The 72,089-nt window shown below is 32.5% G+C and overlaps 5 protein-coding genes across 7 annotated transcripts; 4 read left to right on the forward strand and 1 right to left on the reverse strand.

The window, feature by feature from the left end:
* Positions 1 to 12,721: 12,721 nt before the first annotated feature.
* On the forward strand, positions 12,722 to 23,444 carry LON2 (lon protease 2). Its single transcript, XM_078317538.1, has 17 exons — positions 12,722 to 13,015; positions 13,960 to 14,069; positions 14,152 to 14,263; positions 14,781 to 14,950; positions 15,048 to 15,139; positions 15,242 to 15,421; positions 15,628 to 15,711; positions 16,337 to 16,464; positions 17,789 to 17,990; positions 18,460 to 18,666; positions 18,761 to 18,891; positions 19,226 to 19,439; positions 19,972 to 20,313; positions 21,022 to 21,216; positions 21,466 to 21,711; positions 22,014 to 22,115; positions 22,984 to 23,444. The coding sequence occupies exons 1-17, from the start codon at positions 12,906 to 12,908 to the stop codon at positions 23,065 to 23,067; spliced, it is 2,709 nt and encodes a 902-aa protein (XP_078173664.1). The 5' UTR covers positions 12,722 to 12,905; the 3' UTR covers positions 23,068 to 23,444.
* Positions 23,445 to 29,990: 6,546 nt separating this feature from the next.
* Positions 29,991 to 33,587, forward strand: LOC144567407 (cell division cycle 20.2, cofactor of APC complex-like). Of its 3 annotated transcripts, XM_078317539.1 has the most exons (8): positions 29,991 to 30,213; positions 30,313 to 30,435; positions 30,740 to 30,910; positions 31,272 to 31,541; positions 31,629 to 31,731; positions 31,869 to 32,188; positions 32,682 to 32,831; positions 33,124 to 33,587. In XM_078317539.1, the coding sequence occupies exons 1-8, from the start codon at positions 30,175 to 30,177 to the stop codon at positions 33,259 to 33,261; spliced, it is 1,314 nt and encodes a 437-aa protein (XP_078173665.1). In that variant the 5' UTR covers positions 29,991 to 30,174; the 3' UTR covers positions 33,262 to 33,587. The 3 variants fall into 3 exon arrangements, with proteins under 3 accessions (XP_078173665.1, XP_078173667.1, XP_078173666.1); XM_078317541.1 differs by lacking the exon at positions 32,682 to 32,831 and having other exon boundaries at positions 30,019 to 30,213; XM_078317540.1 differs by lacking the exons at positions 32,682 to 32,831; positions 33,124 to 33,587 and adding an exon at positions 32,357 to 32,667 and having other exon boundaries at positions 30,019 to 30,213.
* Positions 33,588 to 34,216: 629 nt separating this feature from the next.
* Positions 34,217 to 42,364, reverse strand: LOC144567408 (putative inactive purple acid phosphatase 29). Its single transcript, XM_078317542.1, has 5 exons — positions 41,985 to 42,364; positions 35,570 to 35,961; positions 35,256 to 35,457; positions 34,677 to 34,925; positions 34,217 to 34,318 (listed from the first exon to the last, which is right to left on the reverse strand). Exons 1-5 carry the CDS (start codon positions 42,256 to 42,258, stop codon positions 34,302 to 34,304), a joined length of 1,134 nt encoding a protein of 377 aa, XP_078173668.1. The 5' UTR covers positions 42,259 to 42,364; the 3' UTR covers positions 34,217 to 34,301.
* An 11,087-nt stretch (positions 42,365 to 53,451) lies between these two features.
* Positions 53,452 to 58,055, forward strand: LOC144567409 (GPI transamidase component Gpi16 subunit family protein). Its single transcript, XM_078317543.1, has 8 exons — positions 53,452 to 53,728; positions 54,139 to 54,256; positions 54,497 to 54,603; positions 55,343 to 55,621; positions 55,722 to 56,840; positions 57,095 to 57,235; positions 57,455 to 57,635; positions 57,728 to 58,055. The coding sequence occupies exons 4-8, from the start codon at positions 55,364 to 55,366 to the stop codon at positions 57,913 to 57,915; spliced, it is 1,887 nt and encodes a 628-aa protein (XP_078173669.1). The 5' UTR covers positions 53,452 to 53,728; positions 54,139 to 54,256; positions 54,497 to 54,603; positions 55,343 to 55,363; the 3' UTR covers positions 57,916 to 58,055.
* Positions 58,056 to 62,932: 4,877 nt separating this feature from the next.
* LOC144567411 (MYB-like transcription factor ODO1) lies at positions 62,933 to 66,280 on the forward strand. The gene is made up of 2 exons (XM_078317544.1): positions 62,933 to 63,371; positions 65,639 to 66,280. Exons 1-2 carry the CDS (start codon positions 63,106 to 63,108, stop codon positions 66,072 to 66,074), a joined length of 702 nt encoding a protein of 233 aa, XP_078173670.1. The 5' UTR covers positions 62,933 to 63,105; the 3' UTR covers positions 66,075 to 66,280.
* Positions 66,281 to 72,089: the final 5,809 nt, after the last annotated feature.

Below are 72,089 nucleotides of genomic sequence, written 5' to 3' on the forward strand. Positions count from 1 at the left end.
AATTTCTAAAAAGTTGTATCTATTTTTGAAAAAAATAAAAATTTTAAGTTATTTAATGATTGTTATTAAAAATAATTCTCAAAATAGATACAACTTTTTATAAATTAAATGTACTAGAAGAATCACAATATTTTCTGTATTACCTAGAAGTGACTTATAAACCGGGATTAATAACTCAGAATCCAAGCATTTTTATTTTTTTCAATAACACGTAAAAAATATATTAATTTTTCTTACATTGCAAAAAATCCGACATGAAAAATGTTGATCCGAATTATTTGTAGTAGTCTTTCTAATAAATCAAATTATATAGCATTCCATATATTTTCAAAGAAATATATTAAATATTTCTAATATTTCAATACAAAAAATAAATAAATTATAAATATTTCTATTTAAATAAAAATCTGAAAAATGAAAAATAATTGAAACTTAAAAAAATAATTGACATTTTTTTTAAAAAAAAACGTGGTTTTAGATTTGTAAAACCGCAAAAAAAAATTGTTGTTTTTGTTTTTTTTAAACAGTGGTTTTGGAATTGTAAAACAGCAAATTTTTTTGCGGTTTTAGACTGAATTACTACAAAAAAAAAAAATTCGATTTGGGTAGATTTCAAAGTCCTGCGCAACTTTGGTTTAGTTTTTGAAATTTAATTATTTTGGATATTTATAAAAAAATATAGGGTGTAATCCGGTGTCACCAAAAAATGGTGTAATTGGATTCTTATATACTATATAATTTAATATATATATTATGAAAAAAAATTATGCTATTCACTATTATAATAAAATAAATATTATAAACTTTGACATTTTTTTAATAAATATCCAATCTCACCCATATATATATTCGTTTAATATTCAATTCGTATCTATATTTAAAAAATAAAAATATATACGGATGTAGTTTTAGTGTTTTACCACTGTCCAATCCATTTTCACCCCTGAATTCATTAATTCATCCAAGCCCGTGCAAGAACAATTGTTTTTTTTCTTTTTTTAGGAACAATTCAATTTCAGATGATAAATATAAAAGCTGAAATTACAACTGGAAGATAGTATGTTAAAGCATTAGTAGTTGGAAATATAGAATGTTTAATGCACAACTGGAATGATTTGAGAGATTTAACACTCATTTTAATATTTTATACTAAATAATCATTTTATAATAAAAAAATATTATAAGGCTGAAGCCTGAACAATATGCTTCAGCAAATTTGGAAAGTCTGGTTTTCCTGTCCCGGTTACAAATACCATGGGCCGGATCCAAGGTCCAGCTAATTTGATACCCTTTACAAAATGAGATATGAAATGAGAAAATGTTGTGGCGGATCTGGACAGTCATTCAGTGCAGCGAGTCAAAGGCCTAAACAGACTCAATTTCTGAATTCTGATTTCTGAGTGCCAAATACTAAGATCTTACAGTTTGTCAGTGATATTAGACACGCTTGATATTCCCTTTTTTTCACAGGGATTCCGAATCTAAGTTTCTTAATTCTCGCAGCTCCGCCCCAGCCAGCACATCACCCGGCCCTTTTGATTCGTCTATTCCAAATTCTCCCAATTCAATTCCTCGTCGGAGAAGAGAAGCGAGAGGCAAAGATGATCTATCGCAACTGGTCTCTGTTGTCATCGACGGTCATCATCTGGGGCAGCGTCGCTACCGTCGGACTCACTGGAATATTCGTCACCGGTGCCAAGGTTTGAGCTTTCTATTCCTCGTTATTGAGAAAAAGGAAATTGCTAATTGATTTAGGTTGGGATGATGATAGTTGATTCGATTAGTGCTGGTTATTAATTTTGGCAATGGATCATTAGGGGATCGGATCATGAGTGAAAAATTCGGAGATTTAGAGAGGCTAGGTTAAGAACAGGTGAAAGTTAGAGGCTATGGAGATAGGAGGCCATTTATTTCTTTTATGTTGGTCTTAGAAAATGATCAGGACTCTGTTTGATCATTGAGTTACTCACAAGTGTATTCACCACAGTATGAGAGCATTTATTATATGATCATTAAGCTGCTAATTCTTTCTGATGAGAGCATTTAGTACTAATGATCTAACTTCTGAATAGTCCCTAACTCCATGGGGTGGGGCGTCCGGGAGGGGGGTGTAAGCATGAATTTCCCCAATTTTAAAACCAATTCCTTATATTCTTCCCCAACTTCTATATGTGTCATCCAAACTGCTATCAATCATGTTCTCATGGGGTTATTGGATATTGTTTTGTGAAAAATGAACGGCAAGAATGACAATAACAAGTCAAAAGCTTCATGTCATATCAGAGCTTTCTACCATAGTTCTCAAAAAAATATACTACAATAATAGATCTCTACATTACTTATACCAACTTGGCCGTGTAATAATTGCCATCCCTTTCCCAGAACATACATCTTGTAAATAGTAACATTTCTGTGGTTTGTCACTATTGGTGTCCTTTTTTCTTACTTGATATAAACAGGTCCCTTTGTTTTGCAAATAGTTTCTGTGGGGGATTAACAATTTTGTTAAAGTTTAGGAAAAATCAGAGGCCTTTGGTTTGCAGTTGTTAGGCTGAGAAAGTACGCTTACGGCTTACCTCATTCCTTAAGTGGCAATTTTATTTTGTGCAAGCAAACCTTTATTTTGAACCCTTCAATTACATTAAGTTGGGAATTTGCACTGAATAAGATATTGGGCCAAGGTAGCAAGATCTTAGTTTTCATTTGGGCATTTGGTCAAATTTTCAAATCAATTTAGACTGCAACTGGACAAAGTTAAGGTCCATTGTAGCTCATTTTGGTATTTTCTAGTACAAGCTAAGGAGGGTGATATTTGATTAATTGAGAAGTATGAACTAAGGTCCATTTGTCACTCACCAATATCTTTTGTTTTTCTGAACCATGTGTATGTTTATAAAAAATATTGAAATGTTTTACCCGGGTAAAATGAATTTTTGTCTACTAAAAGGTGAGTAGAAGATATCTAAAGTTTCTTGCTTGTTCATGAAGAGATGAGAGGTTGGGGGACATGGTTTATGCTCTGGAAGACAATGTAGCACGTGTCTGTTATGAGAGAGAGGAATTATTTCTCTGTACCGAATAAGCCCCAAGTGTAAAGTATATTAAAAGAATGGATGGATGATGTGTACCATGATAATGTGGATGCTGGTTTCAATGTCCATATCACAATATAATATCAATGGGGCATCACTATTCATGTCACTGCCATAGTGACAAGATACCCGAATTATACCCGTTTAATTCTTTTTTGGGGTAATGCCGAACCGAACGCCGAATTATTCGGTTGACCGAACTTTGACCAAATTAAACCCGAATAATTCCCGAATTTTACGAATTATTCACGAATTTTTCCTGAATTTTTCCAAGAACAATTATTTTTTTATTTTTTTGTTTTTTTGCTCCCTTGCAGGACTGAGATTTCTGATCCGGATAATTCCGAATCATTCTCGAATTATACCCGAATTATACCCGAATCACGAATTTTTGATCTCGCCGAACCGAACCCGAATAATTCATTTGTCACTATGGTCACTGCTATATATCCAAAATTTCCATCCACTCTGATATACAGATCACCAAAGCAGCTAGTTGATGCCATGATGATGTGGATTTTTATTTTCTTTTAAACAAATTTCAATGGCACAACCAAGTTGGTACAAATTAACAATCTTCATCTAAATAATAACTTGAAACTTGAAGCATAAATGGGTGAAAAGGGTGATGATACATTGATACTTTTAAGGACCATTTGTGTAATTTACTCTTTATTTTTTTCTGTCTTGTTATCAACTATCTTGCTTCTTGCGCAATTTTCATGATTTGGCAAGTAAATATTTGTTTTTGACCTTTTTGCACCCATTAGGCTTAAATTATTTTAATCTTTGTCATACTTTGCTCTCAAGTCTTATCTAACACCCGAATATTTGGATAAGTGTGTTCCATTTAACTTCAAATATCACAAGTAGATGCTTTTCTTTGAAATATAATATACCAAGTAGTACTTTTGCATCATATAGCAAGTGAACAGGTGAATATGGTGTATTGTAAAAATATCAGCTTTAGTTAGGTTTCACTTTTGTTTATTTTTAATTTATTATCCCCTTTTTTCTTTGAAATAAGATCTAATTAGTAATATATAAAGCTATATGCCTCTTTCATTTATCTACCATTCCATTATTTGTTAAGTAGTTTTCTTTTGACCGCTACAATCTAAACTTATCCTTGCAAAATAAGAGAATAACAAAGGACCAAAGCTGCTTATGTTAGCCTTTCTTTTTTTGACAATATCCAAATGATAGGGACCCTTTTTTTTTTCCTTAGTTCTCTCTCTCTCTTTTGTCCTTTGTGTGTGCGTGTGCGTGGGGTACGGGTTGGGGGGAAGCTTCTTGGTCTCGTTTTCTGGATTTAATGGTAAGCAGCAAAATGTCCTTTCATATATTTAATGTTGCTTGCTTTAGTAATTTTTCCATGGGTATTATTTAGTTCTTGGACTTTTAAACCTTGTCCAAATCCAGTTGTACACCAGTAATTTTTTAATTCATGCCTTGTGATTTTTCAGGATAAGTTTATGGATTATCTGAAACATGAAGGTGCCAGGCTGAGGCAGGAAGACAGAGCTATTATGGCCCAAGCTAAAAGTGCGTAAATTCATCATAATAATTGTTTCTAAGGACCATTCTGCATTTTTCTCGTTTTTGTTATTATGTGGTGTCATACCCCTTGATGGGAATTCATGGCCTTTGATGTTTTGTTTTGTCTGAAATAAATGTGGTAAACAAACTGTATCGGCTGCATCTCGCATGCTTGGTTCTTTATTTAACACCAGCAATTGCGTAGGAGATCCAAAAAAGATTTTTAAAAGAACATGCCAGTCATATCAAAATTAAATGTTTGAGCGGTTAATGCCGATTAGTTAAGTATTGATGTTAATGTTGTTTGAGATTTAGGTCCCGTGATATTGTCTTAGAATGTGATAATGAACCTACCGCTGATGCAAATATGCAATCGTGTCTATGTATGTCATGCTAATGACGTCATTTCGTTACGATGTGAAAAATATGATCAGTTCAGGATGATTTGCAGAAGCTATCTATCTCTATTCAGGGGCGGACTCAAGATTTTCGTCACGGGGCAAAAAAATATCGAATCGGGTTTAAATAGCTTATCGGATTTAAACTCATTAATTAATTGGGTACTTGATAAAAAAAAAAATTGACTTATATTTTCCAATACTCTTAACTTATAATTCTGATTCTATAACTTATAATTAATATTATCAATCATAATTCAAGAAATTTATTTTGATTTCAACACTAAATTTAACTATTTAACTCGAATTACAAATTAAATATCCAGAGGAGGGGAGGGAGGGGGGGGGGGGGGGGCAAAAATTTTTTTCAGGGAGAGGCAAAGTCAATCGGTACTAATAGATCACTACTAAAACTCGAAACCCAGGGGGGCAGCTGCTCTCCCCTCCCCCCCCCCCCCCCCCCCCCCTCGTGGTATAGTAGATCCGACCCTGTCTCTATTCTTATATTAAGTATCAAGATGTCGTAACCTATCAATGACTCTGATTAAAAGATAAATTTTCAAATTAAATATTAGACCTCTTATCATATGATTTGACTTATTTTGATTTTTATATATTTTTTACGTATAGAAGTCTAGATTTATTTGAATATGTACTCACTATACGTATTCGTCATAAGTTTATTTAGTCTGTTTTCTTTTGATCCTCATTTCTTTCTTTTTATAAATGTTATTTTAAAAAAAATGGATTGATTGATAGAAATTAATAAGTCATATTTTAATTTATTTTTCTTTGGTTATATTATATAGAGAATGTTATTTGTTATTTAATAATCTTATTTAAGTAAATATGATTATGTTCTCAGATATACGAATACATATAAATTTTAGAGAGAGAAAGATAATTCTTCTAACAAGAGTTATAAATTTTAAGGAGAGAAAGATAATCCTTATAACATGACAACAATAAATAATACAATTTATTTTGATAATTTTGTTTTTCCTTTTGTTTTCTCATTAAGCAATATATCAAAAAAAAAAATTGTTATGTATCAGTAAAAAGAAAGTTTATATCGTTAATAAATGGATTTTACAAGTGCGTGAGAATATGTAAATCTTATTTTTATTTTAAATTTATAAAATTATATTATTTTATATGAAACCTTTTTTTTCCTATTATAATATATCCCATTTACTACGCATGAATAAGTCATTCGTTAATAAGGTTTCCGGTCACAGAGTTATCCGTAAAGAAAGCTTATATCATTAATAAATAGATTCTACAATTACATGAAAATATATTAATCTATTTTTAATTTTTAATTTACAAAAATATATTATTTTATAGGAGAATTTTTTGTATTCTATTCTTCTCATTTACTACGCACGGACAAGTCATTCGTTAATAGTTTCCGGTCGCAGAGGAGTTATCCTTAGATTTCTTGTCTTACATCTCTCTACTTAATTTAAAATTGTTATGTCAGTATAGCATATCAACGACGAAATGGGGTGGATGCTTATCCAGAATCGATTTAAAATAATTCAATATGTTGAGAATAATAGTTGTCGTCCGAATGTCAGTTAAGACTTGAAATAATTATTTCTAAGCTAGAAGTATACTTCGAACCCCATGTTCCCTTTGACTGTCTCATTGATGCATTGTACACTCGAAGCGTACACTAAAACATATATACAAGTTAAATAATAAAATATTTAAATTTAAATTTTAAGCACATGAACTGATTCTAAAACATTTAAATTGAATATAAATCACATAAACTAAAATATAAAAAAAAATTAAGAGTGAGACCATGGTAATATGCATAGTGCATATTGGTTCGCACTACGGATTAAAATTTTCATTTCCAAAGTTTAAATAGTCGATATGAACTATTCAACGTTATCTCATCTGAAAATCTGCTTTCAGATCAAATTTTACATTTTTTTTAGAATTTTTTTACTATTTTTTAGATAGACAAAGAATCACTACTTTTGTAAAAGAATTATAAAATTATAAACTTTGGAACAAATATATTTTTATATGGAGATTATGTTGAACATTCATATTAATTGTGAACTTTGAAAATAAAAATATTAATACATAGTATGTACCATTATACGCTATATATAATACCATAGCCTCACTCAAGATTTAAACTAAATAACAAAAAAACAAAGTTTGAATACTAAAATATTCTAATTGAACGGTAAATCATACATATTGATGCTAAAACATGACATCTATTAGTCATGTTGAATGCTATTATTTTTCACTTTGATTTATTTATTTTATTATTCATAATGAGTGTTTTTATTATTTACTTTGATTGTTATGTTTCATTATTTTCGTTGAGTACAGAGTACTAGTTAAATTGTTGATCTAGTAAACTACTATCTATAGTTAAATTAGTACATCATTTTATTTTATTTAAATGATATTTGGCAAAATTAAATATAATTCAGATTGTAAAAAATTTAAGAAGACCACTTAAAAGAATATTACTTGTATATTATTAGCACTCCTTTAAATTTAATTAGTTAATAGCATCGTATTTTTTTTATAACGTCAATAATAGTAGTCTGCAACCTTTAAAAATATTGTATTTTGCATTCTGATTTAGATAAATAACATATGATGGGAGTTTGTAAAGAATGGAAATTAATCTAATGTTATTCCAAAGGAATAACAGGAATAACAGCAGATTTCTTGCATAGACTGTACGGATGTGAATATTCAATATTACAATTTAACCTAATTAGTATTTTCTTTTACAGATGTGAATATTCAAGTAGGCAGGAATTTACTCTTGCTGCTGTTTTTTATTTTATTTTATTTTTGCCTGAAAATATTAACTAGTTTAGGGATTGATCATGTAATAACTCAATTTTATTTCAATGCAATCACACTTACAGATTTCAACTTAAAAAAATAGTCTTTTGTTTTTGTCCGAAAATAGAAAAAAAATAATAATATAAAAGTGTGATGTTCTCCGATATTTTCAAAAATACTATATCTAAGTAAAAACCAGTCTTCTCTTTACTGAAGGTAAAATACGTCCTCATCCTTTTATAATTTTTGCAATTAAATTTTCAGTTTCTAATTATTTATTTATTTTTTTGGCCGAAAAAAAAAAACCGACTTAAGAACTAAGAAGGGAAGGAGGACATGATTGCCAAGTGCGTGGCCTAAGAAGGGAAGACACGATGTCCAGGTGTTAAACAATGAGAATGTGGGGTACCTGTTTCAATTCACATTGAAAGAAATTAACAAATAAAATATCCCCTGGTGATGAGAATGTGGGGATAAATACAGCATTCCCACGTGACCGTCATGCCGGGAAAAGGAGCGAAACAAAAAAATCAAGCGTCTGGAATTACGACAGCCTCCAGTTACCTTCAAACTGGACATCTCCATCTCATCAAACAATATGCAATCGATGGAAAATCGAACTTGCAAAAAATGACGTAATAATCACAGAAAAAGTTATCTGAAACTGAAGATATTATCCCTGATAGTCCCTATCAGATTTTCAAAAAAGAAAAGAAAAAGAAACTGGAGATATTAGCATTGTTTAAAAAAAACGCGTAATAGAAACAAAAAATTGTAGTTTGTGTATGGAGTCCAGCTATTATCATATATAACACTAACTCCAAAATTTATCTAATCGACTTTAAACGGTAAATTCAAACTGTTCAAACCAATCTACTTCATTTGTTGTGCGTTTACATATAAAATTTATAACCTTTTGAATTTATTTGATATCAAGTCAAGCGGTCAAATGTGTGAATTTTTAAGTTAATTTTAATTAATTTATTTTTAAATTTTTTACCGCTTGATTTGATACTAAAATAACTCGAAAATATAAAAAGCTTGCATGTGAACGCATCATTCATAAAGTAAATTGGTTTGAGCTGTTTAAATTAGTCGTTCAAAGTCAATTCAATCAATTTTAAAATTAATGTTATGTGACGCTGATTTCATACTAACGGAACTCATTGACTTAATTATATACTCTTCCTCTTGCCACCGGCTTGACAAAAATTTCAAAAATATTATAGATAAGACTGATAAATGGGATACAGTTGTTGGTGACACCTGGCGTTTCACCTAATGCTCAAATGTATATTTATTATTCGATAACAACAGGTCGACACTCGACACTGGCCGAAGTTGTAGATTTCAATTTTTGGCATTTCCAAAATTTTAGATTTAATTTTTTTTCAAAGTCTAATATTGGACGTGTTTGGTTTTCACAATATTGCGTAGGATGAAATTTTATGGATATGAAAACTTATAAATTAATTTATAGTAACCTATATTTTTAGATATGTTCGGAGATAGCTATGAAAATGTGCTTAGTTCAGTTGTATTGTAACTTGTAAGAATAATTTAAAAAAAAAAGAATAATTTGAGAATAATATTCATGTAAATTATATATATGTTTTCTTTTCGAAGACCTATTGTCAATAATAGTTGTTTCATTAATAATTATTAATTAATTTTTGATCAATTCTGATAATCAAAAGTCTATAAATAAAATATGATAATATTTAGAATTTAAAAAAAAAAAAAAGTTTCCATGAAAATAATAGTGAAAAAAATAAAAGTAAAAGCGATGTTAAAAAAATAATTTATAATTAACTAAATAAAGAATTAAAAAATGTATTTGTCGTGCAAATAAAAAACAAAATTAATGAGATGCAGAGAGAGAATAAGTAATAGATGGTATGTAGGAAAAATGGTAAGTTCAACCTCTTGTTTTTTGTCTATACATTTGTGTACAAATTTGATTCTCATATTTTTCTTTTTCCGTGACAATTTTTCCATTATCAAATGACCACCGAATACACTTTGGGATATAAATCTCATCCCACTAAAATTCTCATAAATTTCCATAAAAAAGTAGGCCATCCGATTCTTGTAATTTTTTGCCTACAATTTATTTTTAAAATAATTTCATTGAAATGGCAAGCTTTATGTGCTCTGACCACAGTTTCGCTGCAATAATGTATACAAATATTAATTCTTTTAGAAGACGGGTAGAAAAAAAAATATAAGTTTCGCAGATAGCACATGTATAAAAAATATATATTATTTATAAAATTTGTAAAATTTGCGAATAATACGGATGCTAGAGGAATTATTTTGAATGAATTTTTTATTCTTTTATTCGTTACAATTTTTATGCAATGAATATCAGTCGAAAAACTTATTAACTAGTCTTGGACTTTGTTGATTAACTTATTTAGTTCTCTGCAAAAAATTTCATGCCTCTTGAGAGTTCAGAGTAGGGCTGTAAATGAGCCAAGTTTGAGCGAGTTATCTTAAACTCGAACTCGGCTCGTTTAATAAACGAGCGAGCCAACTCGAGTTGAGATGATAATAACGAGTTGTAGAGCCAACTCGAACTCAGTTCGTTGTCAACTCGAGTTGGCTCACAACTCGTTTATAACTCGTTTAACCAGTGATAATATTACAACACAAGTTCAAACTCAGCTCGTTATCAACTCGAGTTGGCTCATAACTCGTTTAACCAGTGATAGTGTTACAACACAAGTTCAAACATATTTTACATGAATCTCAAAGCACAAATAACAGTCTAGAGATTCAGGTTTGATTATTTTGAGATTTATTGTGATCAATACTGTGTAACTTTATGTAACTCGAGTTATAAATGAGCGAGTTAGGGCCAACTCGAACTCAGCTCATTTATTAAACGAGTTGGCCAACTCGAGTTGTAAATGAGCTGAGTTAAACGAGCTGTAAATGAGCGAGTTACGAATTCGAGCTTTTTTGCCCAGCGCTAATTCAGAGTGGACATCGTATTTTGACTGTGCATATTTCCATCAGACTTTTTAAACGACTCAAAGTACTTCCACCAAAACTATAATTACTTTCATATTCTCCTTCTCTATGTAATTATAACTCTTGACTTGAATTCACTTAAATTTTGAATATATTTACCACCATGTCAATAATCTTTTGATATATTTTTTTTAATAGATTTAACCTATAGAATATTAAAAAATATAAAAAGCTTACGTAATCCATGAAGACTAATTTAATATTCTACTACGTAGTCTACATGAGTTGTGTTCCAGGGATAAAGTTTGACAAATAACCTTTATTTTTATAGAAATGGAATTTTATTCTTCCCCCTTATGATTGAAGCAGGGTATTTAGTTATTTTTCTTTTCTAGAAGGTTACGATGACAAATATCACTTTGAAAATTCTTATATTCGATTATAAAAATATCTATATCTCTTGAATAGTAGGTATAGCCATTTCTGTAATAAAATGTATGCAATACAATAAAATATTCTATGCAATTTTAATTTATATTTAGCATCTTACAAAAGCATCTACACTTGCTGTAAAATATAAACGTTTTTATTATGTATAAATATTTTTAGTTGTATAAAAGGATGCAATGAAAAACCCTTCAAATACTAAAATGAAAATAAAGCAGATATTCGAAAACTAAAGGTAGTCAATATCGGTCATGATTTATATAAAAAAAATGTATCGTTAATAAAAATCAGGATGCAATTCTAATATTTTTGTATTTACCAACTTAAATACTTTGAAATTCGAACCTTATAAGAATTAAAAAGTTTTATCATGTGCGTATCGTGATTTTGCACATGACCAAAGGATCATATGCAACTCAGTTATGTGTATGAGTTTTTAACTCAAATTTGTTCAAATTAAACTTAGAGAAAAAATAATGCACACCACTGTGATACGCATAACTCTCAAGTCATATGTAGAACCACAGTGTAGATGTACTAAGTTTTGAATTTTTTAAAAATCGATAGTAATATTATAATTTTGAAATATTGAGATGGTAACTAGAAAAACTTCGGAATGCAATTGGATTAATTTACTCTGTGAAAATTAGACTTTAGTTTTCATTAGCTGTCCGGTCAAGATAGCGCCATAGCGGCAATCATAACTAGCGGACCCTTTCTAAATTCCCTAGCTCTATAAAAAAATCGGAAAATCCATGAATTTTTAAATAAAAGACAACAATTATGAACAAAAGAATGAAAAAAAAAAGTACAAGTAAATGCCGATGAAAGAAAATTTGGGACTTTTATTTTTGTCAGTTGTAACTTGTAAGGGATCCAATTCTAGTATCTTTCTAAAGAGAAGTCTGAATTAAAGTCTGAAACTCTGAATTATTTATTTTAAGAGTGAGTCTATGGTACTATGCATATTACGATTTGACACCGTGCTACGATTCTATATTTGAGTTTTCAAATCCTAACGGTCGATCCGAACCGTTCATCTTGTTCTCCATATTAATATGTGTTTGGAGACCAAATTTTATATTTTTTGAAATTTTTTTACTATTTTTTTAGATTTATTGAAAATCACTGTTTTTGGATGGTCCAGAATTTTCAGATCAAGTGATTTTCTAAATATCTAAAAAAATAGTAAAAAAAATTCAAAAAATGTAAAATTTGGTCTCCAAACACATATTAATATGGAGAATAAGATGAACGGTTCGGATCGACTGTTAGGATTTAAAAACTCAAATATAAAGCTGTAACACAGCAACAAGCCGTGATATGCATAGTACCATAGACTCACTCTTATTTTAATCACCTTATGGAAAAATTGGCTAGCGTTTTTGTGATTATAGAAGAGCAAAATAGATCATTTTATTTCCTAAACTACCCTTTATGGGGGCCCACCATTCCTTGAGCAAACCCAACCCAACCTCTTGAGAGTTGGACCTTCCACACGCCAAGCCAAGATTGCATTTTGCCTCTTCAAAACCCCTCCCTTCCTTTCCCATCTCCCATTCTGTTTCTCCCCTGCTTCCCTCCCTCTCTGAAAATTCCAATAGAAAATTGGAACCAAAAAAAAATGATGGCTGAGCCAGTGGAGCTACCTAGTAGATTAGCCATTCTACCCTTCAGGAATAAGGTTCTCTTGCCCGGTGCAATCGTACGGATCCGATGTACCTCACCTAGCAGGTGTGAACAGCCTTTGTTTTGGTTTCACATTTAGGAGTTCAGGTTTTGTAATTCGGGAACTTAAATTAGTTCGATTTTGGATCATGTACTGCTCGAACAGCCTTTGTGAGTTCGTTCGAATTTTCTTCTTCATTTGCCTGGAGCTAATTTGATATCGCAAATTTGAAATTTTGATAAAATTAGGTTAATTTAAGCTTCAATTGTTCAATTTGACTTTTGGGGTGAGAATTTCTACTTTTGGGTAATAGATATAATTTGCTTTGAGAGTACCCAGCCGTCAGTATGCTCTTAAAAACTTCTTAATTAGTTTGCATTTATTTCACGTTATTTTCTTTCTTCTTAAAATGAACTTGACATCTATACCTGCCAACCAATCTCTTCTCTGATTCGAGAGAGTCAACTTACTGCATAAAAATAAATTATCAACTTGGATCAAAGGGCAAGGAATCCTATGCTTATTTTCTAATGGAACTTGAGCCATCATGATGAAAATATGGCCCGTCAGTATTTGTGTTATCAAGTTGTCTTTTGTTCTCTAGCTTAATTCATAGGGTAGTTGAGGTGAAGTGCTTGCTGGTCAATGGACCAATAAGTTGACTTGTATGTTGTAAATATGGGTTGTTAATTACTTTAAATATTAACTTTTTTTTTTTTTTATCAACTATCTATTTCTGAATGCAATGTGATGTTGAAACTTTTTCTTTGAATCTTAGTCCAATTGATTTTGGCAGGAGAAAGATAATTTTTTTTATTTACTGTGCTCCTTTAATTTTTTACATGGTTCCATGTCAGTCAGTGGGTTTGACATGCAGAAAATAAATCTGAAAATTTAAAATAAAAGAAGGGCAGCATGGTAATGCATTATATTAGCCACCAGCTAGATCTTGTTTTACAGTATTGATTTATTTTTTGTAACTTTTATTATTTTACTCTTTTAAATGCAGTGTAAAGCTAGTAGAACAAGAGCTATGGCAAAGAGAGGAGAGAGGTTTAATAGGCGTGCTTCCTGTCAGAGACTCGGAGGCTGCGGCTGTTGGCACCTTGTTATCTCAAGGTTAATTTACAGTTCCTTTGTCTTTCTATTAAGTATAATTTCAAACATTTTTCAATTTTTTATTATGTTATTTAAACCTTAGGTGCTGGAGGTGATTCAAGCTATGGGAGTACTAAATCGACAGCTAATTCTTCGACTGAGCAGCAGAAGCAGGATTCCAAGAACCATCAGGAGCCCGTTCACTGGCACAATAGGTATATTTTTAATTAAAATTGGGGTTCTTTTGTGCAGAGAAACCCCACTATTTATGAATGGCTGTAAAAGCTCGTACTGTTTGTGACCATAAGCATTTGGAAAAGAAAAGTAATAGCCACTATTGTTCAATAATATCCGATAACCCTGATGATTTGATTAAATATGAATGGCAATCATCATCCTTCTTTCAGTATGGGAACTTGGAAAGTTCTTGTCCTAATCAATTCCCTTGCCCTTCTGTCACTATTTTTCTAATTATACCTAGTCATGAAAAATTTACTGGAAACTGGTAGTTGTAGAGATTAGTGGACTGGTGAACAAAAGAAAGAAACTAAAAAACTCTAGCTAAATAGAATATCCCATTGTTTATCCCTTGTCAGTTTAGGCACAGGTGTTTTGTAAATATGATAAATGGTGGGTCCTTCTACAAAAACCATAGCACATTTGATCTATGAATTACAAATTCCCCATTACTTTACATTTTCACCAAGCATAATGTGAAATTGTTGTGACCAGGGGAGTTGCGGCTAGGGCTTTGCATCTTTCGAGAGGAGTGGAGAAACCAAGCGGCCGAGTCACCTATATAGTCGTGCTTGAAGGCCTGTGTAGGTTTAGTGTTCAAGAGCTCAGTGCAAGAGGTACTTACCATGTGGCACGTATCTCACGTCTTGACATGACGAAGGCCGGTAAGTTAGTTAACAATTACTTACATTTCAAGTAGGTTAAGTTTTATGATTTTTACATTATTTACTTTTTTTTTCCCATTCTGATCGGGATGGATAGAGCTGGAGCTAGCAGAGCAAGATCCTGACATCATCGCATTGTCGCGCCAATTCAAGGCAACAGCCATGGAACTCATTTCTGTTCTTGAACAGGCAAATATCCCTATGCATTTACATTGTTTCCCTCGTTTCTATTCTTTGTTCTGATATATAAATTTCCTTTTATTTTGACTAATTTTCTTTTAACCATTACAGAAGCAGAAGACTGTTGGTAGAACAAAGGTACTCCTTGAAACTGTACCTGTTCACCGACTTGCAGATATCTTTGTAGCGAGTTTTGAAATAAGTTTTGAGGAGCAGCTTTCCATGCTTGATTCGGTCGACTTGAAAGTGAGGCTCTCAAAGGCTACCGAGCTCGTTGACAGACATTTACAGGTAAATTACAGGGCGTCAGTGGTCCTGATCAGGTTTTTTCTTGAATCGACCTGGAAGAGTTTGGTGTATGTTGGGAATTAGTTGCCAGCATTTATGCAATAAGGTCATATTGGAACTGACATTACCTAGGGTGACTCAGTTTTATTTTTAAGCTATTTGCATAATGTTGGAAATTGAAAAGTTAATTTTTTCCTTTTTGTGAACAGTCTATATTGGTAGCTGAGAAGATCACACAAAAAGTTGAAGGACAGCTGTCCAAGTCACAAAAGGAGTTTCTTCTACGTCAACAGGTACAGTTTGTCTCTCTCTCTCTCTGTTTTTTTTTAAGAAGTAGGCAGTCTGAGTTGTGATAACTATTACTGCTGTTAATGTTAAGCATCATAACCCATTATTTTTTTTCCTGAAGAAGCATATCTTAACAGACTCTTACTATTGATCATTATGTTCTTCTGCTGGGTGATTAACTGAGCATCATGCACAGTTTTTTCATGTATTTGAATATATAAGGGAAGGGATATATTGACAACCAAATATTTTACAAACACTACAACCAATGCCAAAATTTGCCAAATAAAAAAAAGCTGAAATTATAGTTGTGTTCTTTATAATTTATATAGGTGTTGGGAAATTCAAAGAATCGTTTGGTCTCTGATTAAATGTTGATAAAACAGGACCATGAACTTTTTAAATTACTTGATAGATGATCGATCAGTTTTTAAATGCACCAAATATGGGTACACAGTCTACCTAAATGATAGAGAACATATCAACATTTTTTTTTTTTTTTCATTTTGATAAGCAGTTTTTTGGTTGTTGTGACTATTAAATTAGCTTGTTGTCAATATAGCCCATCCCGTATATAAACATTTGATATTTGCTGATATATATATCTGTTATACAATGCACATGAAACAGATGAGGGCTATAAAGGAAGAGCTAGGGGACAATGATGATGATGAGGATGATGTTGCAGCCCTGGAAAGAAAAATGCAAAGTGCTGGGATGCCTCCTAATATCTGGAAACATGCTCATAGAGAGCTAAGGTACATCATCATTTCATATATATTTGATTGTCATTATATGGTATGTTTGGTTGCAATGAGAATAGGCTATTCTTGAGAACAAGCTATTCGGTGTTTGGTTGAGTTAGAATAGCTAGAATAGGGAATAAAACTTGTTTGTCTTATTAGAACAAGCTATTTCTCACAAATAGTTGGAACAAGCTATTCTAATAAGACAAACACCAATTTTGCTATTCTAGCTATTCTAATAACTAATATTTCAACCAAACATACCAAAGTGATCTTCCCAAAATCATTTCAGACTTCACCCTGAGTATATTTTATTGAAAAGACTTCTGTTAAATACATATGCGGAAACAAATAAATGCATAGAATTAGGGACAACTTGACCGCATGTTCTCCTCATATGGTTATTTTAGATGAAATTCTTTTTTAGTTTTGTTGAGAGCTTTTCTTAAATGTATTCAATTTGAACACCACAAAATATACTGGAAAAGTTTTCCACTCTCGAACCAATACCATTAGAATTGTTGATAAGTTCGTGATAAAATTATATATTTTCATATTGTATATAGTTAACTGCATGCAGAAAGTTGCTTGTTTCGGTCCTGGATAAAGTGGATTAGTATATGTAAACTGTAAATCTATACATTAATGTACATTTCACATGTAACACCTTAGATGAAGTCTGTCATTAAGTATTCAAGATGCCATATTATATATAAAATAAGAGGGTTCAAATGCCTCTATTCTTTGTGCCTCCACGAAGCCCCCATTTTTTAATTTTCTAGAAACAAAAATTCTAAACTTATATTTCAAATAAAATCGTTAGATGTGATCTATATTATTTTCTCTACATGCACATAAAAAATTATCCTTTTTCTGTTTTGTTTTTATTATGAATCAATAAGTTAAAAAAATAACATTCAGAAATTATCCGCATCAGTTTATTTTTGCTAGTTCTCGATAACAATCAAAACAACATTGAAATGTCATAATTTTTTACATATGCATAAAGAAAATGAAAATGATATAGATCATATTTAACAATTTTATTTTGACATTTCAAGTTTTAAATTTTAAGTTATTATAGTTTAAAAAATGGAGGTATTTGAACCTCCTGTTAAAATAAATTGCATGTCACATAAAATTGAATACACATTTGATGTGGGTTATTTATTTTTTATGCTTTTATCTGGCTATTTATGTACCACCCCTATGTTGCACCCAGTAGATTTGACAGAAAATAAAAGCATATTAAAAACCAGTAAGCAGGGAAGCAAAAGATTCATTCTCTTCTTCTTTCTCAAAGTATTTAAATATAACTTGTTCCACATTTGGACAGGCGGCTGAGGAAAATGCAACCACAACAGCCTGGGTATAGTAGTTCACGTGTGTACCTGGAGCTTCTGGCAGATCTACCTTGGCAAAAGGTTAGTGAAGAGAGTGAACTTGACCTCAGAGCTGCCAAGGAGAGCCTTGATCATGACCATTACGGGTTGACTAAAGTTAAACAACGCATTATTGAGTATCTTGCCGTTCGTAAGGTTAGTTTCTCTCTGCTAACATTATTCTTTTTCGTGAAAATCACTCCAAGTGTTTTACTTGGTACACAATTCTGAACAATTTTCATATTTGAACAGAAAACCTGGTTTTAGAACTTAAAGCCAATGAGTTGGATAATAGCACGACTAAAGTTCACCAGAATTAACTCAATTAAATTGCTGCATAAACTATCCGGTCTTTTTGCTTCAATTTAGATCGATTTTGAGTTTATTAGGGTAAGAAGGCTTGTCAAATGGTAGGGTAAAGTTGTGAACATAATTAATATTTTTTCCAATAAGCTCATTTGATGGTCGTTATAAAAAATGTGATCTCATTATTCGATGCTAGTTGCATATAAATAGGACAGTATTTGTTAGTTAAGAGTATGATGAAATTTTGGGGCAATTCTAAAATAATCCTTTTGCTGCCAGAAAGTGAACATTTAATATTATATGTATATTGTGGTGGCAGCTCAAACCTGATGCAAGGGGTCCAGTGCTATGCTTTGTGGGGCCACCAGGTGTCGGGAAGACATCTCTAGCATCATCAATAGCAAATGCTTTGAGCAGAAAATTTATAAGAATATCACTTGGTGGGGTCAAGGATGAGGCTGACATAAGGGGCCACCGCAGGACCTACATCGGTAGCATGCCTGGTCGCCTCATTGATGGACTTAAGGTTCTTTCTGTTACACTTTCATGTTTTTCTTCCATCTTTCTGAAGAAAATAATTCTTTGTTTTAACTTCTCCATGGTATTGTTTAAAAATGCAGAGAGTTGGTGTTAATAATCCAGTGATGCTTCTGGATGAGATAGACAAGACAGGTTCAGATGTTCGTGGAGACCCAGCATCTGCACTCCTTGAAGTTCTTGATCCCGAACAGAACAAATCATTTAATGACCAGTATCCTTTTTGTTTCTTTGGAAACCCACTAATTGATTCTGTTATGGCTTTACTAGACCATTTATATACTTATATTTTAGGTATATTGTCAGAACGCACTCCACTTTCAATTTTTTTCATCTGTTGAATAGGCATATAGCTATTCAGGGTAAGTATATTTTGAAGTAAGAATTTCACATTAGGTAACAAGATCCGTTATCAGAACTGTATGTTGGATAGACAGTTTACAATTTATCAGAAACAATTGTCTCTGTATCTTTCCATTTGTTGAATTATATCAAGACTTGTGATCCATCATTTCTATATATTTTTTTTTCCTTGACCGATTGGCCAGCTATTTGAATGTGCCTTTTGACCTTTCCAAGGTGATTTTTGTGGCAACTGCCAACCGGGCACAGCCGATCCCACCGGCACTGCTGGATCGTATGGAGGTGATTGAGCTTCCTGGCTATACTCCCGAAGAGAAACTCAAAATAGCCATGAAACATCTTATGCCAAGGGTCTTGGATCAGCATGGTTTGAGTTCTGAGTTTCTTCAAATCCCGGAGGTATGTGGACCTATAAAAATTCTCATATTCTTCTGGCGGATAAGATCTGATACTCTGGTGCACTATAACCATTCGCATTGGTTTTGGTCACAACCAAATGCAACTCTTTTGAGATATATGCATGTTGAATCTAACTGTAAAATATAAGCATGTGGCATCCAACTGTTGAAATACTCTGTTTAAAATTTTAGAATTCACCTTTTGACCTTCATGGACCTATTTCTTTCCTGTCTTTATAAGACTATATCAGGTCGGTTTAAATGCCAACTCGAGATGTTTAACAAACTAGTTTGAAGTAATCTGGTTGAGTTAGTGTAAACAAGGGGGGAGGGGGGGGGGGGGGGGGGGGGGGTAGATTTAGTTTTTTCATTTTTCCTTGATTTCTCCCAAATATTGTTAGAACTACAGTGTCAAGCAAATAACCCAAGATGGTATCGGTTGCAAATAAAGAGAATTATACATCATTTTTCAAAGCCACAAGCTGTTCCATGTAATTTGCAATGACAAAATATTTCTTTTGTACATTTATCAGGAAATGGTGAAGCTCATAATCCAAAGATACACACGTGAAGCCGGGGTGCGCAACCTAGAGAGGAACCTAGCTGCGCTGGCACGTGCAGCGGCTGTCAGAGTGGCTGAACAAGAAAGGTTCAGCACAGCAATTCAACTCAGCAAAGGAATACAGCCAATGGCTGCATCCACCACTGCCCTTCTTGACAGCCGTCTCGCTGGAGCTGGAGGTGGTTCTAGTCCAAGCACTGGAGAAGTTGAGATGGAAGTTATTCCCATGGATGTGAGTGGACATGAGATCTCCAGCTTTCATGGTGGTTCGCCTATTGTGGTAGATGAGCCAATGCTTGAGAAAGTTCTTGGGGTAAATTTATTCTGTTTACTCTAACATTTGTGAGATCTTTCATGTACCCTTACACAAGATACTAGACAGCAAGTATCTAGTAGTAATATATTTAAATTATTCAATAAATTCATAGATTCTGAAATTCTCTAAAAGTTGCCTAAACTACTTGGCTCAGACTATTTTTTGTCACTATGCTATTTAGTAAAATGAAAAGGAGAAATAAGATGAACAGATCCTTTACATGAAATTTTTAAAATTACGAAGTTTGCAGATTTTGTCTGTGAAACTCTTTTTGGTTCACAGACGTTGTCCATGATTCTCCTTTTACACAATATAATGCTGGTCGTGGCAAAACAAGAGAGGAGACATAGTCTGCGAATAAAAAAAGGTTCACAGTCATTGTCTGTGGACTTCCTAGTCCTAAAAATTTGAGCTATCAGGTTCCTTTTCTGTCACATCTCCTTCCCGTATTATTAAAGAAAGAAGTGGTTTTCCTCAACATAAACAAATGAAAGGGAAGGTACTTTTGGTAATTTTTTATTTTGGACAAGAATAGTATAAAAGACAATTCTTATAATCATAGCAGTGCATAAAATACATGTCATTTTGCAGGTTTATATATAACAAGGAAGTTTCCTCGGAGGACAACTGGAATTTCTGTACTCTTGTAATTTCGGTAATTGAATTAATTGAACTAATTTGGCTTTCATCCATAAAACTATGCAGCCTCCTAGGTTTGATGACAAAGAAGCAGCTGAGCGTGTGGCAAGTCCTGGTGTCTCAGTGGGGCTTGTATGGACCTCCTTTGGAGGGGAGGTCCAATTCGTGGAAGCCACAGTAATGGTGGGTAAAGGCGAATTACATCTTACTGGGCAACTTGGTGATGTCATCAAGGAATCTGCTAAGATTGCTCTCACTTGGGTATAGTTCTTTGTTCTCCTTTTTTATTTTAAGATCATAAACATTTCTATTCTTCATTAATCAGTTTACTTCAATCTATCATGTAATATTTTCCGGGTTATTTAATATTTTTTTATGGCCTGAATGGCAAGCAAAGGAAGAGAAGGGAAGCATCAAACACATTGTCAGCTAATCTCTGTTGCAGAACTGCAACTATAAAAAACATCTCCATTATTTATTTATTTGTTGATTTGTTGTATGTTTTGTCAGGTGAGAGCTAGGGCATCAGAGCTAGATATATCTTCTACGTCAGATAAAAACTTGTTGGAAAACCGGGACATCCACATACACTTCCCAGCAGGGGCCGTCCCGAAGGATGGACCATCAGCCGGGGTTACAATGGTCACATCTCTTGTATCACTTTTCAGCGAGAGGAAGGTTCGCGCCGATACAGCCATGACTGGGGAGATGACTCTTAGGGGCCTTGTGTTACCAGTAGGTGGCATCAAAGATAAGGTATGTTTTGCAATTTGCATGTATATTGGTAGCAAAAGTATGTATTGATCAGGATGACCTGAGATGTATAGAAACCCATTTCTAATTTGATTTGGGTTGGAATGAGCCTAATATCGACTGGACACAAATTTGGAGCGACACGAAGCATCTAAACATTGCTCAAGATAGCTTTATGGAGTCTATAATTAAACTAGATAATAATCTGCGAGAACTAAATAATGTCCCAACAAATCACACTTGACCTGTCTAGAGTTTCAGGGTATAGATTAACACTATGTGAGGTTGACTTGTTGTTGCATCAGGTTCTAGCGGCTCACCGGTATGGCATCAAAAGAGTAATTATACCAGAGAGAAACTTGAAGGACCTTGCTGAAGTTCCATCTGCCATTCTTTCCGGCTTGGAGGTAACTATTATTTTACCTGAAAGAGTCTTTATGTAATTTCTATTATAAATACTATATATAAAAGTAGATAAAGGCCTGTTAGTATACTTTTTAATACTAGTACATACCGGTGATTTATGATTGGTCAAGCTAGCTACCTGGTTTGATTTTTTGTTTTCTTTCCTTTCTCATCTTTTGTGGGGTTCTTTGGTATCTAACCCCTTAACCTAACTATTTTTTTTTTTAATTTTCATATGCGTCGAGTTCCCTGCAAAAACGTATCTCGATGCTGATGAATTACTTAACCCTAAGAATATTTGGACTGGTGGAGAGTTTTTTTTTGGTGTGTGTTGGGGGGGGGGGAGGGGGTTGGGGATGTTCTGGTCTTTACTTCTTAGTCAATTAATCACCAGACTTGCAAGAAAGGCTCAACTAGAGAAGGAAATTAATCGTGCCATTATCAGGTACGTGGCGTGATGTGACCGTCCTTCATCATCTTAGTCAAGTCACGTCACGTCATATTACATGACCAATTTTTTCAATATTATTTCTTAATTATACTTTTTTTGGGTACATTTTGTTGTTATTTTCTTTGAACTAACTTAAACTTGATAACAATAATTAAACGCGATCAGTCACTTTACGTGTGGTTGCCATGAAAACACGTGACGTGACTGTCCTCCACCATTATAGTCACAACATGTTAGTCACCTCACATCACGTCACGTTTTTCCTTCTCTAGAGTCAACCCAGCATAACATTAACATTGTTTCCCTAGTATGGACCCATAGTGGGCTGTGCTAAATTGGACTATACAACATATCCAGATTATTAGTGATATCTTGTTGAAATTGTTGGATTCCAAACATTCTTATTTCTTACTTTGTAGATACTGCTTGTGAAGCGCATTGAAGATGTCCTTGAACACGCATTCGAAGGTGGGTGCCCACTACGCAAACACTCCAAATTGTAGCACCATGAATTATAAATTTTAGGTATGTCTTAATTTGCTCCGTACATGAAAACGAGTGAGATACTACAGCGCGGGTCAACAACAACCTCAGAAACTACATGCCGTCAAAAAGGCAAACCCTGGATGAACCATTATGTAGCAAAGATCTATATTTATTACATACAAATGGGGAATTAACTCGTGTTGTGCGAGAACAGTTGCATCAGTTTTAGTGAGAGCTGTTATGGACTTATGGTCGATGCAATTATTAGTGTATATTAGAGATCAATGTATTTCCTAGGCTTTGTATTGTTTCTCTCTTCCAGCTCGGAGGTGTTGTACAACATGGTTAATTACGACTGTGCTTATGCTTGGGAGCTTGCGAGTACTATTCAACCTTTTTATTTTTATTTTTATTTGTGATGGCGTATTAGAGAACACCGAGCAGTGACTCACAGTGCCTAGCAAATATGTTAAAATCGATGTACGAACGACATCTGATTTATTATTGGGTAGCGCTATTTTCAGGATAGTTTTTAAATATTCAGCGCTCAATCCAAATTTTTTACGATTATACCCCCCTTTACCCTAATTAATGTTTTCCTTATTTTTTTGTTCTATATACTTAATTATTTTTTTTTCCAAAGGAAGCCATCTATGATAGGATTAAGATTGAAGGTACGGTTGTCCAGCCGTTAGGGAGTTAGGCCCCTTTTTTTAGACAGCATCTATCTTCGTAACAATCTTTCATTTCATTCTCCTGTCATTAACTACTTGAATAACTATTATTAAGCGAGACCACTTACTATTTGGGGACTAACTAATATTTGAAAGATTTTTTAACTGACGCGCGTAGGTATTCATCTATAATGCATCAAATATTCATATGTAACACATTAAGTATTCATACCTAATATATCAAGTATTTAAAAAAAAAGTTGGACACATTTTTAGAGGTGATTTTTTTTTCTCTGTTCAATCTAATTAATATTTTTGACGATCGGTGAGGAATTTTGCAAATCTAAAATCACAAATGTTTTCTACATAATTTTATCTTTCAAATGAGATTCATGATGACATATTTTCGAGTTGTCCGTTGCACAAGTATTCATTCTCATCGAGAAAACATTCATCTTAGTCGTGCAAGTGCAAATCTGAAAACTGGACACATCACTCATCTATTTTTTACACGTTTTTAGAGGTGCTTTTTTTTCTCCGTCCAATATAACCAATATTTCTGACGATTTGTAAGGAATTTTGCAAATCTAAAACCACGAATGTTTTCTATACAATTTATCTTTCAAATGAGATCCATAATGACATACGTTCGAGTTGTTCGTTGCATAAGTATTCATACCTCGTTACGCAAGTATTCATAACTCATCGAGAAAGTATTCATCCTCGTCATGCAAGTGTAAATACAAAAATGGGCATATTACTCAATCCATTTTTTACATGTTTTTAGAGGTAGTTTTTTTTTCTTCGTTCAATCTAAACAATATTTCTGATGATATGTGAGGAATTTTACAAATCTAAAACCAAGAATTTTTTTTACACAATTTTATTTTTCAAATGAGATCCATGATGACATACTTTCGAGTTGTATGTGCATAAGTATTCATATCTTATCACGCAAGTATTCATACCTAAGATATCAAATATTCATTCATACACGTTGAAGTATTCATATCTAAGACATCAAGTATTCATTCGTATACCTCTATTTTTTTCAAATTTTTTTTATGTCATTTCTTAGTATGCAGTGGCTTAATTCACCATTAATAAAGCTTTGTTCTTTGCAAATAACTTGCTACTTCATGAGGAAGGAGAACATAGACATGAAAGAGATTATACAAAAATATTTTGATACGATCGACAGTGATGGATCTGACCCGACAGAGACGTGCTCAAGTATTCATTCATGCACATTGAAGTATTTAATCTCGGCAGAGACGTGCTTGATTGGGATGGAGTGATGGATGATCTCCGGTAGAACGTTCGTTGGAGCGGGGAGCAGCAGGTATAGATGAGAAAAACAAAGGCGGAGGCGGAGGTGAGAGAGAAAGGCGGAGACGGAGGTGAGAGAGGGAGGAACCTTATCGATGAAAAAAAAGAGGTGGAGGCGGAGGTGGGAGAGGGAGGTAGAGGCAGAGGTGGGAGAGAAAGGCGGAGGCATAGGTGAGAGGCGGAGGTGAGAGAGGCGGAGGTGGAAGAGGGAGGTGGAAGAAGAAGATGGAGGTGAAAAATGAGAATGTATGTGGAAGAAAAAGGAAGAAAGAGAAAAGAAATAAAGGTTGTTAGAAATGATAGTTATAGTTAAAATAGAAAGTTAGTTGGATGATGAAATGAGAGATCGATAGGTGGGAGAAATTATAATTACCCTTTTTTTTTAATGTAAAATTGTGTGTTTTTTTACAAATTTGAACTTCTGGTTTACATTTATATGGTGTTGACTACAATCTATCATGAAAATAATCAAACTTGTAAATTGAACCTAATCAAGGTACACAACATACTTTGCTATTACTTCTATAGTATGAAATATTTTTAGAAGTATATATATATTTGATATTTTGAAAAATATCAAATATTATTCAAATTAGAAAAATATGCATATGTATTTTCATTTCTTAAATATCACATGTATCATATTATAATCAATTTGAATGATGTTTACCATTCCACCGAAATTTTTTTAGTTAGCATCCTAATAAATTAGAATTAAACAACTACCACCTAAAATCTCAAATTTGAGTTTTTACCACGAATGCATATCCAGTCTGCACACCAGGTGCGCGGACTGGTATGCGTACCAAAATTGATCTTTCTATTATTTTTTATTTTTTATTTTTCGGTGTGTATATATATTATTTTTGTTCTATTCTTAATTGTTTGAAAATTTTGGCCTAATTTTTTTTCTGTTCTATTATACTTCGCTATGTGGTATTTAGAATTATATGTACACATAAAATTTGACGGTGAAATTGTAGAAAATAGAACACAATTATTTAACAAATAAATTTTAGGACTAAATTTGAACTAAAAATTACTGCAACAAATTATACACACAATATGAGTAGCATTTTGTACTAAGTTGGTGCACAAATTGCTATAAATTATATGCACAATTCGATAAATATTTTATACTACAAATTATACGCAGAACAAAAAAAAATAGTCAAAAAATTTCAAACAATTCAGAACATAGCTTAAAAAAAGGTGCACACCGAAAAATAAAAAATAATTAATTTTGGTACGCATACCCAGTCCGCGCATCAAATCAATTTTAGAATTTTAATGCTGCAAATTTAAAGACTTTGAGATAAACTACTAATTGAATTTCAAATTGAAAAAAATGATTTTAATTTTCTAATCTAAACATTTTTATTTTTTTAAGAAACATCACATGGATGTATGCCATAATCACTCTAATATATATATTTTGTGTAAAGGTTGGAGGTCAAGCCATCCAACTATTTAATACATTTGTAATACAATAAATGATTTCCCCCATCTGGGTTTCGAATCCATGATCTCCCATATAGAGATCATGTGCCTTTGCTACTAGACTAAATGCTAGTTCATTCTAATTTTTTTAAAAAAAAAAATCAATTTTATTGTACCGTAACAATTGGGGAGTGCTATTCTGAAATTGTATTATTAAGTGAAAAGAGAAATTTATTTCATTATACTATGTTTACTCTTATTTAATATATGTTTCTTTTGTTTTAAACGGTATAAAAAAAAATCTATTTAATGCATTTAATATCGAAGAGAATGTCACAATGGTTATTTGAGAAAATTCAAGATATTATTGGTTAGTATAACGTGTCACTTGATTGCAGCAGAAAAATGCCATTAATTTTTTTCTAACTTTCTACAACATTTCATTGGAAGAGAATTCTATGCATCATGATATGCTCAATAGTAAAAATATAAATTACCTTTCTAAAAGAAAATATGAAAGACTTAACACACTAAGAAGATTATCTTATTTATTCACATTGTTTTCTCCTATTCAAATAATCAATATATAGACTACACAAATCTCATGATGTGATAGAAGCAGAGATGCAAACTAATCAAATATTATTCGTCTGTATCCATGCTTGTATTCTAATTTTTGCAGATTCATATTTGGATACAAATAGTTTGCAAATACGGATAATGATATGATTTATATGGATACATATACATATAAGGTTTCAGTTTCGGAAGTGGATACAAAATTATAGATACAGATAATTATCCGTACCCATTATCAAAACAAATCCTAGGTATTGAAACAAGTATTTTCTTTTTCGAAAATTTCATTTCTTTTTGCAAAGATAATATTGATGAGGAGGGTTTTCAAATGTACTATGATTTTGTGCTCCAATATACTCCACATTCTTTATCTCCATTTTGAAAGTCCGAACAGTCGATCTGAACCATTCAACATTATCTTCATAATAAAATATGCTTGGAGATCAAAATTTATATTTTTTTTAGAGTTTTTTTTACTATTTTTTAGATAGGTACAATATCACTTTTTTGGATGGTCCAATATCTCCTTAAAATAGTGATTTTGTACCTATCTAAAAAATAGTAAAAAAACTCTAAAAAAATATAAATTTTGATCTCCAAGCATATTTTATTATGAAGATAATGTTGAATGGTTCAGATCGACTATTCGGACTTTCAAAATGGAGATAAAGAATGTGGAGCATATTAAAACACAAAATTATGATGCATTTAAACCCTCCTCAATATTGATATACTATTATCAAACAAATCATAATCCTCCATAGCAACCAAATTGTTAGGAGAGTGTTATTTTACACACAACAATTGTAATAGTTAGCGCTGAGAGAATTTTTTTTCCTCTTTATACCTGTTTTACCCTCCCTATACTCTCTTTATTCAATTAACATTGATTCTCTCTCTCTCTCTTTGATTGACTCATTCAAAAAATAAAAACACTCAATTAACGCACACTGCAGATTCTCTCTTTATGATTGATCAATCTGATGTTCAATTCTTCATCTACAAAGATGGAAATTAATTAAATTGTAGAATTTATAGGAGAGAAACTCAGAATGAGATCAAATTCCATGATATTGATGCATCTATTGTATCCTCATTTCGATGCTAGAGAGGATATCAAGAAACCAAACAAGAAGGAAGCAGCTTTTGAAGTTGGCTATCAACCATTCTCTCAACAGTTGAGACTTCAAGCAAGAGAACGAAAAGAGGTAAGCTGACCATCTTATTTTTGTTTAATTTAGCTTATAAATGATTTTTTTTATCTCAAATTCGTAAAATAAGATGATTACATTGTATGTTGATTCCTTGCATTTAAAATATGAACTATCTATAGCTAACAATAACTAGATGCCATTAAGGTGTTTGATGAAATGCCATTATGGTGTGTATTTTTGGTTAAAGGTGTTCGATGAAATATTTTTTTTTAGGCTGTCAGAGTTGTATTAAAATCATAAAACTGAAAAATTAAATCTCACATGAGTCTAATCAGCATGCCTCTACTACTCTCACCCCTATATACGTCCTCTCAAAATACTCAAAGCAGTAAAGCCTATACTGGTAAAAACAAAACGATAGAAACAGTAATATAAAAAAACAACACAATAATCTCATTTAGAAATTAACAGTGCTTGAAGCCTTGAACCATAAGCTCTCTTCCATCAGAATTCCTTTTTTCCAATAGATTAGGCTCAATACAATACTATACATGCATGGTAAAAGAATCCCACTGTACTAGTACACTGAAAATTGCAAACTGAATTGCACCTTTTACTTTTTATTTGGTAATTGAAAGCCACAATTTATTCATAATTCTGAATTACTTTGCATTTTATTAACAGATGAATCTTAACGAGCCAGTCAATAATGATGGCATAGATAATTGAAAGCTTGAGTTAATAAGGTTGAGCTTTGAGACTTTTTGAGACTTCTTATGAGTTGATAAAGGGAATTTGCATTTTTTTTTCTTAGAAATAGACTCTCATTCTTTCTAGGAAAAATCATGAGAGATGTATTCTTGTTTGAAATTTCGAAAGTACCTAAACAACAAACAATACGCTAGAAGGGACACCGATAACACATGACAACAGTTCTGTTGAGCACTCTCCACTAGAGACTAGTACCGGTACTGAGGCAGAGGCAGAATAAGTGTTGTTCAAGACTAATATTAATACTGATACTGAGGCAGGCAATGGGTGTTGAGTTGAAGACCAGTACCGAGACTGGTATTGAGGCGGACAGCATGATTTTTGTGAAATTTTACTGTTATCTTAAGAAAAGAAAGAGATCCTGTATATATTCAGAGATGAGATCTTACCAAAAAAATGAAAGAGGAGTCTGTGTAACTTCCTTTTTTTTTCCTTTCAAAGAGAGAAAATATGCAGTAATTGAGTCAATATAAAAAAAAAGATAGTGTTGAAAGGGTTAAATCAGAATTAAATAAAAAAGAATTCTCTCAGCGCTAACTACTACAATTGTTACGTATAGAATAGTACTCATTTCAAAAGGTACTTTCATCATCTATAAAAGTGTAGAAGGTACAATTGTTGCGTGTAAAATAACACTCTTCCACCGATTTATCATCCATAAAAGTGTGAAAATAGATCTGCTGCGATTCTTTGAGAATCACATGATCTGTTATTCCAAATCCATTCTTTTATTTTCTAAAATGCATAAATTTCAGAAACTGTTGTTTTCTATACACAAATTTTAAAACAGGTGAGTTTAAAATAAAAAGTCCTGTGATTCTCAAAGCAGATTTATTTCCGCACTTTTATAAATGATAAACCGGTGGGGGACACATTGTCAGAGATTGTGGGACCGGGATGCAGTGACTCTGGGATATTTTCCATTGTCGTGACATTTCAAGAACTTTTAAGTGGACTTTTCAAGCAGATTTATTTCCATAAAAGTGCACCGCCTTAGTTAACATCTCCAAAGAGAGGGAACAGTAGATTAATAGCACCGTGGAAAGTCGAAAAGCCGCGAACTAAAGAGTAATAGCGATTTGTTACAAAGTGCATATTTATTTCCTTCTCTTCCCTCTGAATTTCACCCTCTCAATACTCAACGACAATCGACTAGAATTTGTTGTCGCTACGAGAGATGTATACCCCAAGTCGATCAAAATACAACAGCCCAGTGGTACATGCTTGTTCTACAAGTTTTCTATCTTCTTGTCAATTTTAGACTGAATTTGATTGATTCTTTTGGTTTATTTTTTATTGGTGATCAACTGTGCAGGGTGGTGATAGGTTTATACCCACGAGGAGTCTAATGGATATGGATTATGCAAGATCCACTTTCTCTAATTGGACACCCGTTAAGAAGCCTAAAGAGGAGGAACACTTCCTACCAACAACCAAGGTTTGTTCTTGATTTCATTTTCATTTTATTTCTCAGGTTTTTTTTGTTCAAGTTCCAAATTTTTTTGTCCAGGATCTTAAATTCTATCATCCCCAACTATTTTTTTGCACTCTAAACTGCAGTGCAGTTCCTATATATCTTTTATACGAATTTTCCTTTCACTAGTAATTTATTTTTCTTTCTTTTGTATTACTGTTTGAATCCTATTTTTGCAACAACCTAAACCCTCGAGTGTAAATGGTAAAGTCTCTGTTTCTTGAAATAAAAAAAACTTAGCCTTTTGCCCTCTTTTCTTCTCTGATAGGATGAATATAGGAGAAGAATAGAAGAGCATTTTAATGTGGATTCGGAAGGGAAGCCTAGAAGGATGCTTGTCTTTCGTACATCCAATGGTTGCAAAAGAAAGCTCGAGTTCCCAGAAGAGTCTCTGACGAGCCAGAGCTGTCTTGTAAAACCAGTTCGACATGTCACCACAGTACTTCGTTTCTATTACTTTGAAAAATGTCACATTCAGATGAGTTTAGATGTCTTCATTTGTATCAGTCACACCAGCCTTCGGTAAGAGTTACGTACAAATCAGTGAATCTGGCTGCATTTTGGATCAGGTGCTGGAGTTGACAGTCCAGTATTGTATATTCGCTGGTTTAACTATATTACTTTATTTAACTTTTTAATTATTTTGGGGTGAATTGTCTATATAGGTTCAATAAGGCACTTCAATTTACAGAACTATAGTTAATTGAGGCAAATTAGGATTATAAAACTCAACTTGCGCAGAAGCTAGTTATAGTTATCATATTGTACAGTATAAAACAAATTCTCAATGCAAAATTCAGTATTCAGATCTGGTACTAGATGCGCCCAATTTGCGAGACAGTGACTGTCTGAAGTTAATGGATTGGAGCAGAGAGAACATTCTTGCAATAGCTCTCGGTCTCTCAGTGTATCTCTACAAGGCTGACACATGTAAGACTGAGTTGCTTTTAGAAACTGACAGCTATGATGACTACCCCTCCAGTCTTGCCTGGTCAAATGATGGTCGCACACTAGCAGTTGGATTCTCCACATCGCGTATTGAGGTCTGGGATGCTGTCAGCCGGCAACTGGTAGTCTACAATGTGCCTATTTATAATTTTTTTTATTCCCTGATTAGGAAGATATCAGTTTGTTACTTCTAATTGCATGTATATTAGATTGGAATTGTAGAGGAGCATGGTGGAAGAGTAGGGTCACTTTGTTGGAACCGTCATGTTTTGTCGTCAGGAAGCCGTGATGGGTTGATCATCAACCATGATGGTAAGTATAAAAAAACAATCTGATAAACAAATTTTAGAAAGAACTGGTGGTACAGAAACAATGTATCCACATAATATGAAGAATTAAAGGCCCGTTGGTTTTCTTACCCTGTATCTTCTTTTGTTCTCCCTTGGCAGTTAGAGCAAATGGGAGAATGGTCTCTCGCCTCCGGGCCCACTTAGGTGAAGTGTGCGGTCTAAGGTGGTCAGAAGATGGTGCCAAGCTGGCAAGTGGTGGAAATGATGGTCTTGTCCATGTATGGGACCGGCAGTGCATGCGACAAAGCTCTAAGTACCTTTATCAGTTCAAGGACCATACTGCACCGGTGCGGGCCCTTGCCTGGTGCCCCTTTAAATCAAACACTTTGGCCACTGGTGGAGGGCCCACTGATGGATCTATTAAGATCTGGAGTACTGAGAGTGGCAATTGTGTAACTACTATTGACACTGGTTCTCAGGTAGCCTTAGTTGAATAATAATTTCTGTTTTGTTTTTCATTTTGTTTTACAATGTTACTTTATTTTTTATTCTATGACCAAGCTTAGCTCTTAATTATTAAGCAATTGCAATTTAGTGTTGTGATAGTTTTTTTAGTGGTAAATTTCTCATGTACTTTTATGCACTAGGATAACCAAAGGAAGACAGAAATAAGGCTGCCCCGTATATCAGTTTTACAAGAACTAAGTATCGCAGGTGGCCGTCCCGAGAAGTTTTCAAAACATCATTGGTTGTTAGATCATAAATTTATATTTTATAAATTACTATAGTTTCTCAAATCTCAATGGTTCACAGGAGTATGCATTGCAGATAGTAGTCCTCAAATGATTTATCATGAAGATGTTAGATAATCAGTTCTCATCCCTTGGATAATTCCACTTATGTTGAAAATTCTCAATATTTGATTATTATACTGTAGTATTTTTAAAATAAAAATTATACTTTTGTACACAGGTTTGTGCCTTGGAATGGAACAAGCACCAAAAGGAGATACTGAGTGCGCATGGTTTGGAGGAGAATCTGATCACTTTACGATCATATCCTTCATTGAGAAAAATTGTAGATTTAAAGGGCCACAAAGATAGAGTTCTCCACCTTACTCAGGTGTTTTGAAATACTATTGCTATCGATTTTATTACTAGCTGAATCTTGTCATTTAAGGCAAGTTGCTAATACAGTTACCTATCATCACTGGAACCTGTGAGATTGTTCCTTTCATTGGTTGGTTGCTTTGTGCTGCCTTTTTTTTGTTCTTTTTGGTGAGGTTAAATACCTGAAGTGCAAGCATTATTCAAGTTTTCTCCTCGGGATGAAACTAAGAGATTTTAATGAAACCTTCATGTGAATCCCTTATTGGTATATACTGGTGACTTATTGGTTTGATTCCTTTATGCAGAGCCCAGATGGCTCAAGGGTGGCATCAGCCTCACCAGATGAGACAATACGATTTTGGAAAGTCTTCGGTCCCCCGCCTTCTCCAAGAAAGGGGGATGATGAGAGCATGTTCTCTCTAAAGAGAATGCACATTCGCTGATCTTGTGACTGAAGCTAGTTTAAATCTACTATAATTACTATTCCTTAGATTTGGCCTGCCTTGAAGAATAATAACAAAAGAAAGATTTGGCCTTCCTTGAAGAATAACAAAAGAATCACTGTTAACATCGATTAAATGTAGATAGGTGGAAGATTATCAGAAGGAAAGAAAAAGATAGGTAGAAGGATTTTAAAATCCCTGTTCAAATATAGAGATTTGCATTTACCACTTAATGAATTTAGCTTGTGTAGATTTAGGAGGGGCATTGGAATGGCTTTCGGGCAAAAGTTTATATGAAAGTTTAGTTATTTCAGTTTATGTAGTTTTTTCTATTCTTTCTTTTTTGCGGTAATAGATGAAAAACTGAGCCAATATTACTTTGACATAATTAATATTGTTGAGCTGCTGACAGAATAGAAAAATCAAACACATAATAAGCAAGTAAGGATGTTGTTTTTTTTTTTTTCATTATGTAGGTTTTGTGAAAATTGAAAATGATTTCATACCCAGAATAGTGAACCTCTTCATTTGCTATACATTGACTGCTCGTGTTAACTCTGTTCATCTATGCATTGTCACAATGTGGATCCGGATCCGTGCTATCTTTTAGATTCTGATGTGCTGTCTCAATTTCGAAATTTTTTCTTAGGCATATCTTTCTTTAGCTGGCGCATCTCTACTCTCACAGACACATCCAATTTTGGAAGTCTGTATTTGGTTTTACTCATAATATGGAATTGTTTTATATTTGTAAATATTCTTCTTTGGTAAGAATAGGCTGTAATTCATATGTATAAACTGAGGTTACTGTCTTGGTGGGGATAATATAACATTCATTCAGAAATCGCCATTGTTATCCCTCTATTACTGTCACACATTTGCTACATATAAATATGTCACTATTGACCACATTTGCTACATATAAATATGTCACTATTGACTCTATTGTTTTGAAGTAGGTTGTTTCTATCAGAAAAAAGTTTCAGATCCAATTATTTTGTCTATCCATGCATGCCTTCTTAATTCCCTGCTGATGATGTTTAGTTTCTTCGTCTACCTGATAACAGTTATTCAATGTTTGTTACAAATATCTAATATTTTTGAATAAAAATGAAGGTCAAGCCTCCATTTGTATTGATAATCAGGTTCAGTTACAAGAGAATGGTAACCACCATTTTAAGCAATTAAAAAAGGCGCTCAAACAGTTGAGCAATTGTTGAATTTAAAAACAAACATAAATTAAAATTAAACACAAGTGGGTAAAATGTAAAAATGCATTTGGTTCTGAATCCTTTTGCTGGTGTCCTTTCACTTGAATTCCTTCATCTATATATATATATATATATATATATATTTTAAACATCATACCTTGGTTTTACTGTTTTATACTGTATATCTGCTACATAAAAGCTTACCAGTGGGTCCCTTGCTCCAGAGGACTTGGGAATCTATTGTGGAGAGAAACTGATCATCTAGTCGCTTCCAAGTCTTGATGGACTTCACACCTCCCCATTGGCCATCAGCTGTCTTCTCTAAAAATGCCGAAACTACCCTTGTTCTCCTTGACCAACCAGCCTTTCCATATGCATGGTAACCAAAGCCTCCAGCATAGCACAGCTGTATCCCAGTCAGCTTTCCACAGAAGTCATTTAAGTGGTCATGTCCTGTGGATAAGTTTAAACAGATTAGGTCTAGTCGATTTCCCTGATGTTGATTTATGTGATGTTTACCCATTCATTAGCTAATTATTACTTGTGAAGCTTGAGCACATAGAAAATTATATATTTTACACCATCAACACTCCCCTAGCATGTTAATGGATTTAGACATTGGTGTGAGACATGGAAAGAAAATTATTCACCGATAATTAGTTCACAAAAACTGGAAGAGAATCTAATTTAGGACTACTGCCGTGACCTCCCCAAAAATTGAGTTGAAAGAGTTGTATTTAAGTATTGAAAACTCCAAGTAGGTATCAAACTGTAAATGCTTGCCTGTGAAGACAGCCTTCACGTCTCCGGCCTCGACCATGGTGGCAAAGAAGCCAGAGTTGATGGATGCAGAGCTAATGCCTTCTTGTCTCACCCCAGTAAAGTTAGAGGAATCAAAACTACTATACTCAGGAAGCGGGATGTGGAAGTACACCAGTCCCGGTGCGCTCTCCTTCTGTGCATGTGGAGCACCTTTGTACATTGTCTGCACCAGTTGATTTTGTTATATCAATAGATATTTCATGAGGGTCTAAATTTAAATTGATTCTTATATAATAGCACAACAACATATGTAGAATACTGGACTTAAGGTATACCTGAAGCTGTGATGAGGTTTTTTGGAACCAGACCTGCTGAGATGGTTTGATCCAGCCATACCCTGGGATTGCCGATACAGTTGAATAGTCGCCACTATCCAAAAAGTAAAGATTGAGCACTGACTTGTTGACAAGTGGCGAACCCTCGGGACCATCTATCTCAATGTGGTAGTTACCATATCCATCAATATCTGACCCATCAGGGTTGAGACGAGAGAGTGTGTGGGGCATGGTGATGATGTGGCGCATCACACCTTCACGGGAGAGAGATGATTCCTGGTCATGGTTACCTAACACGGCCGCCCAGGGAAGCTTAAGTGCCAAGGCAGGGGCGAATGCCATGCCCATTGATTTAATCGGGTCAGTTGCGTCAAATCCATAGATGTTGTCTCCTGATTGGATGGATGAAATGTCAGAAAAGTACAGAGGATGTTAATAAAGAACGTTTGTTATAAAAGGTTGCTATTGTTCTGGAACCTTTTTTCAATGTAAAAATCCTCCAGCTTAATTAAAAATATATATGCACGAATCTGCATAAGAAACTAGCACTACGTCCCAATTGCATCCCCGAAATGCTTAAATCAAGTTCATTAAAGAACTTTTAACTTGAGCTACAGTCAAGGATGTAATGTACAAATCTCTAGCCCTTGTGTTCTCACGACTTCCACATTAGTTGTATGGAACTATTGATTTCAATTAATTACATCCTGAATTTTTTCAGATTTCTCTAAAACAGACTGTTTTGGGTTGCTAATATGCAGACTGAAATAGCCTATACAAGCTCTAAATAATAAATTTTATTTGAAAACAGTATTACTATGCCATTAACAGTGGTGAAAATGGAGACAAATATCCAATATTCGTGCAGATATAAATGCATACATAATTTTAAATTTTAATCATCTATGTCTTAATAGTAAATATATACCATATAACTTAATACATATTATGAAAAATATAAATTATTAACCATTATAATTAGATATATATTATCAACTTTGATATTTTTTTTAAGTAAATATTCTATTCAATCCGCATCATATCCTGATATCGAAATTTTTTTATAAACCATAATCAAGAAAAATAATTTTAGCAAAGCAGCATGATTACTTTTTTTTTTTTACAAAAACAAGAAGGACCAAATAGGCTATTCGGTCCCGAATTTTTACTTTTTTTGGGACCGAATAACCTATTCGGTCCTAAGTTATTTCTCACATTTTCATCCACGTGGCTACAGAATATCTGAAATGAGCCTGGACTAAATAGCCAATTCAATCCCTTGTGGTTTTGGATTTTTTGTGGCATGATTTAGATTTTTGTTTAGTGTAATTTAAGTTTTTGTAGTGTAATTATTAATTATAGAAATTTTTTAGTTTGCATGTAGAGTAATTTATCGACATTTTTATTAATATTTAACTTAAAATACAAATTATCAAATTTAAAATACATATATTGAACAATCATAGATAATTTCAATGATCATCTTTTTTAGTTTGCACAGAAACATTGTTGTTTTTTGAAAAAAACTTTACATAACCATAACTTTGGCTAGGAAAGTTAGATTTGCGCGTATGACCACAATTCAAAACGGGGGGACGAGACGGATCCGGATTTTGCGCGGGAAAACCCCCGGGCATCCGAAGCATCAAAATTGCATAAAAACATCGTTTAATGCCTCAAAAATTCAATTTAAGTTTTCTATCAACGGTAGACATACAATGATTGGTATTAGTTTTTTCAAGAATTACCCATATAATTATTTTAAAATACAATTACTATTTATTGTGTGTGTTTGCTTATTTTTTTAATGGATTACGGTTTCATTTATTATTTAAAAATCGTTGAAATTATCTATGATTGTTTAATATATATTCGTTCGGTCATAGCAATTATTGAAATTATCTATGATTATTCAAAGATCAATTATAGAAGAAGGGTATTTATAAAATTAAAAAAAAAAACATGGGACCGAAATGCCAATTCAGTCCTATCTGAAAAAACTGGGGACCGAATTGGCATTTCGGCCCCATGATTTTTTGGGTTCTACACGGATGGCCACATCGTTTGGTGTGAAAAAGTGAAAAAAAAACTTCGGTCCTAAAAAAAGTAAAAATTCAGACCGGATAGGCTATTCGGTCTTTCTTGTTTTTGTAAAAAAAAAATATATAATCATGCTGTTTTGCTAAAATAATTTTTATTAATTATGGTTTAAAAAAAAATTCTCTAATATCCCGTATTTGAAAAATAAAAAAATAAAAAAGGAATAATTTTTCCATTATCCGATCCATTTTCACCCTATATGCTAAACATATTGAATTTCACATCGTACTATCTTCCTAACCAACTTGCACACTTTCCAAAACCTTCTGGAAACAACCTTTAGTAGACTAGTACACTATGTTTGGTTGTGGCCTAAATGGTAGAATAAGGAGTTTAGGCCTCGTTATTCTACCAAACGTATCTTAATTGAGCCAGACAAAGATGGCATAAGCCGATCTTTAGGCCGGCCTAAATTAAACTACCTCACATGGTGGTTTAATTTTTATTCCACCTCGTGGCCTAACTTGAATGATTATAATAATATTTTATTTGTATATAATTAGTATGTTATTATTAATAATTATTATTAGTATAAAATTGTATAATTAATATATTATATTGTTAATATATTAAATAATTACTATAATAATAGTATATAATTAATATCCTTTTATTAATAATTATTATTAATAAATAATTATATAATTATTATGTTATATTGGTAATATATTAAATAATTATTATATAATATTGTAATATATTATAGTTATTATTAATATATTAATATTGTGTAATTAGTATCTTATTAACAATATATAACTATATAATTAATATGTTATATTAGTAATATATTAAATAATTATTATAATAATATATTAATATTATATAATTAGTATCTTATTATTAATAATTATTATTAATATATAATTATATAATTAATATCCTATATTGTTAATATATAAAATAATTATTATAATAATATTATAATATATTAATATTATATAATTAATATCCTATATTGTTAATATATAAAATAATTATTATAATAATATTATAATATATTAATATTATATAATTAATATTTTCTTATTCATAATTATTATTAATATGTAATTATATAATTAATATGTTATATTGTTAATATATTAAATAATTATTAAAATAATATTACAATATATTATAGTTGTTATTAATATATTAATATTATATAATTAGTATCTTATTATTAATAATTATTATTATTTTATAATTATATAATTAATATTGTTAATATAGTAAATCATTATTATAATAATATTATAATAATATTATAATATTTTATAGTTGTTATTGATATATTAATATTATATAATTAGTATCTTATTATTAATATATAATTATATAATTAATATTTTCTATTGCTAATACATTAAATAATTATTTTAATAAGATTATATAATTAGTATCTTTTTATTAATAATTATTATTAATTTATATTTATATAATTAGTATTTTATTATTAATAATAATTATTAATATATAAGTAATATTTTATATTAATATATTAAATAAATTTTATAATAATATATAATATATTACAGTTATTATTAATATATTAATATTATATAATTAATATCTTATTATAAATAATTAACTAATTTAGGCTTTCAAAACTTTAGTTCTCCACCAATTCTAAATTTCTAACCAAACAAGAAATAGTTTAAGCTATGATTTAACTTTAGGCCTCAACTAAACATGAATAATTTAGACCGGCCTAAGTTGGAATAACCAATTTAGGCCTCCTTAGCGCTTTAGGTCACAATCAAACATGGGGGTAGTCAATAGGTCATGCCGACCAAAGTATAAATTTCAGAGAGAAGAATTCAGTTACAGCTAATCTAGATAGTAGAACTTAAATAAACGCTCTAGATATCTTAAAACCTTCTAGAAACAATCTTTAGTAGACTAGTAGTCAATTGGTCATGCCGAGCAAAGTATAAAATTTCAGAGAGAAGAATTCAGTTACAGCTAATCTAGATCGTCGAACTTAAATAAACGCTCTAGAAATCTTTTTATCGGTCCCATAAATTCCACTTGCATCTGATTTCGACGAAATGCACGCATTGACTCATTCAGTTACAGCTAATCTAGATCGTCGAACTTAAATAAACGCTCCAGGAATCTCTTTATTGGTCCCATAAATTCCACTTGCATCTGATTTGGACGAAATGCATAACACGCATTGACCAAGGAAAGTGATCACATACAGATCCACTCTTATCGTGGTAAAAATAATAATCCGAATTTAAAGTATAGATATATCAATTCTTACGGACCACCTATTTAAAAATTTGGACCCATTCTTTATTTAATAGGTGATGTTCACACTAGAGTTTCTTAGGCACGAAATATCCAGATACTTCCTCTAAAATAATTATGGGCGTGGAAATATCGTTTTCAATTGCCAAGGTACTGAACTCGCGTGACAACCAACTGTGCCTGATTAGACTCAAAATGCAGAGATGGCCTAAGCAGGATGGCAAAGGCACTAGGATATGCCAAAATTTTGTCTTGGCATATTCGGCGCTCGCCCCACTGCCCCAGAGGTTTTTTAGCACTTTTATTTAATGATTTTGAAATTTGATAATGGCTTGACAACCAAACTCCCAGGGGCGACATACTAGATCCTCATCCTCCCTAAGTCCCTATACCGGCTAAAATTCACAAAAGAGAGTTAGTTCAAACTATTAATTCACAAGAAGTTGGAATAATAAGAAGGCATACACTGACCTTTACAACTGTGATAACCATAAAAACTATTATCAAATAGAAAACTTTTAGATATGTTATGAGCGAGGTTATGATACTCTGCATGACGTACATGAGTCTATACTATTGATTTGTATCTTTATTTTTGAAGTCCAAACAATTGATTTAAACCGCTCAACATTATTTCTAAGACAAATTTCAAATTTTGCATTTTCAAAATTCTTTTACTATTTTTTAAATAGAAAGAATTTCACTTAATCTAAAGATTTTGGACTATAAAAAAATAGTGATTTTTTTACTTATCTAAAGAAAAGAAAAGAAAAGAAAAATAAGAAATATAAATTTAGCTTTCAGGTACATTTTCATATGATAATAATATTCAACAGTTTGAATTGACTGTTTAGACTTAAAAATAGAGATACATATTCATAAGACAGACTTTTGCGCCATGATTATCTTATAATTTAAAATTTAGATATGTATCTCTATTTAAAATTTAAAATGCATAATGTATGGTCAGAACTTAAACTCAAATTTCTACCATAATAAATTAGAATTTTAACAGTTAAATTATAAGTATACATGTGATACTTTATGATGAGCTAAACCATATGAAAATTAAAATAAAAATTTAATTTACATGGTTAAAAAATAAATCTACGGTAACCTGAGCTATACATATGCTTGATGATTAAATTATTTATACGTTATTTTGTGGATACAGAGATTTCGGTGTGATGGTTTAATATTATTTTCATAATGTTGCACACTTGCACATAAATAATTGGAATTCAGCCAAACCGCCGGGTCCGGATCCCCTAAAGTAACTCAATTTTTGAGTTTTGGATCGGACCGTTGATTCAAATATGTTGTTAGGGATTCAAATCTGCTCATTTTCTTAATAAAAGGAGCACTCTCTTATTTTTCAATCCGAACTGTTCAAAATCGATCACACAGCTTCAATTACATTTTTATTTTATACCAATATAATCTATTAAAACGAGTCAGATATAATTGAAGCCGTGTGATCAATTTTGAACGATTCGGATTGAAGAATAAAATAATGCTCATTTTCTTAAGAAAAAAAGCAGATTTGAATCCTGTTGTTTGAAATTGCTTCGGAATTCAAATCCGACATTTGAGATGTGTACATTTTACTTCAGAATAAATTGTGCACTCTAAAAAGTAAAAACCCAAAAACCCTATTCTTTACAGTAAGTGGGCCCCACCGTTCAGATTATTAAATACCAAAAATAAAACGAGGGTGTACGGAGGACGTATCCTGATTAATATATATATTTTTTAATAATATTCCCATGGGATAACCCAACTCTAGAACAGAAACCCACGGAGAAAATGGAAGGCAAAATTTTCATGGAAAAACGCAGCAATCCAGCTCCATCTTTCTTAAATTTAATAAAATATAGACTGCAAACTTTACTATTTTAGTTGCGGATTGCATAAAAATGCTTATTACTAGTTCGTTTCACAAAAAGGAATCAATAAATAGTATAAAGTTCATTAAGCATCAATAGTTCAATGCCATTTCCTCGACAATAGTTCCCAAAAGCATGTCTTTTTTGCATTGGAATTTGTAAAATAGCAGAGAGATCAGTAGGGGGCTTACCTGTAAAAACAACAAGGTCGGGGTTCTCAGCGCGAAAAACGCGATAGAGAAAATCGGTGGTGTTGAGGTCGGAGCAGGTGGGTTCCTGGCTGGGGAATACATCGAGGCAGCCGGTCGATCGGCCGTCGGCATAGTGCATATCAGCTACCTGAATAATTTTGAATTCACCGCTCTTTTTCCCAAACCTCAACCCCTCCGTTCTCGCCGCCATGGCAGTGGTAATCAAGAGGAGGAAAAAGTAAAGGTTTCTATTGTATGGTTTGGTGATCTCCATGGATCTGTTAAGCTGGGGAAGTGGCCAGTGGTAGCAGAGTAGCTGTCGCTCTGATTTGAGGATGGTGAAAGGCAAGCTATATACGAGAAATGATTACGAAATCTAGACCGACATTTTTAAAAATACTCAATTAACAAAAATTTTAAAAATACCCAATTAATAAAATATTTTAATAATAATAACCAAGTTTGACCAAGAATTTTGAAAATATTCAAACGGGGAAATTTTACACGGTTTGGTTTTCTTTCTTTTAAGCAAAACATAATTTTTTTTATTTTTTTATTGAAATATTAAAAATGTTGAATATATTTCTTTCAAAATAGATAAAATATAATATAAATTGATTTATTAGAAAAACTGTAACAAATAACCCGGATCAATATTTTTCAGGTCGGATTTTTTGTGACTGTAAGAAAAATTAATATATTTCTTTATGTATTATTAAAAAAAAAATGTTTGGATTCTGAGTTATTGATCTCGGTTAAAAAGTCACTTCTAGATAATACAGAAAATATTGCCATCCTTCTAATACATTTAATTTCTAAAAAGTTGTATCTATTTTTGAAAAAAAAATAAAAACTTTAAGTTATCTAATGATTGTTATTCAAAAAGAATTCTCAAAATAGATACAACTTTTTAGAAATTAAATGTACTAGAATGATCACAATATTTTATGTATTACCTAAAAGTGACTTTTGAATCGGAACCAATAACTCAGAATCCAATCATTTTTATTTTTTTTTATAATAACACAAAGAAATATATTAATTTTTCTTACAGCCGTGAAAAATCTGACTCGAAAAATATTAATCCGGGTTATTTCCTGCAGTTTTTCTAATAAATTAAATTATATTGTATTCCATCTATTTTAAAAAAATATATTCAAAATTTCTAATATTTCAATACAAAAAAAATCTGTTTTGTAAAAAAAAAAAAAAAAAAGGCCAAAACAATGCTACTGGCACGTCATAAATAAAATATTCATGGATAACTAATCATGATATGAATTATGAAGTCAAAATTTACACCGTTTGAAACTAAACCCATAAAAAATGAATTCACCAACCTGATTCATCTCTAATCCACCTAATTCTCTCAATCACTGAATCAACAGACACATCAAAAACATATTTTATACGTTCTACCTTGTATCTTGGATCATTATACACTAGCTTTGGAATCATGTTTATAATCTCTTCTCTCATATTTTCGATTTGCTCGGCACTATATGCGAGTAGCACATCCTCGATCTTCACCGTTCCGTTTCGTACTGCATCCTCTGGTATGTACACTGAATTGTTCCGTTTTGTACTGCATCCTCTAGTATGTACACTGAATTGTATCTATTTTGATAATTCTTTTTTAATAACAATCATTAAATAATTAAAAAAAAAAAATTTAAAAATACAACTTTTTTAGAAATTAAATGTACTAGAAGGATGATAATATTTTATGTATTACCTAGAAATAACTTTTCAACTGGGATCAATAACTCAGAATTCAAGCATTTTTTTTTCCAATAACATATAAAGAAATATATTAATTTTTCTTACAATCGCAAAAAATCCGGCATGAAAAATGTTGATCCGAGTTATTTGTTACAGTCTTTCTAATAAATCAAATTATATTTATTCCATCTATTTTGCGAGAAATATATTCAACATTTATAATATTTCAATACAAAAAATAAAAAAATTTAAAAATTTTCTGTTTTGCTTAAAAAAAAATTTGGAAAATATTCCATGGTTTGGAATTAAAATTTCAAGCCGTGGAAATTTTCTACAGTTTGAGTATTTTTAAAATTTTTGGTCAAACTTAGTTATTATTATTAAAATATTTTGTTAATTGGGTATTTTTAAAGAGGAGGGTTCAAATGCCTCCATTTTTTGTGCCTCCATCATGCCTCCATTTTTAAAAACTTAAATAACTCAAAATTTAAAACTTAAACGTCAAAATAAAACCGTTAGATGTAATTTATGTTATTTTCTCTATGTGCCCATAAAAAAATTAGCACATTTTGATTTTGCTTTTATATAAATCAATAAGTTGAAAAATCAACGTCTAGAAATTATCCACATTTGTATACATTTTTACAAGCTCAAGATGACAATCAAAACAGAGTTGAAATGCCATAATTTTTTACATGTGCATAAATAAAATAATATAGTTCATATCCAACGGTTTTATTTTGAATTTTAAGATTTAAATTTTGAGTTATTAAAGTTTTTAAAAATAGAGACATGATGGAGGCACAAAAAATAGAGGCATTTGAACTCTCCTCATTTTTAAAAATGCCGGAAATCTAGATTCGATTTCTGATTCTTGAGGAATTTATCATTATTTATTCGCTACTGTTATCGCTGGTGTCGTACCCGATGTGTTAGGAAAATATGTAGATTTTATTAATGAGTTTAATACTTAGTTTATTTTATATTATTATTTATTTACTTGTTATCAATACTTTTTTGTGTTTAATATATGATGATAATAAAATAAATGCGTGATTGTGTGTTCTTAACTTTACATTAGTGATTTTTAATAAAATTATTATTATTGCTTTTAACATGTTATTTTAATATCCCACATTTCTATTAATATCCAACATAACATAGAAATTATTAATAATGCTAAAAAATTCTAGGTATTTTTTAAAATGCCCAAACCGGCTATCTAGTGGTTGGTTTCGAATTTTTATTTCAAACCGGCCACTAGATAGCTGTTTAGCGAGCATGTGCGCGCTATCGATGTTTTGACAATGAAACATCAATGCACTTCTGCCGTTGTTAAGCCGGGCAAAGCATCGGTGCGTTATCGGTGTTTTGGCACGGAAGCATCGTTTTTTTTCTTAAAAAAAACTTTAAACAATCATAACTTTGGCTAGAAAAGTCGAATTTGCGCATATGACCCCAATTCGGAAAGGGAGGGACGAGACGGTTGGGACCTTGACTAGTGCTTCAAAAAACATCGTTTAGTGCTTCAAAAATTCAATTGAAGTTTTTTTTTTTATCAACGGTAGACATACAACGACCGGTATTAGTTTTTTTCAAAAGCCTAAAAGATTATTCAAGAATTACCCATATAATTATTTTAAAATACATTTACCATTTATTGTGTGCGTTTGCTTATTTTTTTTAATGAATTACGGTTTCATTTATTATTCAAAGATTATTGAAATTATCTGTGATTGTTCAATATACGTCCTTTCGGTCATGGCAATTATTGAAATTATCATATAAATTATCTATGATTATTCAAAGATTGCCATTATAGAAGAAGGGTATTTATAAAAAAAACATGGGACCGAAATGTCAATTCGGCTTCAGCTAAAAAAACACTATGGATCGAATTGTAATTTCGGTCCCAAAAATTCGCATTTACCCCAATGGCCACACCTTTTAGTGCGAAAATGTGTGAAATAAGTGGGGACCGAATTGCCAATTCGTTCAAAAAAAAGAAATTTGCGAGAATGAATTAGCTGTTTAGTCTTTGTTGTTTTTGTAATAAAAAAAAGTAATCACGTTGATTTGATAAAAACAAATTTTCTAATTATGGTTTATAAAAAAAAATCCCTCTCGTGACTCGAGAGAGAGTTGGATTGGGTCCTACTAGCAACCAATTCAGCAGTCCATTATTGTCATTAACTCTTTAAGTCGGAACTAGTATGAAATTAAATGGTTGCCAGGCTCATAATTGCGTGGCCTTCAAGTATTAGTTAGAGGGAATTAATTAACGCATTATTTATTTTATAATTATTTAAATCGCTAGTGTTTGCGGAAGAAAAAAAAAATTCATTTCTGCAACTTAAGTATTTAATAGAAGTTTCAATTTTTCAATTTCTAGTAACATCAAGAATAAAAACCTTCTAAAAAACATAAAAACAACTTCATTATAATAGGGATATTATTTCTAATTTTACGTAGTTAGAAAATTTTCAAAAAAAAAAAAACCTGTTTTGTATTTGTATTATTCCTTATTGGTATCTTTCTAAACAAATTAACGAAATAAATACGTGTTGGAGAATTTTATAACGATGTCTGTTTTTTGTCCAAATTATTTTTATTATTATTTAAAAAAAATATAAAAATCTTATATAATTTTTGTATAATAAAAAAAATATGAGTAGAACTAAGGTGTTCTTAAGTTTACCAAGCCTCTTGGTGAACTCAAATCTAAAACCTGTCAAATCGGTTTCAAATAATTAAACTGAATCATTGAAACCCGCCTATCTTAGTAGTGATGCGTCTACATATGAAAATTTAAAACATTTGAATTAATTTAGTTTAAAGTCAGTGGTAAAAAAACATTCAAAAAATGAATGCATTAAAATTAATTTATGAACCTTTTAATTTTGCATGATCTCGACTTTATACTAAATTAGTTCGAATCTTTAAAATTTTCACATTTAGATGCATCACTCATAAGGTAGGTAGATTTCAATAGTTTGAATTCGTCATTTAAAACTGATTTGACATATTTTAGACTTAAGTTCATCAAGAAATTTTGACAGATTTTAGACTTGAATTCACTAAGAAGTTTGATGAACTTAAGAACACCCTAGTTCTACTCAAAAAATATTTCTGAATGTTCTTTTTAGTATGTAACTCAAATATTTTTTTTTTTTTGGTTTGAAAGCCCATAGGCAATTGCATTGATCCGATGATTTACAAAGTAGCTATTACATATGATTCTTTTGTTTAAATTGAAAAGCATTAAAACCTATACATTGAGCTACTTGTACAATCATCTAATTTGCTATGTCTAGAAATAAAAGATACGTGAAGTCAGAGAATGCGAATTGGTATATTCGCGCCCGAATAACAAGTAGGTGGGCCTTCCGATTTTCTTCTCTGATAATGTAGACACATCAGTAATTTATTCGAGTTGCATAATCGAACCCTTCCTTGAGATCGAAACGTCTTCTTCTTTTCGAATTTGACGCTGCCTAGAGGGATTCACAGCCGAGAGGCACTGAATCAAACCGGAACGGGACAGTCAGCGCTCAGAGAGGAGAAAGAAGAGGGCACTAAATCAAACCGAACCAGGACAGTCACCAGTCAGCCGAGATGGCATTGAATCAAACCGGAACCGGGAACTGAATCAACCGGACAAGGACAGTCACCACTCACTCAGAGAGAAAGAAGAAGAAAGAAAGAAGGAGACAACTCTTTGTGTTCTTGTCATCGGCAACAATAAAAAACACATACCTTATTCATATATAGATATAGTAGATACTACGGGTGGAATGAATTCACAAATCCTCAGTCAAACCCGAAGAGTCGAGACGAACGGAAAAGATAACAAGCGACGAAACCCTTAAACAAAGCCATCCGTTCAATTGAGACGAAGCAAGATAGACCAGACTGACGAGGGGGGACAGGTGGAGAGGTGGGATGGATCAGCCGGTCACAAAACGACTCTCAAACCAGCTCTGTCTTCGTCTTCACCTTTGATCAATTTTTTTCTCTGCGGAGTTCCCTATGTAACTCAAAATTTATTACTACGAACAAAGGAGAAAAAAAAGGTAACTTGTGCAGGCCAAAGAAAAAAATTGAGAGAGAGAGGGGCACTACGGAACCCACGGGTTGCCTTTACAAAGTCAAAACAGGCGGGAATAGTGGCAACAATAGTGGGCATATTGGACGACTAGACGAGTTCGAGCAGCACCAAGTGCAAGACAACGATTTTGATACCTGCTCTCTAGCGAGCACTCTCATCAACATCACATCACAAAGGAGTGAACAGACAAAAACAAAGGGCGAAAATTGCGCAATGTGAAACCTGTGCCGGGCCCAAGACTAGGGGTGGCAACGAACCGAACCGAACCGAACTTACCTTAGGTTTGAGTTTGGTTTGAATTAATTTTGAACCAAACCTGGTTTGATTCGTTTCGAACCGAATCCATTTCGAATCGAATTAATTGCGAACTACACATTTTTCGAATCGAACCTGAATCGAATCACGAACTAAATTATTTTTTAGCAGCCCTAGTTATACCGGTAGTTTATACATTAATTTTTTCTCGCGGGACAAAATTCACACGGCTTTCTTTTACCGGTATGAACTATGAAATAAGTGTTTTTAAGTTAAAAAATTATTCATGAAAAAATACATCAGAGACGGCTTTCCTGGTATGAATTATGAGAGACGACCGAAGAGAGATGAGAGACAATCATCTAGGCCGGAGAGACAGCCAGTCACCGAGAGTGTCGGCTAGATTTTAGAGCTAGAGGGAGAGTGAGTTAGAGAGAGGTGGAGAGAGAACTAGGTTATTGAGATTTGAGAGCGAGGGATCGTGTCGGCTAAGTTAAATTATGACTCTCTATCTTGAATTTTAATTTCATCAGGTAAATGGATGGCCGGTGATTTTATGAGATTCGAACTACAAAAAAATCACGAACCTATTTCGATCGAACCAGACTAGGTTTGAGTTTGATTTGAATTAATTCCGAACCGAACCTGATTTAGTTCGTTTCAATTCAAACCCATTTCGAATCGAATTAAACTCGAATCAAACCCGAATCAAATCACGAACCTCGAATTTTTTTGCCAGCCCTACCCAAGACTAAGCAATAGCCAATAGGTTGATTTAATTTGGCGCAGCCCACAATTTTTTTTGTTCGAGACAGAAATCTTTTGGTTCCAACTACAGCAGTCTCTACAATGTCCGACCGACTAGGCCTTAAGCACGTCTTTCGAAATTTTCAACAAATTATCTCTTCTTACTGATATCGTGTCCGTGTAACAAAGACATATTATAAAATTAAATATAACAGAGGAAATTGATTTGATGTCACTTCAAAATGCTTAAATTAGAAAAATGTCATTCTAAATTTTCTGTTTTGCTAAATGTCACTTCAAATTATATTTATTAAGAAAAATACTACAATACACAAATTATTGTACATTTGTAATAAAAAATAAAGAAAATATGTTATATTTTAAGTAGTATTTTTATATATTTCAAAAATATCCTCAACCTAACCTTAATGGGTCCGATTATATACATTTGTTAATGGGTGCGATTTTCTCACGAAAAAACTATTCTCTCTCGGCTCGCCTCCTGCCTCTCCACCCGACCCTGATTGTCTCCTCCTTCACGTCTCTCTCTCTCTCTGGCGCCTCCAGGCTTGCTCTCCACCTCCGACTCCCAAGCTCATGTCGCTCTCCAGCCTCCTCTCTCTAGTGCCTCCTTGTCCTGTATACTCCATTTTCTCTCTCTCTCGTTGTCTTTGATTTTGTAAATATTGCATGGTGTATCTTGTACTTTTGCTTTTAACCATCAATTAAAGTTTACTTTTTCTCATTTCATACCATCAATTGAAGTCAACTCTGTCGTAGACAGTAGCATATCTGCTGATACATGTCATACCAACAAATTGGAACCATTTTCTCTGAATTTTCAGTAGCTATACCAAATACATTAAAATAGTACAAATTGGGCATGCAAATTGGACATGCAATTTCATAGCAACAATTTTGTACCATTTGCTTTAGACAGTGCCATTTACTTCAATACTGAAATCATTTTATATAAACAAATGCAAATTGTAGATTAGTTTTACATGGTACAAATTTAAAGCGTTGGGTTCCTTGTCTAACTCAGATATATATATTTGTTATGGCTGTGTGATTAGTAACTCAAAAATATATATATATATATATATTTGTTATTAACTTTTAATTATTTGTCTAGGTAACATGAGTGGCTAAAGATGCCGATACAATACATGAAACTCAGATGTATCGAGACCTTGCAAGAGATGTCAAGCTTCGCTATTGTGAAAGTTGCCGATACTACAAAAACTATGTGATAATATTTTACTGGCACAAATCAGAGAGATGAGCATCCTTGAATGAGTACCACTGGATGATGAAATGACTCATTGATCTTTTTTTTTTTAAGTGTAGTTAAGGTTTTGATAGGGGTTCTGTTTGTGTTGCAATGTAACACTTAATTTTACTCAAATTTATTTGAATTTGATTTAATCAATTTGATACTTGTGATATATTGATGTGCATTAAGACACTAAGACAGTTACTTCTTGAAATGTTGTTATTCAATGTTCTTTAGGAAATGATGTTATTTTATTTTTGCTGGTACTTATCGATTGAGATGTCATTGAGTTGGTACCTACATGCATGATATAAAAACCTGATGCTACAATTCATGCTTGGCACATTTCAATATTGTACTAAAAGAAATTATGACAAAATTTAATTTATCCAAAAACTAAAAATCAAATTTAATTTTTGCTGGTACTTATCTGTTCCAGGCATGTACCAGGTCTAAAATCAAATCAAAACTCAATAGCACCTTTATTGGTACCAGAAATCTCAGAAAAATAGAAAAACACAAATTAAATTGCCAAAAATAGCTATACTGTGAATTAAGTCATGCAATTTTGCAGTTATGTAGAGCATAAATTGTTAAACATCTCCATATAAATTTTTCCATTTTTGGCCCAGTAGAATAATTTTGGTGAATTTTACAATCTCACCAATTGAAAACTCTAAAACTGTCAAACCAATCAACACTGACCCAGAAATTGTCTCTCGCTAAATTAAGCATTGAAAATAATTCTCATATGCGAAAATTCTGAATGTCTAAGTCCAAAATGTTTAAGTTATATATTTCGGAAGTTATACAGCGTAGCTGTTTTTCTCGGAGCTTTAACAGGGAGGAGCGAAGGAAGGACTCGGCTTGGATCAGATTAGATCGACTCATTAGGGAAACCATGAATTATTTTCGGTGCGAGAAAGAAAAGTGGGAGACGGGAAGACGAAGAATAATGAACCGGGTTTCATTAGAGTTTAATGAACAATCCGTTAGAATAGAAAAATAAATTTTGAAGATCAAGGCTATTTCGGCCAGTTCATGTATATTGTAATTTGTTAAGTTAAAATTATACATTAATATGGTATTTGTGGCATTTTTCTTAATAAATGTGATTTGGAGTGACATTTAGCAAAACAGAAAGTTTAGGGTGGCATTTTTCTAATTTAAGCATTTTGGAATGGCATGGAACTAATTTCCCCAATATAATATATAAAAGAGACATTTTTATTTGTTATTCACACAAAATTAGAAAAATAAAATATCAAAATAAAATTTTAAAAATAAATAAAAAAACGGAGATCTAAATAATAAATAACACTAAAAGAAACAACAACAAATGCAAATAACGAATTGTGAGCTTCTTCGATGTAGTTCAATATTTTTGAAGATGAACAAACAATATATAAAAGGTAGATTATAAATGCTTCAATTGAAAACGTATAATAAAATTAGCAAATTTTTGGACTTGATGCATAAAAACATTATCTTATTCCTTAAATTTGAAATTTAAAATTAGCAAATGTGTGTTTTAATCTAAATCTGATCCAATTCTTGTATGTCTATGTTGTTTTCAAAGTTTAGAAACTTGTATTGCTTAACAGGATACTCTCATCATGTTAAAATCTAATTCCATATCTCAATTCCAAACAAGTTCTGTACCTAGCAAATTTTTAGTCATTCTGCAAATATAGATGGCGAAATAAAGAAACAAAGTAATTTGAAAAGCAAACCTTTTATTCTTGATTTTCTCCAAACCGTGGGGTGATTTGTAGAAAAACTTTTATCTTTTGTCTTGTTAAATTGCAGTTGCAAAAACGGCTAGACAAGAAACAATGCACTACTTGACCCCAGAAGATATCTCAACAGAAATTTTTTGTGTATCCACCAAAGACAAAATTACCTCCATTAATAATCAACAAAACGGTAAAGATTAAACCTCCCACACCTAAGAGGGGGTTAGCCCACAATAGCAAAGCTAAAAAAAAAAAAAATTGAAGGATCGTGGAACAAATTTATTGTAACCCTGATTATATTTGAAAAGAAACTAAACTCAGGAATAAAAAAAAAAAAATCAAGGCCTTGAGCAGAAAAGCAAGCCCGTAGAGCTTCAAGCCTTCAACTGTGGTTGAAATCACAAGGCGTCTCTCTCTCTCTCTCTCTCTGTTTTTTTTTTGAGGAAAAGCCCTTAGGCGTTGTATTGATTGAAATTGAAAGCTACTGTTACATCATAGTATTACATATTGGTAAATTGCTGAAATTAGAACCTAAGAAACTGGTAAATTCTGAAATTTAAATCTAAGAACAAACAGTAAAGGAACTTTGCTTAAACACCTTGTCAGTAAAGGCGTCTCTCCACAAATGAGAACTCTGTGACTGTGGGAACCGCATGCGCTGTTGACTCTCAGACTATATTTAAAGACCAGCTCAACAATACCAAGTCTTTCCTAGCCAACTTTGCTAGCCACTCTTCTTCAGCATGAGGTCATGCCCAAGTCTTTCCTCACTCTCTCTGGCGAATTTGACCGGGCACCAAAAATTTAAGGAAACAAGCTTGGGAATCTATATATAAACAAACAAAGACGTGAGAATTTTTTCATTCTTGATTTTTTTTTCATTATGCCGTGAAATTTCACGTATAGAAACAAAAAAAAGAAGATATAAAGAAACAAAGAAAAAATCTATTTCTATTATGTCGTGGATGATCAGGATAGAAATAAAAAAAAGAGAGGCGGAAACAAACAAATAAGGAAATAATAAAAAGTCGCCAAAGACAATATTTAATTTTTTGTAACATATCGTGTGGTCTTATGTGTGACGAGTATGTTTTTAATAAAATTTGAGTTTTTAAGTGTAAAAGAGATGTATTTAGTTAAAAGAAAACATATTATTTGATTAAAGGATTAATATTACATCTAAAATTTTATTTTTCAATCCCGTTGACATATCAGCATATCAACGTACTAAATATAAAATAATAGAGATTCTTCTCGTTAAGCCGCATCTCCCTCTTTCCTCTGTAAATTATTTCTCAAACTTTCTGGCAATTTATGCCGTACGATACTCAACGGACAGAACTAAGCTGTCTCGAGTGTAGCACATAAATCACCGAGAGCAAAATGGATCGAGTATGAACGGCTATACTGTTGCACGACGAAGAAGCCGAAGGATCCGAAGCTTGCAGTGTGGAGAACGTTTTAATCAGGGTCTCAGCTTTTGAAATTGATATCCCCGATTCCAATAAAATCAAGCAGGTAGGCCCAGCGAGTCCAGTATGAAACAGGGGTAGGCACTTGCATTGCATGCCCCTGGAATTTTTTTTTTTTTTGGACCGGGCTTTTCTGATGGGCTTGCCTACCCAGGCCCAGAACCCGGCGCTCTCTCCTGCGCGAAGGAAAATAGTTTCTTTCTCCGCTCAGCCGCTCTGTCCTGCGCGAAGGAAAAGAAGAAAGACGCGGCGCCGCTCGATCGGAGAGGTAGAGAGAAAGAAGAAAGGCTCGCTTGAGAGGTAGAGAGAAGGTTACTGATGACGAGGCGCTCGATCCTGTGCTTCTGATCTCTGGAATGGCAGGATCGATCTTGAGTGCGAAGAGAAGGATCGATCTGTGGTGACAATTGAATTGCTTCTCATCTCTGGTTTGTAGCTTCTTTTCTCTTCTTTTTTCCAATTTCACAGGCGTATTTCTGCTTGTGTAGTGTGTTTTTGTACTTCATTTTCTTTAAAAGATTGTGTCTTGGGATGTTTTATGGATTAGTTTTAGTATAGATTACGGCTGTTAACTCAATTAGGGAAGAAAATTTCTGAAATAAATCTTTTCAAGACAAGTCAAATTTCTGCAAGGGAAGCCCTTCTCTTCTGTTCTTTGCTTCTTGATGTGATTGGTCAATTTTATAATCCAATTGGTTGCAAAGGTTGCCCTTTTACAGACAATATTTTATAATCCAATTCGGTTTAAGTTCTGACCTTTAAAATCAAGAGCTTGGTCAATTAATTTGCTTGAAAATTTGAGTTTAATCCATTGTGTAATTGTTTAATTTGAAAGCAGGAACCCACTGGTAAAAATCTCTCCGGTATATAGTATAGAAGGAGAACAAGTACTGGCACCAAAAATTGCAGCATTTTCATCAAGAGAGCCAAACCTGACATTTCCCGGTATCCTCAAGGTATGTGTTTTATAAGTCAATTAATATAGAAATAGGGGAAAGCTGTCTCTAACAATACACACAGAGAGATTGTGAGTTGAATTAATATATTTTCTAATGGGATGTACAGCCTGATATAGCCGCACCTGGAGTGGTATTGTTGCACTTCTCAAATCTGTGCATGAGTGGGAAGCTGTCTCTAACAATACACACAGAGAGATTGTGAGTTGAATTAATATATTTTTCTAATGGGATGTACAGCCTGATACAGCCGCACCTGGAGTGGTATTGTTGCACTTCTCAAATCTGTGCATGAGTGCATCCTGATTGGTCCCCTGCTACCATAAAATCTGCAATTGTCACCACAGGTTAGCTTCAAGTTTTCAAGTTTTCAGTTCCTTTATTTTCTAAGTTGAAAAGTGAATCCTTTTCAAATAATAGGCAATATTGGTTACCACAGATTGCTCCTTTTATAGGCAATTGTCACCACAGATTGCTCCTTTTATAGGCAATATTGGTTACAAATGAGACATGTATCCTGTAAGATCAATTAATTCAAGAGCTTGGTCAATGTCTGCAACATTGGGCTTTCAATTTCATTTTCATTTTTTCTTAGTTTATCTACATTTCAATGTTTTAATTTAAGTATGTCCAGGTTTCATCTCCCAGGTTAGCAATGTTTGGTTACTTACGTTGAGAGCGAGTTATTTGATGAGGTAGATGATGAACGAATTATGCAACGATGGCAAAATATGAGTAACCGTAGAGGAAAGCTCCCTCCATTGACTTGATTTTGTAGCATTAATATATTTCTTGTTTTTTGATATGTAAACGAATATTTGTTATAAACTTTTGACTTAGTTGAAACCTTTGATGTTCATTTATGTTAAATTTTTTTTTTACAACTATTTATATAGTTATACTTGCCTACCCTTGATTGAATTCCTAGCCTCGCCACTGGGTAGGCCGAGATTGTCGGCCTCAATAAAAGACAATGGCTGAATTTAAAAGGCTAATAAATTCGGGGCCGATTAAATTTCAGCCCAATATCTTTGAAGCTCATCTATCGATGGCAGACTAACTTTGAAGCTCATTTATCAATGGCAGACTTTCACTTCCAGATCACTGATGGCATCCCACATGCTCCTCTCCCTGCTCGTGTTTTATTTCTACTCCTTCCACCTCGCCCGTCCGATCCACTGCTCGCTCGGATCTAAAGGCATCGATTCAGCCTCCGTATCCAAAGAGGAGTTCTCTGAGGAGCTCCTTCTCAAACCGCTACCTGATCGTAAGGTTCTCGTGCACTTCCATTTCACAAGCACCTCCCCTCCTTCAGCTTCCAATGGAAGGCATCACCATCTCTTTCCTAAATCCATTGCTCAACTGGTATAATTCAATCTCTCTCTTTCTTTCCCTGTTAGATTAATTGAACTCTTTTCCTAATCCGCTGTATTCTGATTTATAATTGATCTTATCCATAAACTAGGTTAAGAAGTATAAAATAAAGGAGCTAGAGCTGTCCTTCACACAAGGCAGGTGGAATTATGACAGATGGGGAGCATCAGACCCTTTGTCAACCACCAATGCAAAGCCACCAGGTGTTGAACTATGGGCGCGCTTTGATATTCTTACAAAGGAGGAGATTGATACCACGTGGGGCAATCTCACAAACTCCCTCTCAGGTCTGTTCTGTGCATCAATCAACTTTCTAGAATCTTCCACTTCCCATTCTACCCCTCTCTGGGGCTTTTTGCCAAACAATGGAGATCTAAGATATGGAGCACTTCCACGTGAAGCCGTCTGCACAGAAAATCTCACACCTTGGTTGAAATTGTTGCCATGCAGAGATAAAGCTGGCATCGCCACCTTGTTAGATAGATCTTCTATTTACAGAGGCCATTACCACTCTCAGAGATTGAAATTGAAATCAGATAGGTTAAATGGGATTGTAATTGAGCAAACCCTTAGTGCAGTTCTCCAGCCGAGTGACCGTACCAGTTGGTCCATGTCCCAGTTGTTTAAGAAGATAATCACAGGAAAATGTGCCCTTGCAAAATCTAGCAGGGTATTTGTTGAAATAGAGGGAAATTTGGGGAGTAAGAATGAAAATATATTGGAATTGGTTGGTGAAGCTGATATTGTGGTCCATGACCAAAATGGCCATTCCACTATTTACCAGTATAATGCTGAGAGATATAGTGAACATGAACCACTCGATATAATGGTGAAATGGAGAAACCCCCTGCAACTGAGCTTTCTACAAGCACCATTTCATGCAAGTCGATTTTTAATGGGAAGTGGTAATGAAAGGGGTTCAATTGCCATATCCCTTCAGTCTGCTAGAAATTTTACCAAAGGATTATATGATGGTTCCAACAATTGTTTGACTAAGGTGGTTGTGTTTCAGGTGGTACCATGGTATGTGAAGGTGTATTACCATACATTGAGAATATATGTAGATGGTGAGATTAGGGATACAAAGGATGTGGTTGAGAAGATAAATATTACACCTTCAGAGGATAAGGTTTCACCAGGAACCCTAGAAATGATGCTTCGCTTCCCATGTGGGATGATATCAGCAGCTTTGACATTAGATTTTGACAAGGTTACTTTCTGAATCTTACTAAATGAAATTCCTTAGCTAGCATGTTACTTTCCATATCACAGCTCCAACTTATAAAGGCAACAAGTTATAGGAAGTGTTAAGTTATCATCCACTTCTGCTGTATTGACCACACACTCATGCTACATTTTCTATGATATCTTGATTTATTAATATTCAATTGTAGTTATATCTCTTTCTACCTTTTAGTTGGTCTCATATAAATTTATTGTTAAGCTGCTTCCTTGTAATTTTAGGGATTTCTTCATATAGACGAGTACCCTCCAGATGCAAATCAAGGATTTGACATTCCATCTGCTCTTGTTAGTTTCCCTGATTTCATCTCCAGCCGAATTTATCCTGATTCAATTAGCTCACCTCTCCTACAAAGTTACAAGGTCAGTCTCTCTCTCTCAGAAAAAGCTCTTTGTTTATCTTTTATTGTGGAAACGTCGGTTCTGACAGAAAAAGCACTGGAAACATTGTTGGTTTTTCAAGTTTGCATCTGTCCCAGATTCAATTAGCACAGTATCAGGCAAACTTAAACAGATTTTTGCTGATTGCTGTGGATTTTATGTAATTAAACTAGTTGGGTCTTGTGAATTTATCTCTTTCAGGGAAGGAATGTTGTGAAATCATATACTGAAGTGTTGCTTGTGCCTCTGACAACCCCTGATTTTAGCATGCCATACAATGTTATCACCTTTACATGCACCGTACTTGCTTTGTACTTCGGTTCTATGGTAAATGTGCTAAGGAGGCGAATCAGTGAAGAAGAGCGATTAGCTAAGAGCAATGGTAATGCATTACTCGGTTTAAATCCTAGTTCTTAATGTAATTTACCTAATTTACCTAATATCTCTTTCTTTCTTTTTCTGAAAAAAACACAGATAAAAGAAGGCCTGGGCTTATTCCTTTGTTAATTTCCAGAATTACCAACAAGATAAGGGGCAGAGAAGAAGATTTAGCTGACCAATCACAGTCGTCGCAGCCTTTATTAGGCCACAAAGTTATCTTCAAAGTAGTACTAATTGCAGTAGTAGCAACTCTATGGCATTATTTCTTAAACACTAGTTGACCTAGATTTTTGTTTAGCTTGGTAAAAAGTCTCCCTTTTCATTTGAGCTATATACCTCTTTGAGTGGATTCTGTAGCCGACTTATAAATTTTGCTTTATGTTTTTTCTCTAGTTAATATTCCAAATCTTGTGTGCAGTCACATACCATCTTTATCCTTTTATTATCATCCTGTTCGATGAATGTCGAAATAACCTGCTACTATTGAATTACCTGGGCTTGTGATATTACTCAAATCATTGGATATATCTGTTAGGCCACATCAGAAAGGGAAGTTCCAGACAAAATGAACATTATTAAACCTTGGTGTAACCTACATGGAATTAATAGATTCAATTATGTACTATACCAAATTGTTGTACCAGATAAATATGTGTACACTAACCAATTTCCCTACTCGGTTCCAGAGGCAGTACTTGATCAATTCCTTTACAATATCCTCTTTCGCCGTCTTTGATCTTACATTGGTAGGTGAAGATTAATCTTTACTGCCTCAACTATGCCTCAGTTTGACCTAATTTGAAAATAATTAGAACTACTCTACATCACTAGTTCGGTACTGACCAACTTGAATCATCCTGTACCAAGCAAGCATGGCTGGTGATTGGAATGAAGGAGCTTCAAATTTGCTTCTGTTTAAAGGAGGTGATCACATCCTCTGTATCTCACTCTCTCCCATTCTCTCTGTGCATTGACTATACTATGTAATTGACATGATATATATTTGGTATAGCTTTTTAACACCAAATATATTCTTGTTCTATGTTCCGTTTTACTTGAAACCTGATTTTAGCAGATTAAAAGTTGATGACAGAACCTTGTTACTAGCTGATCAAAATTCGATGATCCTACTGCTAGCCTAGTGAAATTAATTTTGGTTGGCTGAGCAGATTAATGTTAGTCTTAAGGATCAAGAGAGTTTCTCAGAGAACAAAATATAAGACAGATAGATGGGGCTGATAGTAGCCATTATATTTTTTTAATCAATGAATTTATGTGTTTAGCATTAAGAACTCAAATGAGCATTTTAATATTTCATCTCTCCATCCATCCTCTAAGTGGGTTGGATCTCTGAAGCAAATTTGCAACACTATGTACAGGATGCACTGGCATTTCATCTTGCATTTTTTGTTTTGTTTATTATTTAATAGGATGGAAAAATAATCTTCAAACCACGGCAGTTAAAGTATATCTGTTAACTTATGTATCGGTTAACTAAGCATTTGCATTTTTCATTAAGTATTTTTAATGCTGGTGATAAATTCAGTGGTAAAATTGCTTGGACAGATTAGATCTGATATGGGTCAATATCAGGCCAAAATATTTCAAGTTGGGTTATTTTGCCTTTATGTTGCGGTTGGTCGTTGAACGGACCCAATTTCAGATTAGTTTGTGCTTTTTGTGCTCGGATCTCGGATTTGGTTCGGTTTTTGTACTGCTTTAATTTGGGTTATGGTACACAAATTAATTGAACAAACTAAGGGCGTGTTCGGCAGAACAAAGGGAATGGAAATAGAAATAGAAATGCAAAATTTTTGAACAGAAATGCAAAATTTTTGAACTGAAATTTACTATTCACGTGGAAAAAAAAAATTCACTCTGAGAGTCTGTTCGGCTGCAGCAACAAAATTATTGTTCATGTGGAAAAAAAAATTCACTCAAACTGAATTTTATTTTTCCCATGTAAACAGTAATTTTCAGTTCAAACTTTTTCTATTCCCATTCCATCGGTTCCACCGAACAGGGCCAGAGTAAATTTTTTTTTTTCTCACATGAACAGTAAATTCCGAACACGTCCTAACTGTGAGGTGTGCCAGAGGATAATTGAGGCACATAATTTGCATGAGAGCTTGCAAGTGTTTTTCCAGTAAGTGCAGTTGCACAGTGTTTTTAACAGGCGCTTCCCCTATTATGCTATTATTAAAGCTCATTCATGCTACCTTACTCAAATGACATAAATTTACTAAATAGTATGTGTTAACTACTTGGTTGATTTATAATAATTTTTTTTTTTATTGGTTCCATCCGATTTGGTCCGTCCAAGATGGATACTCCAGAAATCAACAAGCCTCAAATATACTTTACTTCTACTTGATTATTACATAAATTTATAGCTTCGTAAAGTCTTGTTGACTCCTTAGGTTCATCAAAATAATCTTGAAATTCAACACTATTTGAATCTTGGTTCTTCATTATAGATCTTGTAATTAAAGCTTTGAACCTGTAAATTCACTAAATAATGTAAACGGTTAAATTCAATTAATGTATGTTTTGCAAATTTAGTCAAACAAAGTATTAGCAGATTGTATACAACCAACAACATATTGCTATATGTTTTACCATTGCTGACATAGGAAACATATGGATTTTATCTACATACCAAAAATTTCGAAATAATAATTTCTTTTATCTTTTTTTTGAAAACTTGATAGTAGCTACCAAGGTTCGTGAGGAGGAATCGAACTCTCGACCTTTGGGTATAATAACTCTAGGACATTTTCCTAGCCAATTATGCTACCTCCCCTTTCTCAATAATAATTTCCTTTCTCATGGCGTGGCATGGGTGATATGCATGGAAACTAAATTGGAAAATATATTCTAAATTTTCTATACAAGTTCGGAAAGATCGGATAATTTCCATTTTTATTGTCAAAAATATAGCAAGAGATGGAGAATATTTAATTTTAATTATAACGTATCGTGTGACAGTATATATAGCAAATATCTTTTTAACTAAATTTAGACTTCTACACATAAAAAAATACATTTAATCAAAAGAAGACATTATTTAATTGAAGGGCTTATATTAAATCTCAAATTTCATTTTTCAATCGTAGTCATTGACGGACCATGACATCGATCTACATGCTTAATATAAGAATGGATCGGACACACACATACATACACGCATGTTTCTTATCATTGTTTTTAATATAATGCTATTATTCTAAAATTGTCTATTTTTTGTTTAATTTGCATATTTGTCAATAATATCAATTCGATTAATTGTTCAAATTAGTATCTGAAATCCTCCTATATATAACATTCATTTTCATATTAATACAAATAATTTTATATGATTTCTCTGTTCCTAACTGGAGACTACCAATTGGATCAGAAGTAGCCGTAGTACTGCCTCATGGAAGTAACGTAGACCTAAAGTCCCCAATATGCGGTTTACCATTTACCTTATAATGCACACAGCTGTTAGAGAAATACTTTGTTTTTCCCCTCCATTTGCACTGAAAGCTGGAAGCCCCCTGTGCTATGTTTTCATCATAGTAACTGAACGATATATTACAACCCTTGGTAAAAATATTAATTCTATATTGAGTTGCTACAAAAACTACGGGGTTTGTTTTAATTCATACCCAGGTTGATTGATATTATATGTTTGATCAAGCTAATGCAGATAGATTGATTTTTATACACTTAAGTATTTGGATGTTTGGTCAGATCTACATGTGAAATTTTTAAATATTCGAATTAATTTAGTATAAAGTCAAGCGGTCAAAATTAGAAGGTTAATAAATTAATTTTAGTGCATTCATTTTTTGAATGTTTTTTGACCACTTGACTTTATACTAAATTAATTCGAATGTTTAAAAATTTCACATGTAGATGCATCACACGTAAGGTAGGCGGGTTTCAACGGTTCGGATTCGTCATTTGAAATCGATTTGATGAGTTTTAGAGTTAAGCTCACTTTGGTGAGCTTAAGAGCACCCTAGTTCTACTCTAAATATATAATATGACAAGTTTGGTAAAATTCCAATAATTAGTGAAAGTTCAACATGTAAGAAAAATATTATATATTGACTGAACGCTGAACACATACATCTTTTGATTAGGAGCAAGTGTAAATCACAAGACAATTTTAAAAATCATTGAAAAGAGTGCACATGTTTAATTGTTTATAAGAGGGACCTGTGAGTTGTACATGTTAAAATATCTCGAGGAGCCTATAGCATAAGTGCATATATATATATTCTAGAAATTAACATGAATTGACCTCTTCTTGTGTAATCCATTATTAGAAAATAAGTCATAGAATAGGTCGTCAGAAAGTGTCTAAAAAATTCAAACATATAATTTCATTAACTTTAACTTAACTAGGGGCAAACCTAGATGGAGCCAGGAGGGCTGCCCCCTTAATTAGATTTTGAATTTTTACGGATATCTATAGGTTCGGATTAACTGTACTCCTCCCTCCTTCCCTCTTATAATTAATTTTAATTAATTTTATTTGTACTTTTTTTTATTTCTTTTATTTATAATTAGAGAGGGTGAAATTAGCGTTAAAATTAGAATAAATTTTTTGAATTTAAATTGTTAAGTAGTATTAGAAGTTAGAGTACTAGAAATTATAAATCAGAGTATTGTTTTTTTTTTTATCTAGAACCCGATCACACACTCACAAAAATGGGAGAGGGGGGTGTCCGATGGGCATCGGACCAAATCCGGTTCGATGGGGGGTTTAAACCGTCAGATCTGCTTTAGGATTCGTGTGTACGGATTTTAAAGCAGACGTGAAATTGCGGGTGCGAATCCTAAAGCAGATCTGACGGTTTAAACCCCCCATCGAACCAGATTTGGTCCGATGCCCATCGGAAACCCCCCTCTCCCCACAAAAATCATGAATCCGCCTTTGAGATTAACATACAGTTTTGAGAAGACTGATTTATACTCATTTGAATTAAGTGTTCTGTTATAAGTTTGCCCGTTTTGAATAATCCATGAAATAATGTTTTTGCAAGGAAATGACCTCTCCAGTTTTTTTCCTAAATGGAGAGATTCGTAACCCTTACCTCCCGATAGTTTGCAAGTGACGAAATGTATGATGGAGTGATTATGACAAATCCCACTTGTAATTACCTATCCAGCTGCGAGAAAGATCAAGGACGAAATAATTTCGAACGCCACTTCACACACACACACAAAAAAAAAAAAAAAATCACAATCACCTCAAAAACGAGATATACAACACGGGCTACTGCCCCAGCAGTTGCCACTTCCCTTTCACTGAGAGTGCAGAGTTTAACTCACTCATCTCTGATCCTTTAAAAGTAGGAGGTTGGTGAGATAGCATGCGTAAGCTATCCATCAGTGCAAGATAAGAAAAGAACAACAACCTATAGAGATACATAGTAAAGAAATTTAGTTAAGACAATAGCATACATATAGAGAAATTAATGGGGAGACAGCCATGTTGCGACAAATTAGGCGTGAAGAGGGGGCCGTGGACGGCGGAGGAGGATAACAAGCTTATAAATTTCATACTGACAAATGGGGGCCACTGCTGCTGGAGAGCAGTGCCGAAGCTTGCGGGGCTTCTGAGGTGTGGCAAGAGTTGTAGGCTCAGGTGGACGAACTATCTACGTCCCGATCTAAAGCGAGGCCTCCTCAGTGAAACTGAGGAAACTATGGTTATCGACCTCCATGCCAAACTCGGCAACCGGTTTGATTTCTTTGTCATTAATTCTTTTCTTTTTTTAGTTTGTAATTTGGGGTTGTCATCACTAGCTGCATGTTTGATGGGGTGCAAACTGAAATGCATTGCAACAACGTAACTAGCTAGTTGTGTGTATATATTGAGTTAGAAATAGTATACTGATTTTTCGGATTAAGTAACTCTTGTAAGTTTTTAGATTTGAAGTAGTAAAAAAGAAGGTTTTGAAACTTTATTTGTTTGTTTGGCAATTGTTGGAATAACGAATAATTAAAGTAAATAGCGCACTATTCCAGCTGATAATTAACGCGACAAATTAAGGTAAATTTTAAATAATATTATTCTTGCAATAGAATTGTCCGTAATAGCAATAACTATATTACTTATATTATTTATTACGATGGCCATGATTTGTTGTTGTTGTCATTATCATCATCATTATTATTATCATTATTATTATTATTATTATTATTATTATTATTATTATTATTATTATTATTATTATTATTATATGATCATCATCATTATATTATATCATTCGACATTTCACTATCATAGCTAATATTTTATCCAACAATTTCTTTTTTTCAATCTTCCAATTATTTCCAAATAGCTAGCAACAGGCCAGTAAATAATGTGTAATCAGTATCGATCGTCAATCATATCAGAGTCAGATACCGTAAAAATCCGAGACTGATATCATGAGTTGTTTTCGATCGCCATTTCGCGTTATTTTTTAAATTTGTGAAATTAAATAAGCCGCTAATTGTGTATTAATTTTTCCTTCGAAGAAACTGCTGCTGTGTTTTATTATGGCATTGAACTATATATAGCGTACCTGAATATGATATCTGGGATAATGACCTACATATATATATTACGCCAAACTATATAATTCAATTTTCGGTCAAACAATTAATGAGAGCTATTTTGAAATAGCTATTTTTGAAGGTCACTTTTGGCCCATATAGACACACACACACACGAGAGGGATCCAATACCTCATGTTTTTAATTTATATATCATACCTCATATTTTATATCTTTGTTTTCAAAGTTTAAACGGTCGATTCAAACCGCTCAACATTATATCCATACTAAAATATGCATGAGGATGAAATTTTATAATTTTTGAAATTTTTTTTACTATTTTTTAAGATAGGTACAAAACCACTGTTTTTGGATCGTTCAAAAACAATTATTTTCTACCCATTTTAAAAAATAGTAAAAAAATTCCAAAAATTATAAAATTTCATCCCAAGCATATTTGAGTATGGATATCATGTTGAGCAGTTTGGACTATGAAAATAAAAATATAAAATCTGAGGTATGATAAGATATGAAAGACATGAGGTACTGGAATTACGAATTACCATAGTCTAGTAAAGATGGTGAAAGATCTCACTCATTATAAGAGAGATTTATATATAGTTTATAAAAATAAGATGTACCAAATTAATGAAAACCTCTAACAAAATTATGAATAAAATAAATAAAAATATATGGCTTAGAAATATAAAATGAAATATGTTTTTACATGTAAAGGACTTCATATATCAATCTAATTAAAGAATAACTATAATATATTAAAGTTATGATGTATAATATAATGGACTACATTTAAAACTCTCAAGAGGGGTGACCACGGCTGCTCGGAACCGTATGACTTTCTTTATGATTCTGGCGTGCCGTTTCAATATTTGTACGGATTAAGTGCAAACAATAAAATGATGAGGGTCAAACTATCTAATTCTAAATATTCTCAAGAGATACCTCAGTCTCATTTCAAGCCAGTGATCTCTCACAAGAAGAGCGGTTACTTGGTCACAAATCAAAGTTTGGTCCTCTTCCAAAGAGAAATATATAATTGGATCATTGTTAAACTAATTATATATTGTCAAAATGAAATTAGGGAAATGAGAAAAGAAAAAAAAAAAAGGAGGAGAGAGGACGAAATATTATAATATTAGACAAAAAGCAGCGGTACGCTCTAATAATAGAAAAAAGAAAAAGAAAAAAAGGATAAGTTGGTCATCCGGACATGTATGATATATGTACAGTAGTGTCTAGATCAGTACGAGAAAACATGCTGATATACGAGAATTATTTAAACCTCCATAAATTAATCAAATATTATAAAATTGTTAAGGGGACCCGATCGAAGTCAACAAAGGAAAGCTTTTAAGATGTGGATATTAATTTCTACATTTAATTAAGTATCAAATATGAACACTAATTAAATCGCGCTTTATTTTTTTTTCTCATATTAATGTGCAGATGGTCTAAGATTGCCTCAAAATTGCCAGGACGGACAGACAACGAGATAAAGAACCATTGGAACACTCACATCAAGAAGAAACTAATCAAAATGGGCATCGATCCAGTCACGCACAGACCCATCGGTCAGAAAGTCGCAAACCCTGATGTCGTCAGTGCAACTAATTCTTCCTCAACTGTATCAGTTGAGTCAAACCTCGAGCCCGAACGCCAAGCCAATACGGGCCCGCCTGAGTCGAGTACAGATGCTAGGAGCCAAGACCAGCTAGTTGACTGGTTACTGGAAGATGAGTTACCAGAGATTGACGATTCGTGGCAAAATTTTGCAATCAACAGTGATGATTTCAGTAATGAATGGTTGCTTGACTACCAAGGCATTGGCATATTGGATTCACAGTTGGATGGTTGTTTTTTGGAAAGTTTTAGTGAAGCTTAGCATGCATATGGTGAATGAGAGATGAAGCTCAAGAGGGCTACTTTCAAAAATATAAATAAATGATATCACTTAATAGGAAGAAGTCCTTTCGAGATGAAGATCAAGATATGAATGAGAGATGCTAGTGAACACGTGGATTGGAAAATAGAGAGATAGAAAAATTAGGTATATGTATTCTGTCAAACACCCCCAAGTGTAGATATGACGTCAAAATATTTTAAAAAATTGTGTGATAATGTGAGTATGTAGATCAATATATAGTTGTGTCCAAAGATATAAAGGCTGTAAGTTATAAACAAGCGTCTTTGTGCAAATTACATGATGCTTGGAATAAATGTAAAACAATTATTGTTTTTGTTAATTCGATGCACGATATTAATTAATAGATTCTAGATGTAACAACAAATAGCAAACTTCATTAAATTGCTTTCTTCCAATTAATTACCGGACCAAACCTTGTCCAATACTGCAAGTATATGGTAACCTGACACAAAAACTTGGTGAAGATATATAACATTTGACTTGTATAGGAGCTGTTTGGCAAAGTAACATAAAATATAGAGAGAAAAAAATGAAATTTAAAATACAATTTTATTCCGCATTATTTCAATTAATCGTGTTCAGTTGAATATATAAAATTAAAATAATGAAAGAGTAAAATAGATGGATGAATTAGTCAATTTCCATTCTTAGAAAAGACCAATTTAATTTCTATTCCACCTCTTCGATAATGAAAGCGTAAAAAAATATGATGAATAAGTCAATTTCAATTCTCAGAAAATATCAATTTTCTATTCCACCTCTTCGGTGAAATAGATAATCGACTTTTGTCGAGCTCAGTAGTGTGAGTTTGTAACCTAAGCAGAGGCATTGGATCAATGATTGGATGCATGGTTGGTTCTACTCCTTAGGCTAGGTTTGATTTCACTATCAGCGGCTCGCTCGTTCCAGGTTGGGTGTTGATCAAAGCGGGTCGAGTGAAGGCCTGACTCAAGTGGATCCTAGAGAGGAGGGGAATGTGTAGTGGTTCCCATCGAACGGTCATTATTAGAACTAGTATTTCGTCTAGTAGCAAAAGTAATGCTCTCCGTACGTGTGACGTGTTAATACGACTTACCTTTTATGTTAGCTGGAGGAAGATTTATCTTTTATTATGTTTCATTTTGTATTATTTCAAATATAGAAGAAAATATGTAGACTAATAAGGAAAGTAGATTAGCAGCAAAGGGTATGCACTAGCTGCCATAATCTCTTTTATAAGATAAGGATGTTCTCTTTTATTGAAGACAGATACTCAGATTTTATCATTGAAATAAAATAAGGGTGGGAAGGAAGTTTCATGGGAGTTGTGTTATTTACTTTATTTCTCATAAGTTCTCATGTTGCAGTTTCAAAGTCCAAATGAAAAAAATTGTTGTGGATATTAAATAGTTGGATGATTTTATCTCTAACCTTTGCTAAAAAAACAAAAAAATTAGGAATCGGTCAAACCGTAAAAAAACAAAAATTTGACTGTAAAAATTCCACTTCAATTTTACTCAATTCAAGAAGGTTTAGTGAGAGGTTGCTGATTTAAAATCTGAATGAAAGCTATTTTGTGAGTAATAAATAACAAGTAGATGGTTTAAGTTTAAGTTTAATCTTTACTAAAAAAAAAAAGGTTCCACTCAATATCATCTCATTCGACAACTATTCCATCACAATTTCACTATTCCATCTCTCTCCGGACTCTCCCCTAGTGGACTCAATAAATGATTTGGTATGTAGTGATAGCTATGACGATGCACTTGAATTTAGTCTCAGATTTGATGATAAACGTTGTTGTTATTCAACACAGAAGATCTATCTTTGCTTTTTTATGCAGAGACTGCCCAATTTGATCAAAAAAAAAAAAAAAAGACTACTCATATGTGTGGGCAGAGGAAGTAATTAATTAATACAATCGGAGAATGAGACTAATTATTGGCAAACTGTAAAATTGTAATCAATTTGGCTATCTAGGTGATAAGAGTGTGTCAATTAATTATGGAATTCTTCATTTAATTTATAAAGTATGTCAGCATTTTGACAACAAACATTCTGCTAATATTCTTTTCTCTAGCGGAGGATGCATTTTTGGCCGAAAAAGAATGATTTCTCACAAGCGAAAAATCGATCATGCTGTTTATATTTGACGAAAAACTTCTTAATGTTGTTTTGTATTTTATAATTTTATCTTTCCTGACCATATTCATCACTCATATCTAGTTTTTATGATTTAATGACATATTATTCTATGATTGAATCCTTTAATTTTACTCACCGTACGTTGCATTCCGATTATAAAGTTCAAATTTTAGATCAACTATATATTGAATTCTTTCACATTAAAATTATTCCAATATTTCGCAAAAAAAAAAAAAAAAAATGATTGCGATGAGAGTCTAATTAAAGTTGAATCTTCTGATAGAAATTTTAAAGACCGACAATTGGTCAAGCTAAGTAATCATGTGTGATAACGTGAGAATCTGACAACAAACAATAGCTTCAAAGAAATTAAGAAAAACACGAAAGAAAATGACTGCTTAATGATTACCATAATAGAGGCTGCTAATTAATACCACAAAAGTTTTATTTCTGTCTTTAATTTAATTTGGTTCTCTTATGGAGCTTGTGGTAGAGCTATACCTGTAACCAAGGAATTAGATAGAGCCATTATAATTATTTCCAAAATAACATTATAGTTATTATTTATAGTAGATGAAACAAATTATTAGAATGGTTAATATTATTTTATTGCGATCCGATTTCACAAGATGTAAACTATAGTGTAAACAAAAATATTGAATAATTAGTTCCTATTTATATTTGTCTCCAATATGGTAGTTTTCTTTTTGTAAGTTGGTGGTAAAACTGTCGCTGATAAATATATTGATAAAAATTTATGGTTATATTTACAAAAAAAAATTGAGATAAAATCTCCTCAATCTAACCCTATACAATTTTCCCCTATCAAAGCAAGTAATTAAACTGTCTAGCTCGCTCCAATGGCATATGATAGTTTCTTATATCTAATAAAGTGCTTCTTATTTAGATTAATTCGTGCTTAACTTTCATTTATAAAGAACCTAATTTTAATTAAACATAAAAAATTATATTTATTCCATTTGTGGAAAGATTGTAAATGATGTTAATATATACTTGTGTTACAAGTGTAAAAAGTAAGTAAACGTCCTTGGATCTAATTAACACTATACCTGACAGGGTCCAAGACAATAACGTACGGACTAAAATGTCAAAAAGATTCCGGCTCAAGTAAGATATTTTTATCCAATAAAATAAAATAATAAAAAACATGCATCACACATCGATTTTACCAATTTTCTAATTAATTATTAATTGATAAAAGCTGTGAACTTGCAGTGACAAAAGTTTTGTTTCTACGAAGAAAGGTCGCAAGTTTAAATTTTGAGAATAGAATAGCATCTAAAAAGAAAGATGTGAACTTGCAGTGACACAAGTTTTGTTTCTATGAAGAAAGGTTGCAAGTTCAAATTTTGAGAATAGAATAGCATCTAAAAGATACTAGGTTGTTCCAGATTCTATAATAAAAAATATTCACAAATTGATGTACATTGATCATACGTATGAGTCTCGACAGAAGTATTATTTACACAGTATAAATTTTGAGAATAGAATAGCATCTAAAAGATAATGGACTGTCCCGGATTCTATAATAAAAAATATTCACAAATTGATGTACGTTGATCATACGTATAAATCTCGACGGGAGTATTATTTACATAGTATAACTTTTGAGAATAGAATAGCATCTAAAAGATGCTGGACTATCCCGAATTCTATAATAAAAAATATTCACAAATTAATGTACATTGATCATACGTATGAGTTTCAATGGGAGTATTATTTACATAGTATAACTTTTGAGAATAGAATAGCATCTAAAATATGCTGGACTGTCCTGGATTCTATAATAAAAAATATTCACAAATTGATGTACATTGATCATACATATAAATCTCGACGGGAGTATTATTTACATAGTATAACTTTTGAGAATAGAATAGCATCTAAAAGATGCTGGACTATCCCGAATTCTATAATAAAAAATATTCACAAATTGATGTACATTGATCATACGTATGAGTCTCGACGGGAGTATTATTTACATAGTATAACTTTTGCGAATAGAATAGCATCTAAAAGATAATGGACTGTCCTGGATTCTATAATAAAAAATATTCACAAATTGATGTACATTGATCATACGTACGAGTCTCGACGGGAGTATTATTTACATAGTATAACTTTTGAGAATAGAATAGCATCTAAAAGATAATGGACTGTTCCGAATTCTATAATAAAAAATATTCACAAATTGATGTATATTGATCATACGTATGAGTCTCGACAAGAGTATTATTTACATAGTATAACTTTTGAGAATAAAATAGCATCTAAAAGATGCTGGACTGTCCCGAATTCTATAATAAAAATTATTTACAAATTGATATACATTGATTCATACGTATGAGTATCGACGGGAGTATTATTTATAAAGTATGTAGTCGATATGATATATTATGTACCAAAAAACCTTTAATATGTAGTGAATTAGTGAATTTAGATTATTTATATTTCCGATATACCAGTGCACCTACAAAATTATTCTTGAAATAATGTTATATTTATATTTCAGCATTTTTTGTTTGAATGGATTTGAGAATTAATATTTGTCAAAGGGTATTAAGATAAAACAATTAATTATATATGAAGGGGTCACTGCTCAAGCTCTCATTAATATATACACATCTTTTGATATAAGAAGTAAAATTTGTGGGTGCATGTTGCACGTTATATGCGTCACTGGTTTTTTTTTTTTTGGGTCAAAATATCATATTAACAATATACTATAATTAGTGTATTATAATTCAGATACTAATAACATTAATATCTCGTACGATTGCGCTGAATATATAGTTTCGTCGAGGTGGTGTGTCCATTGTCATTGTAAACACAAATTTGACCCAAAATATATATATATATATATATATATATATATATATATATATATATATATATATCACTAGCATCTCATCTCAGTTTTTGCCATCAATCTCTGCTTGTAGCTTTCATATATGTTTGGTGAACCATGTGATAAATCCCTCAAGAGAAAAGCAATATAATAGAAACATAAATATATAAGATGGGTTCGTTGGTTCATCTCTTTCCAACCATTAATTAAAACAAAATAAGCCATTTACTGATGTAGATATCCGCCACAGGTATGGAGTTTTCTATCTTCTCACCAGTTTGATTATACTCAATATACACCTCCAGCCGTCTGACTCAGCCTAGTGTTTTTCTCCCAGGTACCTCGGGCCGGGTACGGGTAAACCCATGGCGGGCAACGGGTAGAACGGGTACGGGTACAACGGGTATTCGAATAGACAGGGTTTTTTTTTTCAAAAACTCTACCCTACTACCCATTTCATGTCCGTACCCGTCTTGGGTTCTGGGGCCGGGCGGTCCGGTCCGAGTTTTTTTTTCTGTTTTTTATTTTTACAGTGTCGTACGAATATTATTACGTGTTTAAAATCTGAATAGTTCAATATCAAATAGTGTATATATACATACATAAAATTATCAAGTCACATCTTTATAATTCCTAGATAAATAAAATTTGTAACTTATATATAAAAATTATTCGTGCAAAAATTTGTATATTTATTCGGCTAAATACAAATCTATTTATTTATTTTTTTACACGAGTCATTTTATTTTATTTTCAAATTCTCATTCTAATTATATAGTTTCATAATTTATTTATATCTCGAAATTTTTAGTTTACATTTTAAATTGATAATATATTTTCTAAACGTTCATTTATTTTTAATAGGTTAATAAAATATAAATAAAAAATATCTTAAATCAATTACTTTAAAACAATAAAATATAAATAAAAATATTATTAAATCAATTACTTTAAAAATAATTATGAATTATTTTAAAACA

The sequence above is a fragment of the Carex rostrata genome, chromosome 16, assembly GCF_964058835.1.
Source record: "Carex rostrata chromosome 16, lpCarRost1.2, whole genome shotgun sequence".
NCBI classification, from domain to species: domain Eukaryota; kingdom Viridiplantae; phylum Streptophyta; class Magnoliopsida; order Poales; family Cyperaceae; genus Carex; species Carex rostrata.

Coding starts and splice junctions, on each gene's coding strand:
- LON2 (XM_078317538.1), top strand. CDS start 12,906: ATGATGGCTGAGCCAGTGGAGCTACCTAGTAGATTAGCCATTCTACCC. Junction 13,016..13,959: donor CGATGTACCTCACCTAGCAG/GTGTGAACAGCC, acceptor TTTTAAATGCAG/TGTAAAGCTAGTAGAACAAG. Junction 20,314..21,021: donor TGCTTGAGAAAGTTCTTGGG/GTAAATTTATTC, acceptor AAAACTATGCAG/CCTCCTAGGTTTGATGACAA.
- LOC144567407 (XM_078317539.1), top strand. CDS start 30,175: ATGTATACCCCAAGTCGATCAAAATACAACAGCCCAGTG. Junction 30,214..30,312: donor CAAAATACAACAGCCCAGTG/GTACATGCTTGT, acceptor TCAACTGTGCAG/GGTGGTGATAGGTTTATACC. Junction 30,911..31,271: donor CAGTTCGACATGTCACCACA/GTACTTCGTTTC, acceptor TGCAAAATTCAG/TATTCAGATCTGGTACTAGA.
- LOC144567408 (XM_078317542.1), bottom strand. CDS start 42,258: ATGGAGATCACCAAACCATACAATAGAAACCTTTACTTTTTCCTCCTC. Junction 35,458..35,569: donor AAACCTCATCACAGCTTCAG/GTATACCTTAAG, acceptor CAACTGGTGCAG/ACAATGTACAAAGGTGCTCC. Junction 34,926..35,255: donor CGTGAAGGCTGTCTTCACAG/GCAAGCATTTAC, acceptor ACTTATCCACAG/GACATGACCACTTAAATGAC.
- LOC144567409 (XM_078317543.1), top strand. CDS start 55,364: ATGGCATCCCACATGCTCCTCTCCCTGCTCGTGTTTTATTTCTACTCC. Junction 56,841..57,094: donor TGACATTAGATTTTGACAAG/GTTACTTTCTGA, acceptor TTGTAATTTTAG/GGATTTCTTCATATAGACGA. Junction 57,636..57,727: donor GCGATTAGCTAAGAGCAATG/GTAATGCATTAC, acceptor AAAAAAACACAG/ATAAAAGAAGGCCTGGGCTT.
- LOC144567411 (XM_078317544.1), top strand. CDS start 63,106: ATGGGGAGACAGCCATGTTGCGACAAATTAGGCGTGAAGAGGGGGCCG. Junction 63,372..65,638: donor CATGCCAAACTCGGCAACCG/GTTTGATTTCTT, acceptor ATTAATGTGCAG/ATGGTCTAAGATTGCCTCAA.